At 37.3% G+C, this 72,089-nt stretch overlaps 1 protein-coding gene across 1 annotated transcript; it reads left to right on the top strand.

The window, feature by feature from the left end:
• Window positions 1–36,084: 36,084 nt before the first annotated feature.
• Window positions 36,085–39,973, top strand: LOC113302537 (calcium-transporting ATPase 12, plasma membrane-type-like). The gene has a single exon (XM_026551464.1). The coding sequence runs from the start codon at window positions 36,194–36,196 to the stop codon at window positions 39,698–39,700; it is 3,507 nt and encodes a 1,168-aa protein (XP_026407249.1). The 5' UTR covers window positions 36,085–36,193; the 3' UTR covers window positions 39,701–39,973.
• The last annotated feature ends 32,116 nt before the right edge of the window (window positions 39,974–72,089 follow it).

Below are 72,089 nucleotides of genomic sequence, written 5' to 3'. Positions count from 1 at the left end.
TTGAGCTGGCTTCCCTGATGATAGGCGCTCTACTGGAGGTTACTGCATCTTTCTAGGCTCCAACGCTATATCTTGGTCATCCAAAAAGCAATCTACTGTTGCTAGGTCCAGTACAGAAGCTGAATACAGGACCTTAACAAGCAGTGCAGCTGAAGTTGTCTGGATCTGCTTTCTTCTCAAGGATTTACATTTTGATCTTATTGGTGCACCTAAACTAGGTTGTAACAACATCAGCTCCATCAGTCTTGCTTCAAACCATGTTATGCACTCTAAAATGAAGCATGTTCATCTTGATTATCACTTTGTCAGGGAACTGCTGCAGGCCAAAGCTCTAGATGTTTTCTATGTGCATACTCTTGATCAGTTGGAGGACATCTTCACCAAAGGCTTACATGGTCCTCGTTTCAAAATGCTTCATGACAAGCTCACAGGGGTTGCACCACCCATGAGCTTGAGTGGGGATATTAGCTCAAGTAATGCTGTGGTGAAGGATAACACAAGTAGCAGTGCAAGTTAAGCTTTTAAATTACGTTTCACTCTCTGTAGTCACGTGAGTTATGAGTGACCTGTAATCACACATACTCTCTGTACGTGTGCACTTCAGATAGTGACAGTTAAGTCGGCCATTAAGGCTGTATTAATACTTGATGCATAACTCATTTATTCTGTAATGAAAGTCTTGGTTCTGTAATGAGATGAGAAGAATAATGTCTGTCATTAATGGAGTGTTAATATCCAAACCCATTCAAACTCCGTCCCTGAACTCTTACCAGAGCATAGCAACACCTATCGTGATCACTAGTTGGGAAGATAAAGTTCCCCAAGTTGGTGCTCTTAACAATTCACGCTTCAACTGTCAGTCTTGCGAGACTGACAGTATATTCTGCTGCTTCATTCTCCATAACCTGTATGTTCTGGAAAACTGACAGCTTTAATCTCTTATATTGCGCATAATTTTCTCATATGATGTCAGAATGAGATCATTCTTTCGCCGTTGGCTTCGACTTTTCGTCCTCTTCGAGATGATACCAAGGACTCATAGATATGAGAGAGCTCTACTTAGTCTTTGGCCGTTCTTCACTTGTAGCTAACTTCTTTTATTGCACGATTACGTGCAAATTCACTTCTTTTAGACGATTCACCTAGCAAAACATAAATAAGAGAAAACAAGAGTAATATACAATAATTCGCAAGAATATATAGTATTTTTTTTATTTTTTTTTGAACAGTGAATATATAGTAATTACTAGCAAGGATTCGACACTAAATATATGCAAAATATGCACTTAACATCGATTGACATTACAATTACTAAAGGTTACGATTAACACGAGTCATTCTCAAGAAAAGATCTCATATTTATAAAACGATTACATCAATAAGAATTACTAAAATCAAAACTCGCCGCTATGACAACACCTTTTTATATAAGCCTAAAAGGTCATATGCGCTAAAAGAAAACTTTACAAAAAACTAAGAACTTACAAAAATCAAAACTCGCCATCACCTGCACATACCTACCAACATACTAAAGTTTACGACGAAACAACGCCTAAGCAGCAACCAGAATCCCTAACAACAAACACATGCAAGGAAAAAAACGCGGATATCCTACAATATAACAAAAAACAGTTGATCTAAAAAACGTAACAACATTCAAAATAAATAAACACGGACCAAGTATCCACAAATATCCTCAAAGAACACGACCAAACACGCCACATTGTTCAAAAAAAGGGGGGGGGGGTGAGGAGAATGATAATAGAACACATCAAACGGACTGGAACGCAGACCACTCTTGCTTCTATTTATCAATCTCCAGGCGAACCGCATTCACCTCCGCTTGATGCGCTCCACTAGTCGCCGTTGTGTTAGAGCAGAACTCGGTTGAACTCACCAAGTGTTGGTATGTCAAGTTTGGTTGTCATATTTTAGTACCAAAACTCATCTAGAGTCGCTTGATTAAATACTAGAGTCAACTTCGTTTAGATTAGACTAGAAATTCTAGGAATATTGAGACATACAAGTATTACTCCGGAGACCTGGAGAATGTGAAGAAGTAACGACTACAACTGTTAGAGCACTGCTCGGTCGAACTCGCAAGCATTGTTATCTCAAGATTTGCTACCTCAAGCTTGTTTGTCAAGTTTAGTTGTCAAAACTATAAGTCTTGATTTCTAGTCTACTTATAGCTATGTCTCCGATTAGACTTCACGACGTTCATCGATTGAAGACGAAGATCTATTGAGGGGAGCTTGGAGGAACTTCATCAACAAAAGGTATGTGGAAACTTGAACTCATCTATCACTCAGAAGTCTATTCTATTCTATGTCCTTTTGAGACTGAGTCGTATAGCCATATATACTTTACATTATACACATTTGATATTTCGAGCTGAGTTTAACTCGATTATATCTTTCTCGAAATATGTGTTGGAAAGCTTTTTTCTTTAACTACGTTCATCATTATTCTTGACGAAAGTCAAAAGATGGTCATGTGAAAATCGCCTTGTAACATCTTACATGATTTGTGTGAGACAGTCATTTGATGTAGACTCGGAATGTTTCGTATTGATCATTCAATCACTTGAAAATTGCTTTATGAGCTAATAGTTTGTGTGAGACAGCTATTGTCGTCTTCTAAGAAGTTTCAATGATTGAAACGGGAGTTTAGAAAAATTAATCATTGTCTGGATATAGCACAATATGCATACCCGTATGCAAACCGTTGTAAGAGTGATTCAGGTCCGGGAACCAAGTATGCATACCGGTATGCCAAAGGTTTTAACTTTCAAAGTCTGGGAAATAAGTTTGCATACCCGTTGCAAACTTATTCACCTGAGTTCGGTCCGCAACGATAGTATGCATACCCGTTTGCGAACTTTCGGAAAGGATCAAGTCTGGAACTTAAGTTTGCGTGACCGTTTGCAAACTTATGTTGTTAAGTTCTAAAATAGGTTAAGTATGATTTCATACTCATGAATAAATATATTTATATATTAAGGAATGCAATCTTTGCAAACCGTGGCTAAAGTGTTCATGAACTGATTCTTTTGAATCAATCTGATTTTGCTTCAATCGTGTCTTGTATACTTCTATAAGAATATAAATAATTGAACAACTCTATGAGTAACACAATTAGATTCATTTGAGTATCATTTGATCTAGAAGTGTTAAGATGAACATGGTTAATACAAAAGTGTTCATATGGCTAACTTCGGTTAACTGTTATTGAGCCAACTCAATATGCACGTTTAGGTACGGTTACCCATATCCAAATGAAGGTATATTTCATTTGTATGTAAAAAGCTAAGACCATCTAACGGTGGAGATATATTGCTTTGGTTTTAAGCAAACTTAGCTTGAATCTTAAATCAGGATTTCATCTAACAGTGAATATTGATTTCTTGGTCTCAAACTTATCAAACCCTGTTTGAAGACTATATAAGGGAGAACTCTAGCAACTGGGAAACCTAATCCCCACACCTCATGTGTGATACTAGTTGCGACTAGAGTCGATTCTCCTTTAACCTAGGTTTTTCCTAAAACCATTATAGGTTATCGAATAAAAGACTTCATTGGGATTCTGAAGCCAGACCAAACTATTTTCTCCGTAGTTGCTTGTTCTGATCTTACTTGTTCTATCGTATTAAGTATTATCTTCTCTAAGATTTGTTCGAGATTTATCTCCGATAGGTAAGATATAAAAAGTAATCACAAATCTCTTCCTCTCATTCTTTGTGTTTCCACAATAACTTGTTCTACTACCATATAGTTAAGTTATTGTGAGGTGATTATTATTTTTAGGCTGTTATTCGGGAATATAAGAACAGATTATCAATTGGTTCCTGTTCACCTTGATTTATCAAAAGATGGAACAAAAAATTCGTAGGTATTTCTGTGGGAGACAGATTTATTTATCATGTCTTCGACTTTGGGTCGTATCAAGTCTTAGTTGTGGGTGAGATCAGCTAAGGGAATCAAGTGCGTAGAGTCCTGCTGGATTTAATTCAGAGACGTAAAGAACGTGACAGTACCTTAATCAGTGTGAGATTGGTTAGGTCTCAACTACATTCCAGTCCGAAATTAACTTGTAGTAGGCTAGAGTTTGTAGCGGCTTAATACGACTTAATACAGTGTGGTGTTCAAATCTGGACTAGGTCCCGGGGTTTTTCTGCATTTGTGGTTTCCTCGTTAACAAAACTTCTGGTGTTTGTGTTATTTCTTTTCTGCATTATATTTTCTATATAATTGAAATATCACAGGTTGTGCGTAGTTCAATCAATTAGTAAATCCAACATTCGGTTGTTGATTGAAATTTATTGACACTTGAACATTGGTCTTTGGTACCGTTCAAGTTGTTTCTCACAATAATTAGGCTCGCAGATTTCTATCTGTTTGATTTGATGATTACATTGAGAAACAGAGATATAAATCTTGGATATATTTTCCTTGAGTGAGTCTGACTGTCTAGTTGATTCTCTTGGAATTATATTGGAGTTAGTCCATACAGATTGCCTAATGAAATATTGGGTGTGGTTGTTAGACCCCCGTTTTTTCAACAACGACAAAATCATCCTTCCACTTGAGGTTAGTAATACTGACTTGATCTTGTTTCCATTCCTAACGTATCTTTCAAGTCGTGCTATATTGAAAACATAACATGTGAAGCTGTATACATTGTATATAATACTCTAGTGATGTGACTTGGTCATAATAGTATGATCAAAGTGTCAAGGAAAACATATTACGAAGTATGAACGCTTATCTTTTGGAACTTCGTAAGTACGACATCGAAATAATCTATTGTATATAGTTATTTGATTATGTATGCATTATATATGAATGATTTCACCTCAGGAAACAATGTTTTATAACAATTAATTAACATAAGTACATTTATGAACTTGTTTCATAATCGAAAGGAAATCATGATTGGTCTTGTTATTCTTTGAATATCTTTTGGATGAACAATGGAAGATGATTTTGGTAGAACCTATCTTAACTTGTTGAGATTTATGGTATAACCAGTCATAGCTTATATAATATAGTTTGTTGAAATCAGTCATGAGATTCATTGTAAATCTAGTTATAACCGATCACAAGCTATATTAGAATGCAAGTTAACCGGCCATAAGTTACTTTGGGAACTAAGGTATAACCGGTCACAAGATGAATTGGAAGTTAGTTATAATCGATCACAAGCTACCTTTGGGAAGCAAGGTGTAACCGTTGACAAGCTAACTATGGAAGTAAGGTGTAACCGATCACAAGCTACCTATGGGAAGCAAGGTGTAACCGGTCACAACCTGGTTTTGGAAACATGGTATAACCGATCACAACTTACGTTGTGAGGTTGGTACAACCGATCCCAACTTACATTGTAAGTTTTGTGTGAAACTTGGAATTAGGGTTCGCTAAGAAACTTCTAGATGTCGACATATTTGAACATGTACATAACTATTATTATTTATTGTTCAAAGATATTCCTTGATACGTGATGTAATTTTGAAGTGGTAAGAATAAGGTTCGTTTCTCGGACTTGTTGAGATTCGATTTCAGACTTAATAATAGAAAATATATACAAATATGGTAGTGATATTGGGACCATTAATCACATTCACTTGGTTTATATATGATTCATAAAAATCCTAGCTCTTTTGTTGACTCTTTTCTTTGCCAAAAGCAGATTTTGTAAAATATTAATTGTAAATCACAAGTATGGTGCACAAAAGCTCTAAGTCTAAGCATACACCATCAAACGAAATCACAAATAATTAATAAAAATCATAAATAAATTAAATCAATGCAAAAGTCATAGAGAATCAATTATAGTTACCAAACGATTGTGAAATAAGGATTCCTCCGTCGTCCCAGTGATGGGTTTTAGATCATCATGCTCAAAACACACTCATAAGATAGAAACATGGCTCAAAAGGTGTTTTTATTGAAGAGGAATAATAATACAGAGAATCTGCAACACTTAATGGTCGTTACAGAAGTCACTGTTGCAATTTTATAAGACTGTAGAAGAACAACAGATGTATGGTGTAGAAGAGTATGCGACTATTTGTGTTCGTCCAATGTTCTTCGTCTCCTTCTTCTTCCGCAGCAGCAGAGATGATTTTCTACTCTTCTTCTTCTCGGCTCTGCAGCCTCTACTAACTGCCCCAAACTCCCGATAGTCCTTCCTGGAACTCATATCCCTGTATTTATACACAACAAAGTTAACAAATCTTTACGAAATCTTTTGTTTCCTTCCTTACAGGGTACGGTATTCTCTTCTTATTTTTTTATTTCTTATAGGTCTGCTGAGCTTCCTTGCATACTCAAACTTCCCCATGATAGACCCAAATCTTACTGAGAATATATCTTCTCTTAAACCCCACGTGATTTCCTGTTTTGAACCAATTTTCCGAGAAATTATTTTCACGTTGTATCAACGAGAATATAGGTACACTTCCTTTTTAATCGAAACCTAATCACTTACCAACCCTATCTTGATATAACATGCCTTAATCAAATCAGGTCAGTGCAGAAATTCGATAACATCAGAAATAATACCAACCCAGAACTCGGTGATAGTTTTCTTCCCCTGTTTTCTTCAAATCGATAATCAGGCCCAATCTAATCAGTCCAATGCTCATATCTAGTATGTTTAGGTCTAACAAAGTTATCCCAAAGAGATCAGTGATTGAGTCTCTCTCCATGATTTTCGCAGGAAACACCATTCTTCACCTCCCCTGTTTTATCGTGAATCACTATGTGGACCTATTTTTTCGATTATAAACTCACTATCATCCCTGTTTTATCTCGTCAAATCAATCCCAACCAGAATCCACGACAAACTCTCCACTAAACACGACCAATTTCTCCTCTGAAAATTTGGCAGATGAATACCAAGTTTTCTCGCCAAAACGCAATCTTTGAAAGAGGAAGGAGATGGGTGCCCCTATCCTCTAATGGGGTGTAAATAGCGGTTGGGTACCCCTTAGCAAATGAGGTGCCCCTTATCCAAATCTTGGGTCCATTTAGGACTTTTCTCCAGCGAGCAAATACCACTTTTCGAGCCATTTTTTTTCTTCGCAAAAGTTTATTATCCAAAAACACCTACAAAAACATAAAATAATCAAATAAGTCCAAAATCGAGTACTAACAATACACATAATTGAGAACAAAATAGATACATAAATGCGTCTATCAAATACCCCCAAACTTATTATTTGCTAGTCCTCGAGAAAATTAAATCTACAAAATAAAATCCTAACTAACTGTCGCAGGAATCGCTATTGCACTTAGCATGTGCAACAAGCCTTTAAACTCTTAGGTGGCCCTAGTGGCCGAGCTATAGTCTCGGGAAGGGCTTACCAGAGATATACCCACAAAAGCTTTTCTCCAGACCCTAGATATCTACGCGAAACCTTAGAAGGCACTAAAGATCTCCTTGGTTGGCATACTTATTGACTACAGGATGAAGTACCCTGATGCGAAATCCCAATTGTTGTACACGAGTTTGCACTAAAGCATACTAAAATTCATATATAAGTGACAAAGCTCTACTCAGATAGTCGCACTATGGACATCTATATCCGGAGTCAACAAATCACCTGGATAGATTAAGAGATGGATATAGAGAAAAACATAGATGGTTTTGATGTTGACTAGGTGAACGGTGTTTCTCATATCTGTCTGAAGGCTACTGCAAAAATGAACCTATCCTAATGGACTGAGATACTAGTATGACTAATATCAACAAAACTGGCATATACAAGGGAACTAGTGGTCGATAATCCTAACTTTAGGTCAACACAACTGGAATATACAAGGGAACCAGTGGTCGATTTATTGAACATTAACATTTTTTTAACAACATGATTAGAACTTGCGGATCCAAGCGCATGCTTCTTGTCAGCAGATTACATGGTAATTCCCGTGGATCCTGTGTTCCACGCTTCTTTAGGCGACGGAGACAGGGAAAACACACACATATTGCTATCCAAGTGTTAATATTTATTCCGATTGGTCTAGTCTCAATTTTTTTTTAGTAACTCAATCGCTCTATTTCACCCTAGCAGTGGTAACAACTCGATGTGTGGGCCCCACCAAATCACTTAGAAACATATTTTAAAAAGAAAATAAAATAAAAACAGAAGTGAAAAGGACTCAACGAGATTGTTTATGGGTGAAAACTATTTCTGCTGGTTTTGGTAATTTTGGGTGTGTGTGTGGATAAGAAAAGAATCTAAACCCTAAACAAATGCACTGCACGGGAGTGCTTTTGATTCGAGAGATCAATCTATACGATTCTAGCCTAAACCAAGAAATGGCCGTTCCAGACTTGCTTCGGTCACAAAGTGAAGCAGATGGGGTTGATCTTAGGGAGGGAAGCGAAGAAGGTGTTGAGAGTGTGAAGGTGTTGGTTGTTTATGACTTGTATCAGAAAGATGAACTGGCTTGCAAAAAATGTAAGCAATCATCTCTGAGTGTTTGAATACGTTATATCAACACTTGGTTTCTGTCTGTTTTGAAAATAGGGAGGAGAACCTATTTATACAAGTCATTGAGCATAACCCTCGTCTCTCGTGGGAAGTGGAGGAAGTGGAGTGATGGAATAGTGGGGTCGTGTTAGTGTCACACGATCAGTCCTTGCCAACTTCTCCCATCATCACTAACCGTCCATGTCTTCCTGACACGTTCTTGTGATAGCGCGTTGCACGCTGCACGCTGTAAACCGCCAGACCAATACCCCAGTAAGTATCCCCTACTTTGTGACATGCTTGATGTCTCGAATGTGTGGCTCGTGGGACCCACAGGAAGTAGCATATGGTGCTAGGTTAAATAAATAAGTTATTTAAAAAGTCGATATTTATAAAATATCGTGTATATTCTATACATGCAATGCATCGAATATATTCAATATGCATGAAGCATCGCTGTTTTAAAGCTTAACGGAGTAAGTCACGGATTTAAGTGTCTTAAAACATCATCACGTCCAGCCATCTTCGAGTGATCGTTTGGAAGCCTCATGGGAGAGCCATCTCATGGCTGATCACTCCATGCTGAAGAGTGGCGGACGGTGATCACAGAGACGCTTCATTGGTCGTCTAGCTCTTAACCTAGGCTGTCCGACCAAGCTAGCGAAGTTGGACGAACGAGATGGATTAAGACCCTCATCTGCGACCGTTGATGGAATATTAGGTTTTGAAGAGGTGTGCAAGCATCACTCTTTGGCTTGATCGAACTCAAGCATGGGATCCAGTTTTGGTGGGACCGATCGGTCCTGCATCGAGGTGGCCCGTTAGTGTACATGTCCATGCTGGCTCGTCTTGCGAAGATGCGATCTAGGCCACTCAATTTGACCGGCAAAGGTGAGTGTTTGAGAACAGTTTTCGACAGAAATCCGTTGCCGCAAAGGAATTGAAAACCGCGCGACATGCCTACTTTGGGCGCGCGTTTCGAGGCGTTCATCCATGGTTGGCCTAGGCAGATCGGTCATGCGTGTAGATGGGCCCACAGTGGTCATGTTGACATGCTTGGGACCTTTTAAGTATATATCTACACCCTCCATCCAAGCTTGCGAAGATGGACGCTCGTGATCGATTAACGACACATGTAACATGCCGCAAACCCTAATTAAGGTTTTGGATCGGTCGTGCGCATGAAACTTCAACCAAATGGTTTGGCTAGCTATGCTCCTCTTTTGGGGAGGCCGATCATGCGGGGTCCACATTGGGCCGACGGTGAACGTCTCTGTACCTGCCTCGTGGTCCTAGGCGTGATCTAAGCCATCCAACCATGTTTGCGAAGTTGGATGGTCGTGATCAATTTAAGACACTAGTGGACTTCCACGGATTTTAAAACATCACGCCAGCCATGTTTTGAGCAATCGTTTATTGCTCCATGGCTTGGTCGTGAGAGAACCGATAAGGTAGGTGAAAAGTGGGCCCGCCAATGTGCATGCCAACGCTTCTCCGATCAATCGCGGGACGTTCCAAGTCGTCCAACTTGGCTCTCGAAGTTGGACGGTCGCGACTTCTTTGAGACTATTTTTGACAGTCTTGCACAAACTAGCCACTCCATACCAGCTCGACCATTCTTTTTCAGGGCTGGAGTTTGGTGGATATTTGGGGGCATAACATGTGTTCGACCGTCCAAGGCATAAATGGGCCCGCTGGTGGTCATTGTGGTGATAGCCTGCTCCTGCTGAGGATCGTCTAGGCTGGTTAAATCATGCGGCCAACCTGCGTGGTCGTGATCGTTTCTGAGACTGACACGGACAGTCCAGATTTCCCTTAGGAAATATGCTCAATCGGGCTAGTATAACACACCGAGAGATGCTCAATCGGGCTAGTATAACACACCGAGAGATGTAGCATGTACGGGTATTTCGTGCATGCCTCACTATTGACACTTGGAGATTCGTGTTACTCTGCTAAGAGCAACACTCAGTCGTCATGCCGCACCAATAATGAGAGTTCTGCGGGAACAACACAAGAAATACAAGGCTAATCATGCATTAATTAATAATGCTATAAGTCCACAGAATATCAGGATTGTTGCTACATGCTCCGTGCTGGGTGTATTTAATTCATAGAATACTGGGATTGTTGCCACATGCTCCATTCTAGGTGAATTAGTAAAGTGAAGAAGTATGCATCACTCGGATAGCTTTATCCTCTTCAGGATGTCAGCGTATTAAGTTCAGCTTTTACAATTTTAGCCTTGAACAAAAATCCACCATCAACAGAGATATGGCGAAACTACCATGTTATTTGTAACACCTGAGCTCTATGATTTTATGAATAGACTCTTTAGACGTTTCCATCTAATCAGATTGGTTCCTCAACTCATACAACCAAGATGTTTCCATCACTTAGATTGGTTAGTGTCATCCTTAATAAGCATAAATTTCTAGGCTCTAGAGTTTATTTATGCAACTAAAAAGTTTCTCCCATACCCCCAAACTTAAATCTAACATTGTCCTAAATGTTCTAAAGATAAAATTTAAAACATGAACAAGGAGAAACTGTTACCATCTGAAGTAAAAAAGTTAAGGAAAAATATTACTGTGTTGCATGAGCATGGGTTACCTCCCAAGAAGTGATAAGTTTAACGTCTTCAGCCAGACTGATAAAGGATTAGTCACCTCATAAAATCATAAAGTAATAGTTGGAATTTCTGTGGGTCATCAAAACCAAATAGAGCTATCACAAATAAAAGAAATCTGCAACCTGCCAAGAGAATAAACAAATAAAGCATACCCTTGTCTAGTTTCCTATTTAAGACAACTACATCTAGATGTGGTTCAGGTTCTATAACTGGGTCCAAATAAAATATTTTCATGGGTTGCATTTCCTCATAGCTAAGATCTGATTCAGGTATTAGAGTCTGGAGATACTCAAGTAAAAACTTAGAAGCACATAATAATAGCCTAAATAATTGTGGATCCTTAAAGTCAATCAGTTTTGACTCACACAATCGACCACGATGAAACTAGCGGTCAATCTTAAGCAAATGTGTCGATACTAATTTCCTAAAGTACTTAGGCTCAGTCTTAAAATTTAATAGCTGACATATTTGAAACTTTATATGTTCCCACAATTGGTTGAAAAATATTTAGTGGGAAAAAAAAGTCAATTTGGGTATTATCGCCTGGGTAAACCACATCAACCATATGATGGGTTTCTAACAACTGAACTTCTTCCTGGACACTATTAGGTTCGGGAGAGCTAGTATGAAGGTAATCTGGCACAATGGTTGAGGCACAAATATCAAGTCCCAAGTGAAGGATGTCTGTAAGAGCTAAAGGTAAGGCACAAGGAGAATGATAATAACTCCCAAACTTAGATTTTTGGGTGTCTCTAGATAGACTGGCTACAATTTCCATAATTTCTAGATCATCAGAATCCTGAAAATGGTTAATTGCTTCTTGTAGGTTATACTCAGGTGATGCATCCTCACACATATTTAAACATTCTACGAGTTCATATTCTTCGTGTAAGACTAGTGTTTCTAAATCGTTAGACTCTAAAATAGTATTCTCAGAATAAAATCGTTCCTCAAAACTATCATCGGCTTCGTAAAAAGGAAGTACTACATCGTCTAAAACGGGGGTATCTCTAGCCAAATCCTCGTCCTTTTGAATAGGTGAATAATTATTAAAATTATTTGGATTTGAACTAGAAATAATATTATCATTATAAATCTCAATTGGAGTAACAAATTCTTGATCACTATGCCTACATATTTCAGATTCTTCATCAACACTATCCTCATCATAATCATCATTGTAATAACATGAAAATGGTCGAACCTCACCTAAAAAAGTAGTGTGTTACCAATTCTAACCTCGTCATCTTAATTATGTGAATAAAAACTATCCTTATTTTCAGGGGTAGTACTGGAAACACTATTTTGGAATTTAAGACTATCTTGAGCCATTTTTTCCACAATCCTATTTGTATTTTCAGTAAATCGCTTGCGAGACTCTTCTAGATACATCCTAGTTGACTGCTTGGGGACCCGTCCAGAATATTAAAGGTTTCCTTCATAAATAAGGATTGACTCTTGATAGACTCTTCTAGATAAATAAAAGGATTGTTTTGCTCATATGACTGGTGGGTGTGCGAATAGTAATTGGGCTCACCATGGTATGAACCGTAACCTTGAAAGGATTGGCGTTCCCAACCACTATTCACACTATGGTCATAATAAGAATAATGTCCATGTCGCTCAGCCGGATAATCATTGTATTGGCTATTATAATACCAGTTCGACATACTTTTGTGTACGTGCAAATGCAGGGTCGACTAAAATTGGGTAAGCTCAGGTTACCTTTAGCAAAATATACCTACATTCAAGGACTGGTCAAAGGTACACGCTAAGGCTTGTGGTGTTTTGGATGATAACGCACAGAGGGTTCACCGTACTAAACCATGTGTTTTCCTAACTATCGGTAATCTGACGATGCAATTGGTGTGTGCATGTGTTGTATCACAAAAGAAAACCCACTGACAGGGGATTCGTGGGTGGATAGAGTCTTACCTCGCGATGAACCGTTGAAGTCGACTCAGGCCACCGACTCCTATGTGAGTGTACGAACCCGAGGGGCCGAGACAGTATCGTAACTGTCGTCCTTCCCTGCAAACAGTTTATATTTAATTTTTAACCCGCCCTTAGGGTTTTAAAAATAACAATGTCCAATGTCCCAAAAATAAAGTTCAAAAAGTACAAAAATAAAATATTACAAAAAATCAAACCCTATTTACAGTTTCTAAAAATAAAAAGATAAAATAATTATATACAAAATATTCTTCTTCACTCTTTTCGGATTCCTCTTTTCTTTCCTTCTTTGGTGATGCTTTCCTTTTATAACACTTTTTCTTTCTTTGTAGCTTCGCTCCAAATCTGAAAAGAATCGAAAAAATACCAAAGGCATAAAAGAGAACAAAATATCTAAAAAAAAAAAAAATCTAAAACCTAAAACCTAAATACAAGTCCGCGTCGGCGGCGCCAAAGATTGATGTAATTTTGAAGTGGTAAGAATAAGGTTCGTTTCTCGGACTTGTTGAGATTCGATTTCAAACTTAATAATAGAAAATATATACAAATATGGTAGTGATATCGGGACCATTAATAACATTCACTTGGTTCATATATGATTCATAACAATCCTAACTCTTTTGTTGACTCTTTTCTTTGCCAAAAGTAGATTTTGTAAAATATTAATTGTAAATCACAAATATGGTGCATCAAAAGCTCTAATTCTAAGCATACACCATCAAACGAAATCACAAATAATTAATAAAAATCATAAATCAATTAAAGAAATGCAAAAGTTATAGAGAATCGATTATAGTTACCAAACAATTGTGAAATAAGGCTTCCTCCGTCGTCCCAGTGATGGGTTTTAGCTCATCATGCTCAAAACACACTCATAAGATAGAAACATGGCTCAAAAGGTGTTTTTATTGAAGAGGAATAATAATACAAAGAATCTGCAACACTTAATGGTCGTTACAGAAGTCACTGTTACAATTTTATAAGACCGTAGAAGAACGACATATGTATGGTGTAGAAGAGTATGCGACTGTTTATGTTCGTCCAATGTTCTTCGTCTCCTTCTTCTTCAGCAACATCAGAGATGATTTTATGCTCTTCTTCTTCTCGGCTCTGCGGCCTCTACTATCTGCCCCAAACTCCCGATAATCCTTCCTGGAACTCGTATCCCTCTATTTATACACAACAGAGTTAACAAATCTTCACGAAATCTTTTGTTTCCTTCCTCACAGGGTACGATATTCTCTTCTTATTTTTCTTTATTTCTTATATGTCTGCTGAGGTTCCTTGCATACTCAAACTTCCCTATGATAGACCCAAATCTTACTGAGAATATATCTTCTCTTCAGCCCACGTGATTTCCTGTTTTGAACCAATTTCCCGAGAAATTATTTTCACGTTGTATCAACGAGAATATGGGTAAATTTCCTTTTTAGTAGAAACCTAATCACTTACCAACCCTGTCTTGATATAACAAGCCTTAATCAACCCAGGTCCGTGAAGAAATCCGATAACATCACAAATAATACCAATCCAGAACTCGGTCATAGTTTTCCTCCCCTGTTTTCTTCAAATCGATAATCAGGCCCAATCTAATCCAGTCCAACGCCCATATCTAGTATGTTTAGGTCTAACAAAGTTATCCGAAATAGATCAGTGATTGAGTCTCTCTCCATGAGTTTCGCAGGAAACTCCATTCTTCACCTCCCCTGTTTTATCGTGAATCACTCTGTGGACCTATTTTTTCGATTATAAACTCACTATCATCCATGCTTTATCTCGTCAGATCAATCCCAGCCAGAATCCACGACAAACTATCCACTAAACTCGACCATTTTCTCCTCTGAAAATTTGCAGATGAATACCAAGTTTTCCCGCCAAAACGCAATCTTTGAAAGAGGAAGGATATGGGTGCCCCTATCCTCTGATGGGGTGTAAATAGCGGTTGGGTACCCCTTAGCAAACGAGGTTCCCCTTATCCAAATCTTGGGTCTATTTAGCACTTTTCTCCAGCGAGCGCAAATACCACTTTTCGAGCCAATTTTTCCGCAGAAGCTGATTTATCCAAAAACACCTACAAAAACGTAAAATAATCAAATAAGTCCAAAATCGCGTACTAATAATACACATAATTGAGAACAAAATAGACACATAAATGCGCCTATCAATACGCAGGATAATCCCTGGTCCGAAAAAGTGAAAAACATTTAATTATGATTTTCATCATATATGTTTTAATTACCAGCATTTAAAACATATCCTTTGGAAAATATTATTAGTTAATGTGCTAGACTAATAATAGAAGTTTTTCCATGAGAGTTTTCGGAAATATTGGTTAACATTTGTAGAGAATAGGAAAACCGAATTTAGGTACTTTAATACATATCTTGAGAATAGTTTCGGTTTTGGAATTTCCTTGTTGTCCAAACAACCTTGGTCTATAAATACTTGAGTTTGCATTTCTTGCAAACTATCCTAAGAGCCAGGAAAACTTCATTTCTTGTTGTTTCTGGTGGATCCGTCTATTCGGAGAGAAAAGTATCCTAATTATGTGAAATCTCTTACGATCGCTCGTTTAAAAATTTCTGTGGGATCAAGAAGCTCTACGAGTACCGTTGGTGGGAAACTAGATAATTGTAGTGTTGTTAGTTTTCGATTATTGATTTGATTGACTAACGGTTGTTGAAACTTTGATTGCACATAGTTTGTTTATTCTTGAGAATCTTCTCTTCTGATATAAGATTCACTCAGACTAGATCAAAGTATCGGCGAGATCTTTAAAACCATCTTCGGATCTAAAGACATCTTTTTATAATCCATTGTTAACAGACTTAGTTCTGTGTGTGATTGATCACAAGAGGATTCAAGTGTTGTTGTGCAGGTATTTTAAGGCAATAAAATATTTGAAAACGAAAATGAATTCCTATTAGTTTTCGTATCTTGTGGATTAGTGCACAAAACTTGATCGTATGGAATCCAACTAGAATCAGTTTATCTTTGATACACTTGATTGATTAGTTGTGTGAGATCGGCAACTCTTTATCGTTTCTCTTTCAGATCTATATCGATTAAGCGTGAATCTATAGCTTGACTATTTCGGTAATCAATATTTAGATTGATCTAACCAGAAAAGGAGTTTATCAGATTAAAGATAAGATCCTTTTCAACGACTTATCAAATATCTTTAGCAAGATTGATTAGAGTGGTTACCAAACAGATTCTTCCTTTGCTGTTTGGAATACGATCCAAAGGACTTTCTATTCATGTGCGTGACTCTAGAAGTCGAAGGAACAGGGATACTGAGGAAGCTAAGTAGCTAGGGGTAGTATACTTGTTCTCAACTATACGAAGTTGTTATTAGATTTTGTATAGCGGCTTAATTCTGAGAGTATTCAAAACTGAACTAGACCCCGGGGTTTTTCTGCATTTGCGGTTTCCTCATTAACAAAATCTTGTTGTGTAATTAAGTAAAATACACAAGTATGTTAACTCCGTAATACTTGATACTGATTCTATAGAGTTTCGATTTTTCCCAAACCTATTATCAAGTACACAATTTGTTTTCGTATCGTCTCGATCTTATATCCATAGTCAATCATACAAGCGATCTTGTAGTCGTATTGTCTCGATCTCGTATCCATAGACGATCACACGAAGTGTGAACCGAATTGTTGTATTGTCTCGCCTAAGTCCATAAACAATCACATTCGGTAGAGGACTTATAGGTGGATAATTAAAAGATTGTGGTGTATTTAGGTACCCTCGTCTTTTCACGTTGCCACGCTAGCAACAAGCTGGTTCAGCGGCATCTTCTTCTCGGAAGTCACCTTGGAAAGATTAGCCAATTCTTTCTCCAACGGGGCGATCTGTCCTGGAAGATGCATACACGGATCATTCCGATCTTTCACTTTAATCAACAGCTCATCTAACCACTGCACGGGAAAGTCAAGACCAAGCGCTGACCGAGTAGTAGCCTCCCAACCCTGCAACACACCCGCGCCAATGGAACCATCCTTCACCCGCGAAAGCTGATTAGATACCCCGAGAAGATTTTTGCTCATATAGCAAAAAGTCCTTATGTCAAGGATGCCCTCCTTCACCATATGGACGCCACACCTTTCCACAATATCTCTATAAGTGACGGCCAAGGCAGAAGGCACCCAGAAGCCATATACCCGCCTGTAAGTTGTCGGATCAATACCAGCCTCGACAGCATCCACCACTGTTGAAAAGCGAAATTTAACGTCCTCATGGACCGATAACGGATCAGAAATATCAGAGGGATTCTCCAACCGACCAGCCGGCGTAGACCCATCACCATCAAGTTAAACGCGTTTCTCACCGCCCACACTACTAGAGCCATTTTGCTTAAGAGAATCTTTACACTTACTTCCGATATTCTTAAAAAAAAAAAAAAAAAAAAAAAAAAACGAAAAAGGGCGCGACATGTAAGAAAAAAGAGAAGAGAAATAACACAATAAACAAAATAACACATTGACAATAAGAAAAAGGTACCAACCTTGGAATTAAGAGGATCAGAGAAAGATCACGAGGCTTTGAACGAGAATCCGAAGAGCCAGAAGAGGACGCGGAGTCACTTGAAGAACCTACAACACGAAGAAAATGTAACATTGTGAAAGACTCGGACATATAAATAGAGTAAAAGAAAAGGACGCCACGAATTAAATAAAGGAACACGTGTAAGATAGAGAATGAACGGTTACCTTCAGGGAAACCTGGTTGAGGTGCCACCTGAGTAGAGGGTCCACCAAAAACCGAACGAGTTGACCGGGTAAGACTTAGGGAATCCAACACATCACTGAGGGACTCCAAAGCCTGAACCCTAACACGAACGGTCTCTTCCCATAAATGATTAATCGATGATACATGCAAACGCCGAGACACCCATCCAACACCATTTGATAGTTTGACACCAAGGACTTGCACACGATCCATGAACGAAAGAGTCGGACTACCACCAGCATCCCGTTGAGTCTGCGAAGGATTACACCAGCGCCCTGCTGGATCTGCACATGAAACATAGATGAGGCATTAACAGAAGAACATGCACGAGTGACAGACAATATGTCCGTGTCCCGTATAGATTTTTTTACAAGACTCTTCTGAGACTACTCGTGCTCAGGCATGTTAAGATACTCCTCCACCAAATATGAAGGCGGTTTCCACCCCACAAGAACGGATAGAGCGCCCCCTTGAGAACGCAATACCTGTCATCTCTCTTAATGAAAAAGAAAAAGAAAAAAGGGGGGGGGGGGGTGAACACATAAGTAACGGTAAATGGAAAACATACATGCGTTGTCGGAGAACTGACAAAGGGTCTTGGAATATGCAACGCAACATGTTTCTTGTTATAGGAAGGAGGCTTCGCCCATTTTTTATTTTTTTATAGGATTGTGCCCTTCAGGCGGGTCGCAAGAAGTCACTAACGGTTCCAAAGGACAACCCTTAGTACCTGGCTTGAGACCATGTTCCTCAGTCACTGCATCATTTAGTTCAACACGACCAGACGCGTGCAGTAATTTGAGATCCCAATTAACCAGACCAGGAGGAGGAGACGCTTCACGCACGACAAAATTCAGTGCAAGACGACGAATGTGATTCTGATATTTATGAGTTGCGTCAGTCACAGCTAAGATACCCTCAAACATAGGTTGCTGGAAAAAAAAACTAATTCCACGATCACCTATGCGAGTCTGGCCTTTGAAGATAAAACGATCAAAGCTAGGACGAATTTCCGAAGTGTCACAATCAGTAAAATGCAAAAAAGGAGAAGCGACCCCTTGGTCAAACCCCACTTGGAGAGCGGCGCAATCTGGAATATAAGACATCGCCATGAACTTACCAGCATGAAATCCAGGTAGATAATCGGGCAATACCGCCATCACTGAATCAAAGTCTGACGCTGACAAAACTTATGATGGCTCCAAATTCGAGCCTTTCAGCGGAGACGTAAAATCATAATGCGCAGGACCTGACCGACCATCATGGTAACGGAAAGGCTCTAAGTCTTTAGATATATCCATGAAATACGCCATATCACCCTTGGTAGCCTTTCCTCTGTCGCGCAAAAATTCATTCTCGGATAGCTATAAGTGGAAATGGTTGTACCAAGAGTACCATCATCTTGTGTGACCTCCTCTTCACGATGAACCGCTAACAAATTAGGCTCGAGATCATACTTAGGAAGATGTTCCCAGGACCATGCATGCATGAAAGAACTGAGAACAAAAGTCTCGACCTCATGAACCGCGTCAACTCTACGGATATCATGGCAAATTAAATCCAGCTGACGACATATGCTCCTCAAAAACATTGGAGCCAAAGAAAGTGAAACACCGAGCGACATAATATAACCATGGGTATAAGATCGCTCTTAATAGTGTCCCTGGGATTGTATTCAAAAACCCCTAAGGGGAGGCACGACCTTCTTGTCGACCAACCTTGGATCCCAGTACTCAATCCAAATAGGGAAAGAGGCGTGTATGTTATGTTTAATGACAAAATCATAAGGAACGATAGTCCATGCGGACGAGAAAGCCTGACCATGAAGCGCTTCATGGGCGCGGATAGAGCTGGAAAGCAAGCGCTTACCTATTGGACGTGGTGAAGGAGGTTTCTTACTCTCAATTACCTTGGATTTACCTTTGTCCGAGGGAGTTGATTTCTCTTGCTGACCAGTGGCTTTAGGCTTGCTCCTCTTTTTCGGCCACGTCGACAACTAATCCTTACTCACCTTCTCGTTGCGCGAGTCATCTTTGCAATCTAGCAGATAAGCCCATAACTCCTAATCCTCATCATCCAAAGCCTCAAAGATAGTTACCTCATCATAAGAATGAGTGTCGTGAACATGAAACCTTGTAAGCGCGACTACGTCCTACAGAACAATAGTAGCCTCTCCCCACGCAAAGAACAAAGTATGGACAGGAGGCGCCCAATGACAGCAAAGTCGCATCACTTCACGCTTACATCTAACTACCTCCCGATGACGAGATAAGTCTAGGGCCTCCTCAATGCCCGCCGAACGAAGGGTGGCCAAGTAGCCGTGATTGGAGAAGATATAAGATACCCAGTGCGGCCCTATAGTGGGCGTTACAACAGAAGAGAGGATCTCGATGGTAGGAAGACAATAATCGCCACGGTGAATAGTCATACGCGAAACTTTCTTGAATGAAAAGGTGGTTGGTTCTTACGGCTCGGGATACATAAGCCACCCAGGTGCATGGGGGTAAGGTAGTACAGATGGGTTAAGAAGACGGGGAATGAGAACATCATTTGTGGGAGGAACGCGTCGACCATTGCGAAGAACCTGCAACTTCAATGCGCGTTTCAAGCCAGCGTTCTGGAGGATTTCCTCAATCATATAAGACAAGCGATCGGCGGGTAGAGGTAATTGTAGCACTTCTTGACTTTCAGGCCCGACTTCCTATGTCTCTGTACCTATCTCTTCCTCGGATTCCTATTCCTCAGACGAGCTACTACCAGGGGAACCACTTGACATGGAGCGTGTTTGGTAGATTAAAAATAAGAAAGGAAAGCGATAGAGTAAATGGAAAGCAAAGAAAGGACTGGATGAATGTATATACATATAGGCGATCTCGGGACAAGGACGTGGAGGTTACAAAAAGATGAAATAACTGAGAGAAACTGAAAAAGGGTCTCTGACACGTCGTGGAAAGGCCAACCGTCGCAGCGGATGTGGGGATGATAAAGGGAACCTCCTTTCTTGTCTCTTAGGGGCGCACAAAAGGAAACTGACTGACTACCGGGTTATTTGATAATTAACCCAATTTTCAGGGGATTAATGTTGATACATGAAAATGGTTACCCCTTAGCAGGGGTAGGCAGCCCCTAAAAGGAGGATAAGCCCACCATGAAATTTAGGAGACTCAATCCCAAGTCCGATAGAATATATCCACAAAATGCAAAGGATAGTGAAGGGATTAGTAGGGAAGTAGAAGGTCACATTAGGAGGAATGGAAACAGTTGTAAATAAGGAAGCTTGTATGACATGTGGCATGATGTCATGAGAAGAAGGATTTTGGGAAAATCCTATATAAGGAAGGACATAATACAATAGAAAACAAGCTTTCTCTCATACTATTCTAGGAAGGTGTTGTCATTGTTGTGACTAGGACGTATAAGACCAATCTCATATTCACACATCAACAATAGTCAAGCTATAATATATAGTTAGTGCTAAAAACAACAATTATAATGGAAAGTCTATACACATTCGTGGAAGACATAATACCTTGAAACAACTAATCTCAAGCGACGTCATTTTCATTGATTGGATAAAGTCCAAGGAGAATATCGCGGACCCTTTGACGAAAGGTTTGTCCAAGGAGATAGTTAATAATACATCGAGAGAGATGGGGCTTAGGCTCATTAAATAAACTTGCCATGAAGGATACTCAACCTTGCTGACTGGAGATCCCAAGATCAAGATTTCGAATGAGACAACTAATTTGTGGTGGGTGACGGTAAACATTGTAGAGAATTTTATTTTATGTCCCTTCTTTATGGTGTAGACGTGATAGTGTGACTGCATGTGGAGGGTGATTTTTAAATAAGTTTTAATGAGTTATATAATTTCAATTTAATATTGAAGCGGGGTGTAGCAGTGAACACTCTTGATGGAACTCACTTTTCTGAATGAGGAAGTGGGTCGCTTCCTATGAGAATGTAGCTCATTCTCTAGAGCATTCTGATAAATGAGATATATCCATGGTCAAAACACAACGGCACAAACTTGACATTACCTAGAGAGATATCACACGTGGGTATTATCGCGAATTACTCAAGATATCGCGTTCACTGTCCATCAAGTAGTTTCAGCAATTTCTCACTAAGTAAAGGTTCAAGACCTCATGGACACCTCTTGCCTATAATGGTATTTCTTGTTTTACGTTTTCTGACTTTTTTTATTGATATTTCACTCATGTGAAGGATTGTTGGAGAAAATGAGTTTTTATCAAGTTTTGTTTTAATCTTGAACTTAGAACCTATGGAATGAACAAACTTGAAGTTTGTTATGGAACATCAGGCGGTTGTACCAAAAACGCGCGGACCATCATAACATGCCCGCAGCTCTTCCTCACACGCCCGCGACTCTTCCTCTCACACCAAGTGGAACTCCTGATTATTTTACTACTTTTTTATCCTATTTTATCTCACTTCATCCTATTTTATCTCACCTAAATATTAAATTTTATATTTTACCTTTATCATACAAAAAATTTTATATTAAAAAGAAATATTAGTGGGGCCCTGGAAAACCAAATATGTTCATTTTGCTCTAGTTTTCCGTAGTGGAAAACGCAGTTTGTTCAACTACGTGGCTCAACAAAAGAACATTTTTTTTTGATAACCTAAACTAGTGGTCCCTAGATTACATCCAAACTCCTTAAATTGAAGTGGATTCTAGCAATTACAGTCCGTGCGGATGAGGCATCCTGACCATGAAGCGCTTCATGGGCGCGGATAGAGCTGGAAAGGGGGTTTCTTACTCTCAATTACCTTGGATTTACCTTTGTCCGAGGGAGTTGATTTCTCTTGCTGACCAGTGGCTTTAGGCTTGCTCCTCTTTTTCGGCCACGTCGACAACTGATACTTACTCACCTTCTCGTTGCGCGACTCATCTTTGCAATCTAGCAGATAAGCCCATAACTCCTAATCCTCATCATCCAAAGCCTCAAAGATAGTTACCTCATCATAAGAATGAGTGTCGTGAACATGAAACCTTGTAAGCGTGACAAATGCCCGCCGAACGAAGGGTGGCCAAGTAGCCGGGATTGGAGAAGATATAAGATACCCAGTGCGGCCCTATAGTGGGCGTTACAACAGAAGAGAGGATCTCGATGGTAGGAAGACTATAATCGCCACGGTGAATAGTCATACGCGAAACTTTCTTGAATGAAAAGGTGGTTGGTTCTTCCGTCTCGGGATACATAAGCCACCCAGGTGCAGGGGGGTAAGGCAGTACGGATGGGTTAAGAAGACGGGGAATGAGAACATCATTTGTGGGAGGAACGCGCCGACCATTGCGAAGAACCTGCAACTTCAATGCGCGTTTCAAGCCAGCGTTCTGGAGGATTTCCTCGATCATATAAGACAAGCGATCGGCGGGTAGAGGTAATTGCAGCACTTCTTGACTTTCAGGCCCGACTTCCTATGTCTCTGTACCTATCTCTTCCTCGGATTCCTCTTCCTCAGACGAGCTACTACCAGGGGAACCACTTGACATGGAGCGTGTTTGGTAGATTAAAAATAAGAAAGGAAAGCGATAGAGTAAATGGAAAGCAAAGAAAGGACTGGATGAATGTATATACATATAGGCGATCTCGGGACAAGGACGTGGAGGTTACAAAAAGATGAAATAACTGAGAGAAACTGAAAAAGGGTCTCTGACACGTCGTGGAAAGGACAACCGTCGCAGCGGACGTGGGGATGATAAAGGGAACCTCCTTTCTTGTCTCTTAGGGGCGCACAAAAGGAAATTGACTGATTATCGGTTTATTTGACAATTAACCCAATTGTCAGGGACTAATGTTGATACATGAAAATGGTTACCCCTTAGCAGGGGTAGGCAGCCTATAAAAGGAGGATAAGCCCACCATGAAATTTAGGGGACTCAATCGCAAGTCCAATAGAATATATCCACAGAATGGAAAGGATAGTGAAGGGATTGGTAGGGAAGTAGAAGGTCACATTAGGAGGAATGGAAACAGTTGTAAATAAGGAAGCTTCTATGACATGTGGCATGATGTTATGAGAAGAAGGGTTTTGGGAAAAGCCTATATAAGGAAGGACATAATACAATAGAAAACAAGCTCTCTCTCATACTATTCTAGGAAGGTGTTGTCATTGTTGTGACTAGGACGTATAGGACCAATCTCATATTCACACATCAACGATAGTCAAGTTATAATAGTTAATGCTAAAAACATCAATTATAATGGAAAGTCTATACACATTCGTGGAAGACATAATACCTTGAAACAACTAATCTCAACCGACGTCATAACCATTGATTGGATAAAGTCCAAGGAGAATATCGCGGACCCTTTGACGAAAGGTTTGTCCAAGGAGACAGTGAGTAATACATCGAGGGAGATGGGGATTAGGCTCATTAAATAAACTTGCCATGAAGGATACTCAACCTTGCTGACTGGAGATCCCAAGATCAAGATTTCGGAGGAGACAACTAAATTGTGGTGCGTGACGGTAAACATTGTAGAGAATTTTATTTTATGTCCCTTCTTTATGGTGTAGACGTGATAGTGTGAATGCATGTGGAGGGTGATTTTTAAATAAGTTTTAATGAGTTCTATAGTTTCAATTTAATATTGAAGCGGGGTGTAGCAATGAACACTCTTGATGGAACTCACCTATCTGAATGTGGAAGTGGGCCGCTTCCTATGAGAATGTAGCTCATTATCTAGAGCATTATGACAAATGAGATATATCCATGGTCAAAATGGACACAACGGCACAAACTTGACAGTACCCAGAGAGATATCACACGTGGCTATTATCGCGAATTACTCAAGATATCGCGTTCACTGTCCATCAAGTAGTTTCGGCAATTTCTCACTAATCAAAGGTTCAAGACTTCATGGACACCTCTTGCCTATAATGGTATTTCTTGTTTTACATTTTTTGATTTTTTTTTTATTGATATTTCACTCATGTGAAGGATTGTTGGAGAAAATGAGTTTTTATCAAGTTTTGTTTTAATCTTGGTGGAAATGGAACTTAGGACCTTAGAACCTATGGAATGAACAAACTTGAAGTTTGTGATGGAACATCGGGCGGTTGTACCAAAAACGCGCGAGCCATCATAACACGCCCGCAACTCTTCCTCACACGCCCGCGACTCTTCCACTCACGCCAAATAGAACTCCTGATTACTTTACTACTTTTTTTATCCTATTTTATCTCACTTTATCCTATTTTATCTCATTTCATCCTATTTTATCTCACCTAAATATTATATTTTACCTTTATCATACAAAATATTTTATATTAAAAAGAAATATTAGTGGGGCCCTGGAAAACCAAATCTGTTCATTTTGCTCTAGTTTTCCATAGTGGAAAACGCAGTTTGTTCAACCACGTGGTTCAACAAAAAAACATATTTGTTTTTTTTTTTTGATAACCTAGACTAGTGGTCCCTAGATTACATCCAAACTCCTTAAATTGGAGTGGATTCTAGCAATTACAGGGTTCGAACCCCTACCTCCACAGTGGGAGGGAGCATGAGAACCATCAGACCACTTGATGATTCAAAAAAAAAAGACATATTTGTTGATTGCCATAGTAATTGCCCTTAGAGTCTCTAAGATCACTTAGAGTGTATTTGGCACCGACGGAGTTGAGGGGGGAGGGAAATTGGGGCAGGTAGTTGAAATTACATCTGTTTGGCATCATCTTTTTAGGGTGGATTTGATTTTCCTGTCAACTTATTTTCTTTCCATATGTGGAAAAGAAGCCGACACCTAAACCACGGAATTTCCAATTCCTTCCTTCTTTTCCTCCCATTTATAAACCAAATTTTCCATCTTTTTTCTTTCGTTCCAATTTTTTTTCCTCGCTCAAAATTTCCTCTGTAAGACAAACTCTAAATCTGGTTAAATTTCAATATTTCTCCATGATTCCATGATTGATTATGGTTAACTTTCTGTTGTTCTTCCTCTCACATGCTTGTATTAATTATATTTTCATGGATATACGAAACCCTAGATATTTTTCAGAACCAAATAAGTTGATTGGGTTCATAGGAAAGCAGGGGAGACGGATTTGATGGTTGAATATGGTGATATTGAAGATGAATTGAAGAAATTGGGGTTTCCAGGAATTGAATAGAAGATGGATTTGTAGTCTAGGGTTCTGCTGTATATATTAATTATGAATTGAAGAAATTTGGGTTTCCAGGAATTGAATAGAAGATGGATTTGTAGTCTAGGATTCTGTTGTTTATATTGATTATGAATTGATTTGCCAAGATGGGTTGTTGTGTTAAGATCTGGTGCTGCAGTTGTTAGCTGATGAAGATGATGTTATGGAGAAGAAAACATGGGTTTGACGCAGAGCTGAAAATTAAATTTTGAAGTCGAACAACATATTTTGAATCCATGGAGTTGAATTTCTAGATAGTTGGATTTCCAGTGGAAATTAAACTCCGCTGGTTCCAAACGAACCCTTACTCATTTTCACTATTTGTGAATGAAACCTTTAGTCCTACATAAGGAAACTAAAGATGATACCTCTCCATAAGAATATTTTTTTTTTGGATCTAAGGGTGGCTCTTTAGGCGATACACACTTTTATGTGAGGGAGCTCAGCTAAATTAGGAAATGGGCTAATTAGTGCAACCACACAGTTCACTGACGCGTGGTGCTTCGCACCGATGCACGCAAGCCGCCATCCATCTTGTCGGGCGAGGCAGTCTCGGGTTCTTGTGCGGTGTGGGTGTGGGTCAACCAAGACTTATCTTTTTGGGCAAAGTACTTTTGGATTATTTCCTAAACGAATTTAAAAAACGGGGGCTAGCTCAGCTGGTCATCCCCGTTTCCCAAAGTTTCATGCGTTTCAGGAGGTCCCAAGTTTGAGTCCCCAATGACGTAATATTGTAGGAATTAACATGGAAGGTAGAGTTAGCTTGCCCTCCTTGTGACACAATCTCAGCCCCCCATCCGCTTCGGCTCTCTTGGCTAGGTTACTCATGAGGCTCGCTAGTAGGCTAGCACGGCAACCTGTTCAATTAATGTAGTAGTACGTTGTTGGAGCTTAGCTTGTTAGGCTTCCAACTAGTTAATGTAATAATCTTTGTCAAATCAAATTAAATTGTATCCTAAATGTGGGGGTGTGCGTCCTTGGTGTGTGTTTGTTTTCTTACCAAAAATATTTTATAACATTTTCATGTACATAAATGGCGACATTATTTCTTACCATTTTTTTGACTATTTTATATCGATATATGCACCTTAATTTCACACATTAATTATTAATTGTGCATTGATTTCATCTTCTCCTTTTGCGTATAAAAAGAACAAAAAGTCTCAACAGACCGCCTAAAAAACCATGAAAAAAACCCGCTAGACACACTAATGTGCCCCCCTTCTAAACTCCCCAGGGGTGGGGCCCACTGGAGACCGAAAATTGTAAGGAGCGGTTTCTTATATTGCTTTTTGGTGGTTCGTTAAGAACTGTTGTAAAAATAATTCGAACTCCTCATTTCAAAATATGTTCACAAGAGTCTATGATCCCTATTTTCTTCGTCTTTCTCCCTTTGTGTGGTTTTTACATTCTGTGATTTGTTGTTGAGCTCGTTGAGTGGACAAGTACTGTACTGCTTATAATACTTGTAACGGACAATTTTATCCTGGATACACTTCATCACAGAATACTAACATCACTCATTTTTGAGACATATCATTAAATTATCGTGTTAAAGACAGCTTGATGATCAAGTGACTCTGTCCTCGGTGTTCCGTTTACATTTGAGTTTTATTCCGGTTATCAGAAGTTCGATTTTAACATCATTTTTGTCATCGTAGTTTCAACAATTGATACCAAGATGGATCGCTAATTAAAACCTGGTCTTTTGGAATGAAAGAAAAGCCGACCCCGTGGACTCATAATCTACCACTAGTTGTTTAATATTTTAATGTTTGTTTTCCATTTTATTTTGTGAAGACAAATACTTAAAATCTCATTTAGTCTTCGCACACCCTTTTTGTTTTGGATTCACTGGTGGCCATGCATGAATCACCATAATATTGACGCACCCCTCCTAGAATATCCCATTCATCCTTAAACTAATACTCCCTCCGTTCTTTTTTAATAGGCCAGTTTTATTTTTAGCGAAATTTAAGAAAATTAAGAAAACTAATCATTGAAAGTGGTCCTCATGACACTTGTCAATAAAAGAAATGAAGTGAAATGGTCTCATGACACTTGTTAGCAAAAGAAGTAAAGTGAAGTGGTCCACATGACACTTGTCATCAAAAGAAGTTAAGAGAAAAGTGGTCCCAAAAAATTAAAATAACATTTGACTTTCCCAATTAGGAAACTAGTCTATTTTTTTTGAAACTTTTATTTATAGAAACTGGCATATTAAAAAAGAACGGAATGAGTAGTTTTATATTTCTCTACTAGTTTTAATGTCGTCTTCACGCGTAAAAGGGGACCAAAGTCGTGTCCCGAAGGATATTCTATGCCGCCTGATTAATCGGATCAAGTTTTGTCCAACTTTTGAGTTTGATCTAACATTTGTCCAGGTTAGTGTTTGGTACTTGGAAAAAACGTTGACCCACGTTGACCCGTTAAGTCTTGACTTCTGTTTAATTAATATTTGAAAAATAAAAATAAAATCTATTTAGTTAACACCGTGACTGAAATACGTTTAGTTGAAGAAGAACCCTAATTGTTCTTCCCCAAATTGAAACCCCGTCCCAAATTACCCAACTGTTAATTGATTTTCTTCCCCCGAAACTCATTTCCTACATCATACTCAATCAAGTCCATAACTGCAATTCAACCAACTCATTCTTTTTCCCGTTGAATTCATCCACAGTAGATCCATACAAATCTCCTAACTTGCTTGAACCCAGAATACCATCACCTGTATTTCTCAGCCAAATTAACTTTATGACCACCACCTCAATCAAACCACACAAAAATCCCTTTTTGCTCTTTATTCAACATCATCACTCTGCCATCATCACCAGCAGCAGTTCTCATCCATACCCATGTCTCCAAATTCATTCAAAGATCTAACCATGGAAGAAACAATCATTTATTCGTCGTCCTTCTGCTCTATTCCTGAAGCTGTTGTAACAAAATGGAGGGACGTAAGGCCATGGATGTCAGTTCAGAAGTACAAAGAAGATTAATGGGGGTTCGAGTGATATGATAGATTTGAATTCAGGAAGGTTGTAGAGATCAAGAGCTTATGGTTTCATTGTGGTTCAATCGAGTTGAAATTAGAGAAGAGAAAGGGGATTTGGTTTGTGTCTAAACTCGAAGAGACAATGAGAAGGAAATGGAAAAATCGATAATTCATATATGTTCATGAAGACAAAACAAAATTGGGAAGGAAACAATGTAGAAATTGGTCCATTTGGTGGCTGTAACGAGCATCAATTTGATTATTGAAGATGATGGATATGTTTCTGTTGCTAGAAAAGAAGGGGTTTGAGAAGAAGACCGGGTAGGGAAGACAGTGGAGGACATAACAAGTCAATGTTACAAATGTTAAAGTAAAAATAGTATTTGCTCAATTTAATTCCAAAAGAGTTAAACACGTCACCAGTTAACGGATCAACGCGGGTCGACGTTTTTTCCAAGTACCAAACACCAACCTGGACAAATGTTAGATCAAACTCAAAAACTGGACAAATCGTAACAAAAACAAAATAATCCTTATTTATTTATTCTTGTTGACAAAGACCAGCTAGTTTTTGGGAATATAGACCATGTGTAATGAAAACCTGATCAGACATTTCAGAAAATTTCCTCTAAACACGTCAGAATGTTAAATTGATACACCCAAAATGCAACATAAGCACATACATCCGTTCGGATTTTGCGATTTTCACTCCGTCTCCAGGGAGTTTTGCATATCATAAAGCCAAAGTGACCGAGAGGGCTGGTCCAACAGTTGGAGTGTTCGATTACAAGTGATTGGCATGGAGTCATGGACTACTAAATCTAACTACTGAATGTCACTTTATGCGTACTCAGTATTCAAGCGGTCAAGCCAAGTTAATCAACAGAAGCATATAAATTAACATTGTTTTGAATGCTAAACCCGACAAGCCAACGTCAGGTGAGTTTTATATTGATCAAAGAGTAAAACCAAACTCGGCAGTTATGATTTGATTACAATTTGACTATGATTAACCGTCTAATTAGCTGGGCCAGGCGTACGACTAATGAAGTCAACATCATTTTTAAGAGTCAATAATTTTCTGACGAAACAATAGTGGGTATTTGGAAATATAATTAACAATGCATACCATGCCAAGTCGACAATGATCCACGTAATTGAAAGTCGAGATTCCCGCAGCAGTCAAACTTTTTTTAGAAGAGTGCAATGGCCTTCAACAGATGTAGGAAACCACTCGGTAACTTCAAAAATTAGTAATATATGCCAAAGTAGGCATCGATTCGTACAGAAGAAAATCAATTAACAAACGGCAACAAGTTATATATATCGGCGGTTAGCATAAGCTGAAAAGAAAATATCCTTTCTCATCCAAAGAGATGTAATATCAATTTGTCATTTTGTCTGATAAAATAAGATTATAAATCACTGTCAATACTACTAGTAGAAACTTCAGAGAAAACTTTGGTTCTTCCATGAACAGTAGTGGTTGGACTTCAGTTTAACTTTTTCATTAAAGAAAAAAGTAGTATGCATTTATCCTCAATAGCGCGTATTGATTGATTAAGAGGCTAAGTTGATGGAGCACATAATTGTACAGTTTTAATCGGAAGGAAAAGCGCGTTCATATGCATATGTCATTGGTTTGCTAAGTTTTATCCTTACAATCTTTAACATGATCTAAAGAAGCATCACAAAATAATTACTATTCCGAAATGTTCATGTTAAGGATCGAGCAAGAGAGAGGAGAGCATAAACGCGCGGAAGCAATAGACTACATTGATAATAATTTTGATGTCTTAATTTTCATGGCTTAATAGCCTATTTATATTGTTCACAAACTTGACGACCACTCAAGGTACTTACCTAACTAAGATCAAACTCTAAACATAGACACTTTCCTAATATAACTCTCACAACTTAATGTGCATATCTCCTAAATATAGACTCTCATATATTATTTCCTAATACCCTCCCTCAAGATGGAGCATGTAGATCACGAGTGCCCATCTTGGACCAAAGAAATTTAACTTCGGTTTTTTTTTTTTGTTTTTTTTCCAACGCTTTTGCGAAAAAAAAAAAATCTTCGGATCATAGTTTAAGGACGTTTCGGTCCTCTTCGTAGTTTAAGGACATTTCGGTCCCCTTCGTAGTTTAAGGACATTACGGTCCCATCTTCGTAGTTTAAGGACATTTTGGTCCTCTTCGTAGTTTAAGGACGTTTCGGTCCCCTTCGTAGTTTAAGAACATTACGGTCCCATCTTCGTAGTTTAAGGACATTTCGGTTCCATCTTCGTAGTTTAAGGACATTTCGGTCCCAATGCAAGTTTAAGGACATTGCGGTCCCATCTTCGTAGTTTTAGAACATTTCGGTTCCATCTTCGTAGTTTAAGGACGTTTCGGTCCTCTCTTCGTAGTTTAAGGACATTGCGGTCCCATCTTCGTAGTTTTAGAACATTTCGGTTCCCTTCGTAGAATACTTCTTGTACTCTTGGTTTCTTCGATAGAATACTTTTTGTACTCTCTCGACAACTCATAGGGTTTCAACCTATTATTGTTGTTCTTTTTCTCATCACCTCTTGGTGATTGTTTTCTTCTCTCTTTTTTTTTTTTTTTTCTTTCTTCACAACATGAATGTTGTTTCTTCTTCTCTTGTTCCAGTCACGCTATTTTTGCGAAACCTTCACACTTCTTTGTTCTTCAAGATTCTCTCACAATCTTGTCGTCTTTACAAAGTCTGCCACACTTTGTAGGATCTCTAAGTTTCTGCCACAAACTCTTCAACCACACTTCACTTCTTCCAACTGTTATTACACACTACTGTCACCAGCTTTCTTCTGTTACGCTTCTGTAACATTTCATCAGTAACACTTAACTGTTAATCTGTAACAGTTCTTCTGCAACTGTAACACTAACTTCCAATAACACTTTCCTTTTTTTTTTTTTTTTTTAAATCATGAAACCCTAACTCACCTGTTCCACACAAGCACACCTTAGTCTCCACTCTCCATATGAAACTTCTCTGCATTACATTAATGGCAGCAGCAGTAAAACCAATGCCATTAACTCGCTGTAACTAGCTCCATTCTTCACCACTTCTTTGTTTAATCCAAACTCGCCATTGTTAGCAGCAACGGTAGCAACCAACTCAATTCCAAAGTTCAATTACCATTAGAAGTACTCCAGCAAACACTCAAGTAGTCCGTAACACCACATCTCTTACTGTTTTCTCGGACAAGAAACAACACAAATCTACTTCATCTTCGAACTCAAATGATAATGGCAGCAACCTCCATCATGAGCTCCAGACTCTCTGCATCTTCATCGTCGTTCTTTCCACAATTATCATAACTCGACTGCAGCACCTCAACGTTCTTCCCTGTTTCCATCACCAATGACCACCACCTTTCTCCAATCACAGCTGCTCTTTCATCAAGTTTTCATCACCAGCTCGAACTCTTTCTCTGTATTCACCATCACGATCACCACCAGCAGCAAGCTCATGGCGTACTCAAGTAATCCATAGCATATCTAAGCACCTATCATCTTTTCTTCTTCAGCAACATCAACGAGAATCACCAACAACTCAAGACAATTCGAATCCCAGCTCGAGTTCTAATCTCCTGGTTCTTAACAAATTCTCGATTGCTTCTTAATGCTCAATTCTTTCTTTCCTTCTCCGTAGCACGAAAAATACTAGAAAACCAACACAAAGCTCAACTCGCATTGGATCATTGTTTTCTCGACCAAACTCAGTCTTCGTTTTCACCAACAGACTCCGTCAATTTTTTCACGGATCTGCTCAAACTCCAAATAAGTCGCACCCAATATTTCTTTCTTACTCGCAATCTATTACCCAATCGTAATATGGAAGCAGCAGTAACTTTCCTTGTTTTTATAAATCTCGGCCACTCGGTGGCTCACAACTATCTGCAAAGATGCCATAGACCATTGGAAACAGCCTCTGTTAGCTGTTTTCACGGCCATGACCTCTTCCCATTCCACGTCTTCCATCTTTCTCTTTTAGGTCGTCTGGAAGCCCAACCTTTGTAATCACACACAACTTGGCAGTATCCACTTTCTTGTTAACACACCTTTGTCACGACTTGACTTGTACCCTAGCTAGGTTTAGCCCGTAGTGAACAAAGATACATCACCTTTTTTTTTTTTTTTTTTTTTTTAACCCTAAATCGAAAACTCTCTAACTTTCTCTCCTCTCTCTACCTCTCATCTTGCTCTGATACCATGTTAAGGATCGAGCAAGAGAGAGGAGAGCATAAACGCGCGAAAGCAATAGACTACATTGATAATAATTTTGGTGTCTTAATTTTCATGGCTTAATAGCCTATTTATATTGTTCACAAACTTGACGACCACTCAAGGTACTTACCTAACTAAGATCAAACTCTAAACATAGACACTTTCCTAATATAACTCTCACAACTTAATGTGCATATCTCCTAAATATAGACTCTCATATATTATTTCCTAATAGTTCACCTTGCCTGTGGTGCACGCAATTTTCCTTAGATTTATGATGAGATTTTTAGGTTCTTAGAAGAATTTTAGATGGGATTGAACAGGGCTCTGCAGACACCTCTTCCGACCGAGATGTTTTAATAATATTTGAACATGCAAAATATTCAAGTAATTTCCAAATGCATCATCTACTGCGACCTACTAACAGTGTAATTCATAAAATAAATAAAAAAAAAGAATTGGGTACTTGTGTAAAAATGATAAGAAGCGGAAGCTTATAATGAAAATAAATTGAAATTGATAACTTGAAAAGGATAAATAATCAACCAATTTAGTTTCTTCTACCCTTTGAATAAAGGAAGAACCTAATAATGGAGATTCTTCTCAAATAACTTACAATTTCTATCCAATTAAATTGGAAACTATAAGATTATGAGAGGCATCTAGTTGATACGCTAGAATTAGATGATCTAATTCCCCATAGAGATAACAATTAGGTTTGAAAGAAGAGAACCTCTCATTCTTCACACAATATTCTAAAACCCAAGCTAAAACTCTCCCCTTTAGCCTTATCTCTTCTAATTTATACTAGCACCAAGGGCATACTTGGCATATTCAAAGTAATTCTAGGATGGACTATAAATGGTGCTTCAATATCGATATGGGACATCCACAATACATCATCCTCCCCTTCTTTAAACAAATTCGTCGTCGAGTTCTTCAAAGCGTATTCTCCATTTGTGCTTGAACTTCTTCCTTGCTTGAAGAAAATTCTACCTCTACACCTTCCATTATAATTACTCACCAAATGTAGCACTTTGTAGTCATAGTTGAGAGCATCCCCAAGTAGTAATGACATACAAAGTATTTCTTGGTTTGTAAATACATCATCTTCCCCTTGTTTGAACAAATTCATCCACGAATTCTCCAAAGCATATTCTCCATTAGTGCTTGAACTTCTTCCTTGTTTTAAGACAATTCTCCCTCTACACCTTCCATTATAATTACTCACCAAATATAGCACTTTGTTGTCATCGTTGAGAGCATCCCCAAATAGTAAAGAAAAACCAAGCATTTCTCTCAACCTTGCACGAAGACTACAACCATGAAACTTATCTTCAATGAAAGGCCAAATTGGATTCATATATATTGCCTCCCCATTTTGTTGTAGCTTGAGCGAAGGCTTGCTTCTGGTAGTCGGTTCACATACTTGAAATTGTTCTCGAGATGCTTCTAACATAGCATTTTTCAATTCAATATCATACCTTGGTACACCAAAATCTTTTACTTCGCTACCATTAACTACCTCATCAAAAATTGAACACAAAGGATTGTATTCTTCTTTCTCTTGATTCTTACATGATAGAACTTGCTCCATAGAAGTGAAATAATTAATGATTTGATCCACATTCATGCCATCTTGATAGATTGGAAGATTACCCACTATTTCACTTTCCCCATGACTCAAATAACTATCAAATTTTGGTGGAGACATTTCATCAAACATCTTGTGGGAAATTTGTTCATCCTCATATCCACCAACCAAAATTGACACATCTAGTTCACTTACATAATCACAATCATTAGGTAGAATCCTTTCTTGGTTATGGAGACTTACAAGTTTCGAATAATATTCTTCACAAATTTCTCCCATACTTAGATACATATCATCAAACACTTCATGTACAATATTCATTAACACATCCTTTGAATGAATCCTACCCAAATTAACTTCTCTTTTGTAAACCACAGTGAAATCAATATAAGATTGAAAAACCCAATTTGAAAATACTATCAAAGAACATAAAAATCAACCCAAAATACTTGATAAAGAGATTAGTAGTGTTCACCTCAAGAACAAGTATCTTCACCAATGACCACCTTTTCCCCTTGAGAATCAAAACCCAAGCTCTGATACCAAATAATGAGAAGCGAAAGCTTATAATGAAAATAAATTGAAATTGATAACTTGAAAAGGATAAATAATCAACCAATTTAGTTTCTTCTACCCTTTGAATAAAGGAAGAACCTAATAATGGAGATTCTTCTCAAATAACTTACAATTTTTACCCAATTAAATTGGAAACTATAAGATTATGAGAGGCATCTAGTTAATACTCTAGAATTTGATGATTAAATTCCCCCTAATGATAACAATTAGGTTTGAAAGAAGAGAACCTCTCATTCTTCACACAATATTCTAAAACCCAAGCTAAAACTCTCCCCTTTAGCCTTATCTCTTCTAATTTATATTAGCACCAAGAGCATACTTGGCATATTCAAAGTAATTTTAGGATGGACTATAAATGGTGCTTCAATATCGATATGGGACATCCACAATACATCAAAAAACTAGTATAGATTAATTTTTTGGCTACCTCCCCTTTATTACCACTCTTTTAAGCCATCGCTGTTGTGATGGGGCGCATGTCACCTATGGTAAACCTGGAACAAAATAAACAATGCGGGTTCCCAGAAGCTTCATAAGTCCGAATAAAACAATAAGTGGTAAATTTTCCCAGAAATTTTCCACTTTTAAACACAGGTGACAGTCACGCATGCTTACCGTTTTGATGGGTGTGTGGGCTACCCCAAAATTTATATATACTAGGTTGTCTGAAGAGGAAAAAAAAATCATCAAAAGAAAGCAAACCAACTCTCTAAACTAGTAGAGAATCTTTCCTCTTCTTAGTTGCACCTTCCTTCACTATACCAAAATTTCAAATATTTTCCTGGCAGTTACATGGTCACCACCACTACCATTTCCATTCCAACCGCCGCCACCATAACCACTACTTCTGATCGTACTGATGATTTCGAGTCTCTCCTTCGATTTGAAATTCTTCCTCACAATCATACATATTCGTCTTCATCCCAACCTAAGACTCAATATGCCTGGGACCGAATTTCCGGGAAAATTTATATCGATGGAGTTCTTGCTAAGATGAAGCAAATCCACACGCCACCAACTTCAGTTGCTACGGGTTCATCATCACCTCAATATCATGGTCATGACCAATGCTCTGTTACAGAAGCACAACAACAAGAAGTTGGTCCCATTAACGTTGCCGATTTCTCTTGTGCTTATGTTTCTAATGCTGTTGCTGATGCGCAAGCCGCTTCTTCTCAACTAAACATGGATAACAGAACTGATGAAAGTGAACAGCTGATAGACACTCACCTTCAGGCAGATGACAACACTCCAGTGATACTAGCTGCCTCCAGCGTTGTTACTTCTGATGCATTTGCTTCTCAAAACTCGGAAATCATTGCTATCGATACTGATCACCATCACAATAACATGGAACAGAACGTTGTTCATGTTGACGACGATCAATCAGTGGTGGCACCATTAATAACCAGCACCCTTATCAGCAAGGAAATTCTATCTAGTATTGTCAAGGATAGGAACTTCCGCGTCCTCCGTGATCTCGGTGGACTTGAAGGAGTTGCAGCCAAACTTGATACAAATTTGGACCACGGAATTTGTATTAGTACTGAAGATCTTCGTAATAGGAAAAACAGATACGGTTCAAATATCTATGGGGAAGAGCTACTAAATACTTCCAGAAGCTTCTTCAACATTGTACTCAAGCCGACCTTGGTGAACTGGAATATTTTCCTTCTTTTGTGTGTTGCATCCTTGTCTCTTGGGTCTGGAATCAAGGAAGATCCAAGGGTAAATAACCTTGGTTGGTTCGACGGCACAGCAATATTTGTGGCCATCTTCTTGCTGGTAGCAATACCTGCATACAGAAACTACAAGGCTTTCCGCAAATCACAAGACATACTAAATTACATCGAAGTTCTGAGATGTTTAAAGCGGCAACTGATTGCTGTTTCCGAAATCGTGGTAGGTGATGTGGTGTTCCTGAAAACTGAAGACTGGGTTCCAGCTGATGGACTGTTCATAGATGGTAACAAGTTAAAACTGGACGACGATGACTCTAGATATATCGACCGTGTTGAGAACCCATTTCTGTGTTACGGTGCTAAGGTGATCGAGGGATCTGGTCACATGCTTGTTACATCTGTGGGAAACAACACATCACTTGGGGAGATGATGATGAGCACAACAACAAATGATTGTGACCTGAAAGAGCAATCACCATTTCAAGTTAAATTAGACAAGTTGAGCTCGGCTGTTCAAAATATCAGCATGATCCTGACTATCTTCATCCTTGGAGTAGCGCTCTTGATGAAATTGTTTCTAAGAAAAAGAAATGGGAAGGTTGGTTCCTCTAACCAAATAAATAAAAAATCTGAAATCCAGGAGTTGACGCGGTCTGTAGAAAAAATGCTCTCAAAGCGAAGAAGTATTGGCCGCAGTCTTAAAACTATGCTTTCGTTGTTGCTAGTTGGAATACAAGAGGGGTTGCCCTTGATTTTCACTCTTTTCTTCTTCTTCTGGAATGAGAAAATGAAGAAAAACTATCAAGTCCTAATTCGCAGACCATGTCTTGATGTTAAAATGGGCTCAGTTACAACTCTAATTTGCACGATTGAAGGGCTAATAACATCAAATCAGATGGAGGTTAGCGTGTTCTACATAGGCGACCAAGAAGCTAAGCGTGGAGATGACATACAGACGTTTGTCACATCCAAAGACGTTATTGAAGCCATCCATGATGGAATAGTTTCTACACTACCTCAAGTACACATGTTTGATCAGAATCTTGCTAGCTCTATTGAAGACCCACTCCTTCATTGGCCTGAACTGAAGTTGAGAATGAATGAGATAGAGGTCGAGAGAGGAAGGAGAAAGGTTCTAGCAGCGAAATCCTTTTGCTTTGGAAAAAGACTAAGTGCTTTTTTGTTGAAGAAGGATAATGATGCAGAGGAAACTATCCATCTTCACTGGAAAGGAACTGCTGAGACCATATTGGCCATGTGCTCCACGTGCTATGATAATGGTGGGATTGTACACCCAATGGATGACGAAAAACGAGCTGCATTTACCCAGCGCATTGAAAGTATAGATACCAAAGGTCTGGAACCCATTGCATTTGCTTGTAGACGAATTGATATAGATGGCAATGATGATGAGGTTGTGGATTATAGTGGCTTCCTTTATGAAGATGGATTGACATGGGTGGGGTTGTTGGGTCTGAAGTACTCTCATTGTTCAGATGAAAAAAGCGACGCAGTGGCTGAATTTCTGAAGGCTGGAGTCAGTATCAAATTAGTTTCCTCCCAGAGACTGTCTGTGCTGAAAACTATAGCCATGGAGTCTGGTATCCTTCCGGTGACTGATCTTGAAGCGGCAAATTCCATGATAGAAGGTGAAGAATTCAGGAATCTTTCCAATGCAGACAGATTCAATATTGTGGATCAAATAGTTGTTATGGGAAGCTCGCTGCCTTCAGACAAACTCCTTTTTGTACAATGCTTGAAAAAAGAAGGTGAAATTGTTGCGGTCACTGGAACCACGTTGAGCGATAGTCCTTCACTAAAAGCAGCTGATGTAGGGATCTTGATGGGCAAAAGGAATATCAACTCTGAAATGGCGAAAGAGAATTCAGGTATTGTCATCTTAGATAGTGGTAAATATTTTAACTCCATTAAAACTATCTTGCTATTTGGCAGATGTAATTACCAAAACATCCGAAAATTCACCCAGTTCCAGCTTATCTTCATAGGTTCTAGCCTAGTAATAAACTTGGTCACAACAATATCAACAGGCGACAGCCCATTTCCATCACTTCAGTTACTTTTGGTGAACCTGATAGTGAGCAGTCTAGCTGCATTTGCTATGCTGACAATTCCACCAAAAACCGAAGAACTATTGGAGATGAAACCAATAAAACACTCTGATGAACCCCTTATTTCAAAACCTATGTGGAGGAACATACTTGTTCATGTTTGCTATCAAGCAGTGGTTTTGCTAAGTTTTCAGTTCATCAAGACAGGGTTAAGTGATAGTGTAAAGAGCGCCATAATTTTCAACGGGTTCGTTCTTTACAACATTTTGAATCAACTCAGTGCAAGAGACATTGAGAAGAAGAACGTGTTCAAGGGATTATCCTGTTTTTTTGAAGGAAAAACGTATCGGTTTCTAGTGGCTGTGGGAGTTCCAATTTTCTTGCTAGTGGTAGTGATGGAGTTTGCTGCAAAGTATACAGATGTTGCAAAACTGACGCTGTTTCAGTGGGTTATTTGTTTTGTATTTGCATTCACTTCGCTTCCTGTGGATTGTATTGGGAAGTACTTGTTACCATCAGCATGTTTCTTCACAAACATAGGAAATTAGGGTCTCCTTGCAGCCCCCCAAGCCATGCATCCCCTGTGTATATGCACCTTCTAGATGTGTCAACATTTGTATCATGAAGTATAATAATGTTCATGCATATCCAAAATAAGAAATGTATATAGGTATATGACATGATGTTACAATGTATATTAGTCCATATATACATACTACATTCACAGAAATTGGAATGTGATGTTACATGCATTGCTGATCATGGTAGTAAAGTGAAGATGCGCAGTAATGCTTGTAATTGTTATGATAATGTACATATAATCAAAGGTACGATCTTACTGTTAATGTGTACTTCTGTAGTGATACAGATGATATGCAGATATTTACTGTAAATGTTGTACGTATGACTTGCTTCGAGCATCAAAATGTCTCTCGTCCCTGTGGGTGAAACGCTGATACCACATTTTCCCTAGGAAAATCATTCTCAAATCAAATGCGTCTGGATTCACTTGCCTATAATTTTGACTGCTCTATCTGAGCAAGAATTTGGAAGAATTGTCCTATTTGTTATAAAGTGCAAACTTTCCCCAAAGATATTGAGACCACCATGACACTAGCTAGGATCTGAACTACTTGAGTCTAGATTTGTATGGAAACGCGTGATTCAGATCTTGGGTTTACAAAACTTAAAAACCCCATGGAGTCAAACTAAAATTCATGTCTTGATCACAGATAAAAAAAATGCGGATGTTTAATGAAACTTTAGTTTGCAAATGTAACGTGGAAGGAGAGAGACTGTTATTTATTTACTTCTGCAGTGTGTCCATGCGGTTCAAGTGTGGCAGGAGCTCCTTCCTCCTGTTCCAAACTGGTCATGGAATTTACCAAACCCGATTCCAGTTCTGTTCAGACAATGGGTACTAATAAGTTTCGAGATAATAGGATTTGTTTGCCAGCTTTACTATGGAAAAGGAAAGAAAATAAATAAACTTCAGCTCCCCTTGATGTCGCCGGCGGGTGGCCTGTGCAGTTAAGGCCTCCTCCTCCATGTACTCGTGGGTTCATTCGAGTTTTATTGTCTGAATTCTTTTTTCTCCTTTCGGTTCTTGGATTCTGTGGGAAATTTTTTAAAAAACTTGGCACTCGGCAGCTACCATGAATAAAGTGGTACCATATTTTTTATTGCTACTATGTAGTTTCTGTACATTTTATTTTGAGGAAAAAAAACTACCAATAGTTCATTACCACTGAGTGTGATCTTTGATCAGTGCCGGCCGGGTTAGATTTTGGTTTGTTTTTTTTTTTTTTTTTTTGGGAATCATATACTAGTATATCCGCAATATGAGAACATCGTTTCGAAATTACTGGATATGTCAGTATACTAACCCAAATATAAAAAGCAAAATTTGAAATAATCAATGAAGACATCCACAACCACTAGAATTTACATAGCTTTGCAGAAATAAAATATTCGAAACTTAACCAAACCGCCACGCTTGCGTATATTGAGGTTTTCCATATCCGTGTAGTACATAATCCCCAGCTACACGACCATTAACTATGCAATCAATAATTGAGAGAACTAAACATGTAATTTGCAGTATGCTGCAAACAAATGCATCAGTGTAGCACTTAATTTGGCAGACCATAACTAATTCGATAAGCATTATCTTAAATGGATGATCAAGATTCATAAATGAGTTATGCATACCATCTTCAGGTTTTGAGGTTCTGGAATTTGGGTGACTAAGAGATCTATTCCTCCGTAGTTCAAAAAAAACTTGGCTTACTTAGATAGATTTGTAGGATTGACCAGTTGACAGATGCATTTCATAACAGGCATGAGGAGGAAGTCGCCATGTAATTGTGATCCAGCCACTTGACACTCCACTAGTTAGTTCGCTTCGTGATATATACTGATTTTAATCTTCATCATCGATACTTTTTAAGCTACTTGTAATTGATTACTAATTTTTGAACCAACTACACTTGTACTAGGTGTGTCTGGTCCCAGATTGAGTCAACAAATTAGCTTGGGCCTCTTAGGTGGAAAATATCCCCTGCTTCCGAAACATGTTCTATAACTGGTTAGTAAGTCATAACAACATCTCTCCAACTACGATGCCATTTAATTGTATTTGAGTGCAGTTTGTACCTCCTAAGGCATAATTCTTCAAGGCTATTATTGGGGCGTCACATTCTATTAGAAGGGCATCACCTAATAGGACAAAAACGGGTCACTCATAAGTAATATCAAAAACTCATTATCTCAAATAATTTTGTAATGACTAAACAACTCTTATTTAGTTAATTTTAATTTAATTTAATTAGATAAAAATTAAATTAATGAATTTTGTTGTATACCTGGTGAATTCTGGAACAGTTTTTGTGGGAAGAAAAATTGGCTGTAAAATAAACTTCTACGATTGGAAATAATCCAAATCTAGACGTAAAATCACTTCTACGGTTGGAAATATTCCAAACCTGGACGTAAAATCACTTCTACCGTTGGAATTAAAAGAAACATAAAATCAGATTCTACGGTTGGAATTAAAAATAACATGGACGTAAAATGAGCTTCTACGGTTGGAACTGATTCAAACCTGGACGTAAAACTACATGCAAATAAAATTCTACGGTTGGAATTAATCCAAACCTGGACGCAAAATCACTTCTACGGTTGGAAATAATTCAAACCTGGACGTAAAATCACTTCTACGGTTGAAATTAAAAGAAAACCGGACGTAAAATCGGATTCTTCGGTTGGAATTAAAAGAAACCTGGACGTAAAATGAGCTTCTACGGTTGGAACTAATCCAAACCTGGACGTAAAATTACATGCAAATAAAATTCTACGGTTGGAATTGATCCAAACCTGGACGTAAAATCACTTCTACTTAAAGGGTAATCTAGACATTTTGTATATGTGTTAGGATAGCCCATAACCATTTTTTTGGACATTAAGAATCCAAGTGAAGCCCCTCTATTGGAGTGTGACGCCCTAATAATAGCCTTCTAATTCTTTATGGGTGCAGTTTGTACAAAATGTTATTCTTACGATTCATAAATTATTAAGAAGAAGTTTATAAGAAGAAACTTTTTCTCTTATTTTGTGTTATTGGGGTGTAATAAATTTTTGTTCTCTTTTACCTCTGTTTGTTCTGTTAATTGTCGTCTATTTATTATCGATAGGTTAGGGTACTGTTATCTCACACCTGATCATCCTTTATAAATGCTCGGATGTTACTCTTGTAATGACTTATATCTATCAAAATATTCTTTTTCATGACATCAAAGAGGAGGATACGTTTTTTAGGTTTTCGTTCCTAGCGTTGTCACCACAGTCATCAACCTTCAGGGGCAACTCATCTACCTTCTGGTGTAGAAATAATCTATTCAGATACCAGTACCTAAAAATATGAGGGTACCCAAATACACTACAATCTTTTATTTATCAACCTATAAGTCTTTTACCAAGTGTGATCGTCTATGGACTGAGTCAAGACAATACAACAACTTCGGTACACACTCTGTGTGATCGTCTATGGATACGAGATCGAGTCAATACAACAACAAGATCACTTGAGTGATTGACTATGGATTCAACATCGAGACGATACGACAACGAAGTGGTCACTTGATAATAGGTTCGGTAATAACCGAAACTCTATAGGATCAATATCAAGTGTTACGGATTAACAAGTGCAATTTACTTTAATTATAATAAAACATATAATGCGGAATAATAAAGTAAACGGCACAACAAGATTTTGTTAACGAGGAAACCACAAATGCAGAAAAACTCCGGGACCTAGTCCAGTTTTGAATACTCACAGAATTAATAAGCCGTTATACAAAATCTAATACCAACTTCGTATAGTTGAGACCAAGTAGACTACCCCTAGCTACTTAGTTTCCTCAGTATCCCTGCGCCTTCGACTTCTAGAGTCACGCACGTGAATCACCAATCCTTTAGATCGTATTCCAAACAGTAAAGGATAAATCATTTTGGTAACCACTCTATTCAATCTTGGTAATAAGATATTATGATTCGTTGAAAAAGGCTCTTCTGTTTAATCTAATAAACTCCTTTGTATGGTTAGATCAATCTATCTTTTGATTACCGAAATAATCAAACTCTAGATTCGTAATCAATCAATATAGATTTCAAAGAGAAATTATAAGGTGATGTCGATCTCACGCAACTATCAATCAAGTCTATCATAGATAAACATGCTTCTAGTTGGATCCAAGCCGATCAAGGTTTGTGCACACAATTCACAAAATGCGAAAACTAATAAGAAAAAAAAATCGTCTTCAAATTTTCGTTTGTCTTCAATAACCTGCACAACACCACTTGAAACCTCTTGTGATCAATCACACACAGAAGGAGTATGTTAACAATGGATTATCACAAGATGTCTTTAGATCTGTAGATGGTTGTAAAGATCCCGTCAATACTTTGATCTAGTTTGAGTGAACTTTATATCAGAAGAGAAGATTCTCAAGAATAAATAAACTAGGTGCAATCAAAGTTTCAACAAACGTTATCCAATCAAATCAATAATTGAAAACTACAATAACAATGCAATTATCTAGTTTCCCACCAATGGTACTCGTAGAGCTTCTTGATCCCACATAAGTCTTTAAATGAGCGGTCGTAAGAGATTTCTCCTAATTAGGGTAATTTCCTCTCCAGATAGACGGATCCACCAGGAACAACAAGAATGGAGTTTGTCTGGCTCTTAGGAGAGTTTGCAATAAATGAAAACTCAAGTATTTATACACCAAGGTTGTTAAGGAAATTCCAAAACCGAAAATATTCTCAAGATATTCTCATTAAAGTACCTAATTTCGGTTTTCTTATTTCCACTTAAATGTCAAACTATATTTTTGAAAACTCTCATAGAAAACTTCTATTATTAGTCTAGCACATTAACTAATAATTTTTTTCCAGAAGATATCTTTAATTATTGGTAATTAAAACATATATGATGAAAATCATAATTAAATGCTTTTCACTTTTTCGGAAAAGGGATCACCTTGAGTTTCAAGGAATATCTTTAAACAATTAATGATAAGAGTTATGTACATGTTCAAATAATGTCGACATCTAGAAGCTTCTCATCTTAGCAAACTCGAAACCCTAATTCACACGTATCATGGAAAAATATGTGAATCATGGAAACTTGGTTTTGCTCATGGAAACTTGGTTTTGCTATCATTCCAAAATATGTTGTGACCGGTTATAACATGATTCCCAAGATAGGATGTAATCAGTTACACCTTGCTCCACAAAGTAGCTTGTGATCGGTTACACCTTGCTTCCCGAAGTAACTTGTGATGGTTACACCTTACTTCCCAAAGGTAGGTTGTGACCGATTACAACTAACTTCCCAATTCATCTTGTGACCGGTTATTCCTTGGTTCCCAAAGTAACTTGTGACCGGTTACAACTTCCATTCCGATATAGCTTGTGATTGGTTACACCTTGATTTCTAATGTAACTTTTGACTGATTACAACTAGTTATATTGTATATGTTAGAGCATAGCTCGGTTGAACCCACCAAGCGTTGGTATGTCAAGTTTGGTTGTCATATTTTAGTGAATCAAAACTCATTTAAAGAGTCGTTTGATTACATACTAGAGTCAACTTCGTATAGGTTAGCTTGAAAGTGTTAGGATATGAAACTTACAAGTATTACATGAAGACTTGAATAATATGAAGAAGTATGGAGCTACAACGACAACATCATCCTTCCTCTTGAGGTTAGTTTTATTTGACTTGAACTGTTTCTTTCCCTAACGTATCTTTCAAGTCGTGTATATTGAAAACATAACTACGAAGCTGTGTATGAAACTCTAGTTAGACATAGTATTAAGGAATACAATACGAGGTTTGTTGCTTAACCATTAAACTTTGTATATAAGACATCGACATGATCATATGAATGCTATTGTGATTTTGTATGGGTATGAGTGAAGATTTCATCCTAGGAAATAATGTTTTACATTCATTTAAAGGAAGTAAGTTCATAAACTTGTTTTGTGAATCGAAAGGGAAATTGCTAGGCTTATTGGTATTGTTATTCATTGCAAATCTATTTTGAATTACCAATATGTGTGTTTAGTATAACCGCTCATAAACTTGTTTATGTATCTTGATAAAACTATTCACAAGGCCTGACTTATGTATTGGTATGACTTTTATTAGTGAAACTGATCTTAAGTAATCACTCAAGATGGTATGATCAATGCCTTGTAAATAGCAACTTTTATCTAGTCATTGGGGAAACGATCCTAGTAATAGGTGCAACAAATTTGCAAGAGGGAATCGATCCTTGTAAGAGGTGCAACACGTTTTTAGTAGATGGGGGAACCAATCTTATGAACATGTGCAACAAGTTTGTAGTTTTGGGAGAACCGATCCTATGGACATGTGCAACCGAATACAGGGGAAACGATCCTAGTACCTAGTCAACCGAATTTGGGTAACTAGTGTGATTATGCACAGTACTCACATGGAGGTAAAACCGAACTTTTTTTGGTAGAACCGAGAAACCCATAATTGGTGATTTGATAGGATAATCAATCACATAGTTCTTGGAATTCAGACGAACCAATTCTAAACTTGTTTGGAAGTGTGGCAAATCGTTTTCAAGATTGTAAGTATGAAAAAGAACTTACAAAGTAAAAGATGTCGACATACTTTGAACATGTGCAATAACTCTTATCATTAATTGTTTAAAGGTATTCCTTAATAGCTAAAGGAGAATCCCAAGATCGAAATAAATTGAGAATCTTTTATTTAAGGTTTCTTAGTTTTTATATGCTATTTAATTTCCAGCAATTAAATGCATATCTTTAGAAAATAATAATTAGTAATGTGCATTTACTGATTATAAATTTTTCTATTGGGATTTCGGTCAATATTTGGATAGTGCATTTCCAGGAATTATGAAAACCGATTTTGTGTTTATTGCATATCTTTGAGAATATTCGGTTTTGGAAATTCCTTGGTGTCCAAACTTCCTTGTCTATAAATATTGAAGTTTGCATTTCTAGTAAACTAATCCTCAGAGCCAGCAAAACTACCTAGTTGTGTTGTTACTGGTGGAGCCGCCTATTCGGAGAGGAAAGTAAGTTAATTAGGCGAAATCTCTTACGGCCGCTCAGTTTAAAGACTTCTTTGGGATTGATAAGTCTATTAGTATCGTTGGTGGGAAACTAGATAATTGCAGTTTATTATTAGTTTTCGATTGATTTGATTGACTAATGGTTGTTGAACTTTGATTGCACCTAGTTTGTTTATGCTTGAGAATATTCTTTTCTGATATAAGATTCATTCAAACTAGATCGAAGTTTCGACGGGGATCTTTAGACTGTTTGTAGATCTAAATACGTCTTGTGATAATCCAATGTTAACAGACTCCATGTTGTGTGTGATTGATCACAAGAGATTCAAGTTGATTGTCTGTAGGTGCTGATTGAAGATTAAAGAAGATTTGAAGACAAGGAGACTTTTTGGAGTTCATATACTTTGGTGTGCACAATACTTGTTTCGGCTGGAAAGGGATCCAACTATAATCGGTTTATCTTTGTGATGGATTGGATTGATTAGTTGAGTAGATCAACATCAATACACATCTTTGTGATTAATAGTATTGATTTCATAGTCTAACAATTACTTCGGTGATTTTTGAGAGATTGATCTAAGGACCCTACAAAGGAGTTTATTGGTTAAACGGAAGAGCCTTTGTCAAACTCAAATCACGTTGTTTGAAAAGAGTTGTTACCGAACAGATTTGTTGTTCCTAAACTGTTTGGAATATGAACCAAAGGAATTGTTCCAAGTGCGTGACTTATTAACAAGTTGGAGGCGCAGGGATACTGAGGAAACTAGGTGAACTATAAGTTTAGTTGCTTGGTATCAACTATACGAAGTTGGTTTGATTTTGTATAGCGGATTAATTCTGAGACTATTCAATTCTGGACTAGGTCCCGGGGTTTTTCTGCATTTGCGGTTTCCTCGTTAACAAAATCTTGTTGTGTCATTTACTTTTATTTTCTGCAATTATAATTGTTGTTATTATAATTTAAAGTAAATTACACTAATGTTAATTCCTATTTTACTTGATAGACAATCCCTAGAGTTTGGTTAAGTCCGAACCTATTATCAAGTAAACATACTTCGTTGTTGTCTTGTCTCATCTTGTATCCATAGTCAATCACACAAGTTATCTTGTTGTCATATTGTCTCGATCTCGTATCCATAGATGATCACACGAAGTGTGAACCAATTTGTTGTATTGTCTCGACTCAGTCTATAGACAATCACTTTCGGAGAAAGGACTTATAGGTGGAAAAGTTTTAGATTGAGGTATATTTGGGTACCCTCGTCTTTTCAATTGGTATCAGAGCAGGCAAACACGAAAAGATCTAACAATCTGTGTTTGGTGCGATCCAACCTATAAGATATGAGTCAAAATAAGAAAACCAAGCCTAAACTTATAAAGAAAGAATCAGTTAACGTATCACAAGATTTTGGAAAAACTCTTTATGGGTTTAATTTCAGCAAGTGCTTAGAAGGAGCATCTTCTACAATTTCTACCTACTCTTCCTATAATATGTCCTCACATACTCAGGAAGATGTTAAGTTAAGTCCTATATTCACAATCAATGATTCAGATTCTGAATCACTTCATGAGGATAAAGAAGAAAGTGATTATGTAAATATAGAGGATTCACATCTAGATGAACTAAGTAAAGAATTTCTCTCGTGTGCAACATAACTCACTCTTGCACTAAAAAGTGAAGGAAAACTCCTTGAAGACTTGTGTCTTATGAAAGCTGAAAAAGATCAACTCAATCTTGATCTAACAAACCTTAAAGCTGAGTTATACTCTCTCAAGACTACGTCTACCTCAAGGATTCTTTCTTTAGAATCAAATCTAAAGAAAAGCATTAGTCAAGAAAAAAGGAATGAAATCTTGAGAAGAACATCTACAGATGAATATAGTGCGTTAAAAAACTCATATGATTCTGAGCTAAAGACAGTCACAGAACATGTCAACTGCCTTAAAAATGAAATGCATTTGTTAACATCAGGAGATCAATCAGATACATCATGTTTTGAAAAATCCAAAAATCCTGATCCAATCTTTATCTCAAAAAGGAAGAAAGGTGACTCTAAAAACTCTCGAAAGAAAGTGTCATCTCCTAAGAGTGCATTAATATTCTCGGAAAATTCTGAGATGAACAACACACAACAAAGTGCTCAACATCATCACGGGCATCATCACAGAAGATGATATGGTTGTGGAACCAAAGGACATGTTATTAAAGGATGCCAACTATTGGCTAGTTTAATATCTAGTCAAGAATGCTATGTGAAATCTTCCTCGAGAAATCTCTTACGTAAGACTGATCTTCCTAGATTAAAAAATTCAGTAAGAGCCTCTCATCATGATAAGAAAGAAGGACAGAAGACTGGAAACGCATGGAAGTGGATCCCTAAGAAGACAACCGAGCAAAACAAAAGGAAAAGTGAAAATATCTCCAGATCATCAACACATAAGGTAATACCAAAATATTTTGATAATAGTTATTTCTATGATAAGTTTGGGTTGTCCACCAAAAGAAACAAAGTTCTTAAAAGAACAAAAAAAGGGAGACTCTCGTTTACAAATGTAAAGAGTAGTCAATCTCAACCAAATACCTAGTATCGGTTGAGAAACGCACTGGCTCATGATGTGCTCAAACATTTGTTTGATGAGTCCAGTGTATTTTGCACAATAGTGTATAATTTACAAGATCTACAAAAATATTGCCAGGTACACACTTCTTTTAAAGTCATAATATTAATAAATTTCAGTTATTCCATATTAAGAAAGAATCTTTATTTTCCATACTCGATAAACCCGTTTCTGGAAACTTTTGAGTATATAAATTTTCGGTAAAACGTTGAGATTTTTGTTCATTCCTTTGGAGCAAAGAATCATGAACCGTACAGATTATCATGCAATGATTTCTGCCAGGGTTTCGGAAAGGTATGCGGAAAAATTGCACAATGGTACTTTCTGATTTCATAACTTCAATGAATTCGGATCCATTCCCTATACAGGTACAAGTCAATCACCATGTATGATCGACTATGAAAAGGAGTTTCACAAGCTAGCTCGAACCTGTGATGAAACAAAGTTGGAAGTTTTATTAGCAAAACGAAGTCTTGAAATATCATTACTTGTTCAAGCCCAGCTCCTCAAACAACTAGCCTTGCTCTCCAGGAGAATAAACGAAGAGGAACCAAATTTCCAAAAGGTTGAAGAACTTTACTTCAATCAAGGATCTTTTCAGGGAATTCGAAGAATCACGCATATCAAGCGAAAGAGATCACATGTTCACGAAGATTAATATTTGTCTTCAAGAAAGAAAAATAGGCTTCAGTTTCTGATTTCCTTCAATAATTGTAAGTCTATTATGAATAAAACTGTCTTATTATTATGAATAAAATTATTATTTTATAATATTTCTTGTGATAGTTTTCGATTACATAGCATGTGCTCGAATGCTTTATTTTATTGCTATGTATGTTTATGGGATGTTTAATTTCGGTCTTATTACCTTGATATTCGATCTCATAATGTGTGGACCCTTATGGTTTGGGTGACTTTTTGATTTAGCAGGATTAAGTTTTATCCCATGTTGGTAGGCTTTATCAAAGGATCATGAGGGGTTCCTGTAGAAACAATATGTGAAAATTCACAATATGTTGAATCTTTTGGTTTAGCATAAAAGCATATGTGTTTCGAGATTTCAACTTTTGCACTGCATAGTTAAAACCGGTTTTCAACCTTTCTCTGGTAAAGGTTGCTCTTTGTTGTTGTTTTGTTTGTTAGAGCACTGCTCGGTCAAACTCGCATGCGTTGCTATCTCAAGCATGTTTGTCAATGTTAGTGATCAAAACTATAAGTCTTGATTTCTAGTCTCTTATAGCCTAAGTCTCGGACTAGGATAGTAAGTGTAGTTGAGGTCAAGGACTTCATGGAGATTCATCATACAAGTAGAAGATCTACTCAAAGAACCGGTGGAACTTCTCGACAAAAAGGTATGTGGAGACTTGAACTTATCTGTCACTCAAAAGTCTATCTATTCTATCTCCTACTCTTTGAGACAAAAGTCGTATGCTATATATATAAACTAGAGCATACACATTTAGTATTTCGATCCGAGTACACCTTGCCTATCTATATCTCGAAATATGTGTTGGTAAGCTTTTCGCTTCGACCAAGTTTATCTTTACCTAGTGACGAAAGTCATGAATGTTTCAATCACTTTGAAAATTGCTTTGACGAGAAATAGTGTAAGAACTTTATAACGCCCTCTAAGAATGTTTCAATGACTGAAATGAGAGTTTAGATTATATAACCAATGGATTCCTTGAACCGAAGTTTTCGAACTTTTTTGATCAAGAGAACCGGAAGTATGGCAAGTGCCAAGTTCGCGAACTCAGTCCGCGAACTGCCGAAGTTCACAAACCCGAGAATTTCTGCTGGAGTTGACAAACTACTTGCGTGAGCCAATCCGCGAACCCAGTCCGCGAACCGGCGTAGTTCTCGAACCCGAGAATTTCTGCTGGAGTTTGTAAACTCTATCAGGTGTCTTAAGTCCGCGAACCTAGTCTGCGAACTTGAGAAGGTTATATATGTAAAGATGATTTCTGAACTTAATCTTAAAAGACTAAGGACTGCATTTGAAAACCGTGGCTATTAAAGTTCATGAACCGATTCGAGTGAATCAAATCATCTTTGCTTCAATTGTGTCTTGTGTAGTTACATAAGATTTTCTTGCAATTGAACAACTCTCTTAACTAGTTCATTTGAGTCAATTGAACTAGTTATGGTGAAGAACAACATGGTTGGTATGAAATGCTCATATGGTTAACCTCTTTGGGTAGACTATTGTTGAACCAACAATGTACACGTTTGTGTGCGGTTAACAAACCTAGAAGCGTACAGTCATTTGTGTATGACAAGCTAAGTTTTCGATCCAACGGTTAAGAAATATTAGCTTGAATCTAAATCAGGTTTTCATCTAACGGTGAATATTGATTGCTTTGTAACCAAGGCAAAACCCTGATTTGGAGACTCTATAAAGGAGATATTTAGCATTGAGAAAACTAATCCCCACACGTCCGTGTGATACTAGTTTCTATGCTAGTGTCGATTCTCCTTTAACCTTTGGTTTTCTTCTTCTAAAACCAGGTTAACGACTTAAAGACTTCATTGAGATTGTGAAGCCAGACCGATACTACTTTTATCGTAGTTGTGTGATCTGATCTTGCATCTTCTATCGTAATAGTACACGCATATTGATTGTCTAGAGATCGTGAGAGTTCTCCGATAGGCAAGATATCTAAAGTAATCACAAACACCTTCGTCTCATCGTTTGTGATTCCACGACATCTTGTTTCGCTACCATATGATTAAGATTGTTGTGAGGTGATTGATTAATCTAGGCTGTTCTTCGGGAATATAAGACCGGATTATCAATTGGTTCCTGTTCACCTTGATTATTATCAAAAGACGAAATAAAAACTTTTAAGGTTTTTCTGCGGGAGACAGATTGATCCTTTGATAGACTTGTCTGTGTGAGACAGATTTGTTTATTGTTAAAACCTGCGATTCTGGGTCGTAGCAACTCTTAGTTGTGGGTGAGATCATCTAAGGGAATCAAGTGCGCAATATCCTGCTGGGATCATAGGCGTAGGGAGTACAAATGTACTTTAGATCAGTGGGAGACTGATTGGGGTTCAACTATAGTCCAGTCCGAAGTTAGCTTGGAGTAGGCTAGTGTTTGTAGCGGCTTAATACAGTGCGTATTCAATCTGGACTAGGTCCCGGGGTTTTTCTGCATTTGCGGTTTCCTCGTTAACAAAATTATGGTGTCTGTGTTATTTCTATTTCCGCATTATATTTTATATAATTGAAATAATACAGGTTGTGCGTTTGAATCAATCAATTGGAAATCCGACCTTTGGTTGTTGATTGATATTGATTGATCCTTGGACATTGGTCTTTGGTACCGTCCAAGTTATTCCTTGTGTTTGATTATAGACTCGCTGATTTCTATTAGCTTGAGTGAATCAAAACAAGAGAGAGAATGTCTAGATTGAGTATGAATTTCTAGTTGATTCTCTAGTAAGTGTTTCAGAGTTAGTCCATACAGATTTCTAATCGAAATATTGGGTGGTGTTGTTAGACCCCCGTTTTTTTCAATTGGTATCAGAGCAGGCAAACATGTTAAGACCTCACAAGTCTGTGTTTGTAGCGATCTGACTCTATGGATAAGAGTACTATCTCTGATAAACGAAATACCATAAATAAGAGTTCTATCTCGTCTAATTCTAAAAAGAAGGGTTCTACTATCTTGTACTTAGATAAAGCTTCCACATTGACGAGACAGACTAACACCGACATGTGTTTTTCTGATAACCCTTCAATTGAACGGGAAACAACTGAAGAGAGTCAATTGATTCTAAACCTTGCTAGAATCCAAGTTGATAGATTTAATCGGTTAAAACATCATGTCGATATTCTACTTGGTGTAATAAAAGATTGCAAATCCAAAGGAAACTCTGATGTTCAGTCATCGTGTACGTCTCTTGAATCTAGTCTCAGAAAAGATTCCTTGGAAATTGAACATCGCTTGAGTAAACTCTCTATTCAAGGATGCTCAAAGCAATCTAATATACCAAGTACTTCTGACACAAAAGATGGTTCATGTTCAGAAGCAAAAACAGAAACCCCTTCTTGTAAAACGAATGTGCCTGGAGTCACCATCAATCAAAAAGGCTGCACATCAAATGAAGGGAGGAAATCTTCTAACGATGGTTTTAAGGCCGTACTATCTAATCATTCTGATGATCAGAAAGTATGTCTTGTCTGTGAAACAAAGAGTTCGGTGAAACAAAAGGGAACCTCTAAGTTGAAGAAAAACTCATTGGTTCAACTTCAACACACCTTAGATTTGATTCTTAAAGGTGTAACTGACATTCGTATGTCTAAACCAATTGGTTTTCGTACCTACCCTGTGTATGTTACCAGAAAAGTCAGTTCAATGAGTTCCTCAAACACTCGAGAACAAAACAGACATCTGAATAAACATCGTCTAAAGGAAGATCGTGTGATGATCTCTGAATATAACATTGCTCCTGTTGAGAAAGAAAGTTCAGATGAAAGAAGAAATACTGATGAACTGAGAGATAATCTGAAGAAGATAATTTAAGGGTATAAAGAATTCGTCAACAAGTTGTCTTCCTCATCAAACCATAATTCTTCTGGTAAGAACTTAAACTATGTCTCGTATTTTGATGACAGTAAGTTTTATGATAATTTCTCACATAACAAGGGATCATTTCCTCGTCTCAGAAGGAAAAAGAAACTTGGCCACAAACACAAATCTCTTGATGAGCATATTGATCATACCTGTGCTAATTAATCACAAGGTTTAAAGAGCTTACTCATAAAAACCCTGTTGAGTAAGATGTGTTGATATTCAGGTATACTTTTGGCATGCACATCTAAGTTGAGTTATCTTCTTATCGTCCATAGCGAAACGATTGCAGACTCGCTGTGCCTAGAGTATTGTTTTGGTCTAAAGTTACTTCTCATTTTATTTAGGAATTCCTCCGTTGAATCTTGGTTCTTGCTACTTCCAGGTTCAAAAGTTTTTTCTAAAGCCATGTTTTGTTTTTTTTTTGTTGGGCTTCTTTTTCTGGGTCATGTTGTACTCGAACGGATACCCGTGTTCTGGCACGAGTCAACTGTTAAGAAACCCCTAGAATCTCTTCTCTAAGAGACCCTTATATACCAACTTGTGAGTTTCAAAAGTCACGTACGCATACTCTAGGTTGGTTTCTGGGTTATCAAGTATGTCTTCTTCTTCATCTGCTATGGTGGTTTCGCAAGAGGATTCCTTGACAAAGAAGTTGTTGTCGAGTCTAAGAAGAAAAGAACTCTTGTAGACGAAGATCATCCCAATGCTTCATGATACTTTGCATATGTCCATGAGGATGCTGAAAAGGATGATATGATTTCTGCTGAAGTTGTTCACGACTTTCTTAAGTACTTTGGAGAAGCAAAACAAGAGCTCATTGCTACTCGGAAAAATCTTGATGCTTTGAAAACTGAGTTGAAAAAGGTTACTACTGACCTTGGTCTCATAAAGTCATGCATCAATGATCTTCGCAAAGAGAATTACCACTCCGATGTTGCAATGAATGCTGTCTTTCACAAGCTCAAAGACCCCTTAATTCGTGTAGTTCCTGAACCGTCCACATGATCTTAGTTCGTGTTCGAAAAGTGTACTGGAGTCTATTTTCCTTTAGCTTGTTGATTTACTTTTTTTTGCCTAGTATGTCTTCTTTTTTGCTTAGTTGGAAGAATAACTAGTGCTTTGAATAGCGATGAATGACTACACATAGCTATTATTTTCATCTTCTTGTTTTTAGTTTTTTTTTGGTTTAAAATTCTAAAACTATTTGGAGGATGATGTTTTGCAATATTTTTTATTTTGTTATATTAAAACTTGTTATGGGATATTTGTGTTTACGTCCGTGAACTTTGTTATCCCATATTTTGTCAAAAGTAAAGTCGTTCATGATCGGTATTCATGTATTGGTTTAAGAATGAACAGACTTTTGACATATACAAAAGCTAAGCATATATTGTCAACCCTTGACGGAAGATAGGTTAAAATCTTTTGTATCCAAGGATTATTGCTATTGTATATGCTTGTGCAAAAGAATGAATCCTTGTGTATTCCACAGTATTGATCTTCACTGATCTATATTTTATGTAATAATGTGAGGCTCCGTAATGTGTCTTATGTTGAGCACGATACGACTAAGTTGATTATTTTTGGATTATCTTGGTTGGTTGTTCCGTAAGATACTTTATATTGAGCATTTGTGAACTAAATTAATCATCTTGTTTGGTTATTTAGTTATTGCTCCGTAAGTTCACTTATGTCGAGCAAAACAAATTACAATTAAATTGATTACATTTGTGATTAGTTTGGTTGTGTATTCCAATTAGATTAATTATGGGATCTCTTGTGATTAGTCTAGTTGAGTTTTCATATATTCCATGAGTTTTTCTTGTGTTGAGTATATGAACGGCTATCTTAATCATTTCCTAATGGTTATGTTAGTCGTATATTCCGTAAGTTTTCTTATGTTGAGCATAAAACAATTAAGTTGATCACCTTGTGTGTTTAATTTGATTACGTATTCCGATTAAATTAATCATGCGTTTACTTGTGATTAATTTGATTAAGTGTTGGATATAAAAATCCTTCTCATGGTTTTGGTGTCCAATAAAATCCTTCGTTTCTCTTGAAATTAAGGTCGCTCGTTGTTGTTCACTCGGGAATGACATCAAATGGGGGAGAGTTCTTTTGAACTTGTGCTTAATGGCAATATCTTGAGGGGTGTGCGGCTGTGGAATTTTAGAGGGGTTATCTTTTAACTTTAAACTCCCTGATGAATGCTATTAGCTTCGGCTATATGATTGCATCTAAATTAGATGGTATGTATTTTTTTCTTTTAGTCTATGAAACGTCTCTTTCGGAAATTTCATTGTGATCCCGTTCTTGTACCTTTGCCAATTTTATTGACAAAAAGGAGGATAATTAATATGTAGTTCAGGCTACAAATACATATGGTTTTCGTATCATTGTGTAAGGGAGAGTGGTTTTCATGTGATATGGAGTATTGACTAAGGGGGAGTGACATATCACCATAGTATTATTGTTGAAGTTGTGATATAATTGGACTTTGACACTATGTAATAATACTATAACACTGTATAACAATGATCGAGGACAATGCTTTCTCATTGTTATAACTACGGATCTTCAACAACAGTGATGCTAAACTTACAACCTTTGGGATCATTGGAGTACTTGGAAGTGACGAATATTTCAAGGAATGTTGAAGATTAGACATGTGGAATATGAGCTACTAAAGTTTCATTATCTTTTTTGTATTCCATATGTATTGATAGTTTTGTTACTAAAATTGACAAAGGGGGAGATTGTTAGAGCACTGCTCGGTCAAACTCGCATGCGTTGCTATCTCAAGCATGTTTGTCAATGTTAGTGATCAAAACTATAAGTCTTGATTTCTAGTCTCTTATAGATAAGTCTCGGACTAGGATAGTAAGTGTAGTTGAGGTCAAGGACTTCATGGCGATTCATCATACAAGTAGAAGATCTACTCAAGGAACCGGTGGAACTTCTCGACAAAAAGGTATGTGGAGACTTGAACTTATCTGTCACTCAAAATTCTATCTATTTTATCTCCTACTCTTTGATACAAAAGTCGTATGCTATATATATAGAATAGATCAAACACATTTGGTATTTCGAGCCGAGTATACCTCGCCTATCTATATCTCGAAATATTTGTTGGTAAGATTTTCGCTTCGACCAAGTTTATCTTTACCTAGTGACGAAAGTCATGAATGTTTCAATCACTTTGAAAATTGATTTGACGAGAAATAGTGTAACAACTATATAACGTCCTCTAAGAATGTTTCAATGATTGGAGTGAGAGTTTAGATTACATAACCAATGGATTCCTTGAACCGAAGTTTTCGAACTTTGTTGATCAAGAGAACCGGAAGTATGGCAAGTGCCAAGTCCGAGAACTCAGTCCGCGAACTGCCGAAGTTCTCAAACCCGAGAATTTATGCTGGAGTTGACAAACTACTTGCGTGAGCCAAGTCCGCGAACCGGCGTGGTTCTCGAACCCGAGAATTTCTGCTGGAGTCTGTAAACTCTATATGGTGTCTTAAGTCCGCGAACCTAGTCTGCGAACTTGATAAGGTTATATATCTAAAGATGATTTCTGAACTTAATCTTAAAAGACTAAGGAATGCATTTTCAAACCGTGGCTATTAAATTTCATGAACCGATTCGAGTGAATCAAATCATCTTTGCTTCAATTTTGTCTTGTGTAGTTACATAAGATTTCCTTGCAATTGAAAAACTCTCATAACTAGTTCATTTGAGTCAATTAAACTAGTTATGGTGAAGAAGAACTTGGTTGGTATGAAACGTTCATATGGTTAACCTCTTTGGGTAGACTATTGTTGAACCAACAATGTACACGTTTGGGTGAGGTTAACAAACCTAGAAGAGTACAGTCATTTGTGTATGACAAGCTAAGTTTTCGATCTAACGGTTGAGAAATATTAGCTTGAATCTAAATCAGGTTAACGGTGAATATTGATTGCTTTGTAACTAAGGCAAAACCCTGATTTGAAGACTATATAAAAGAGACATTTAGCATTGAGAAAACTAATCCCCACACGTCAGTGTGTTACTAGTTTCTCTGCTAGAGTCGATTCTCCTTTAAACTTTGGTTTTCTTCTTCTAAAACCAGTAACGACTTAAAGACTTCAATGGGATTGTGAAGCCAGACCGATACTACTTTTATCGTAGTTGTGTGATCTGATCTTGCATGTTCTATCGTAATAGTACAATCATATTGATTGGCTAGAGATCGTGAGAGTTCTCCGATATGCAAGATATAAAAAGTAATCACAAACACCTTCGTCTCATCGTTTGTGATTCCACGACATCTTGTTTCGCTACCATACGATTAAGATTGTTATGAGGTAATTGATTAATCTAGGTTGTTCTTCGGGAATATAAGACCGGATTATCAATTGGTTCCTGTTCACCTTGATTATTATCAAAATACGGAATAAAAACTTTTAGGATTTTTCTATGGGAGACAGATTGATCCTTTGATAGACTTGTCTGTATGAGACAGATTTGTTTATTGTTAAAGCCTGTGATTTTGGGTCGTAGCAACTCTTAGTTGTGGGTGAGATTAGCTAAGGGAATCAAGTGCGCAGTATCCTGCTGGAATCAGAGGCGTAGGGAGTACAACTGTACCTTGGATCAGTGGGAGACCGATTGGGGTTCAACTATAGTCCAGTCCAAAGTTAGCTTGGAGTAGGCTAGTGTCTGTAGCGGCTTAATACAGTGTGTATTCAATCTGGACTAGGTCCCGAGGTTTTTCTGCATTTGCGGTTTCCTCGTAAAAAATTCTGGTGTTTGTGTTATTTCTATTTCCCATTATATTTTATATAATTGAAATAATACAGGTTGTGCGTTTGAATCAATCAATTGGAAATCCGACCTTTGGTTGTTGATTGATATTGATTGATCCTTGGACATTGGTCTTTGGTACCTTCCAAGTTATTCCTTGTGTTTTATTATATACTCGTTGATTTCTACTAGCTTGAGTGAATCAAAACAAGAGAGAGATATTAACTCCTTGAGATACTTTTATCTAGATTGAGTCTGACTGTCTAGTTGATTCTCTAGTAAGTGTTTCGGAGTTAGTCCATACAGATTGCTAATCGAAATATTGGGTGGTGTTGTTAGACCCCCGCTATTTCACTTTTGTATTGGCGGGAGGATGACAACTTTAACGGGGGAGAGTTCTAACTGACTTGCGCTTAATGACATATCTTAAGGGGAGAAGAGAATGTGGAATTTGAGGTAACAATCTTGTTAGTTAATTGTTTTCCTGTTTAAGAAAAGCATGAGTTTATTTCATATCTTTATTGCTTTTGCTTAACAAAATTTCGGTGCAATTGATGTTGATTCCATTATTTGTGTAGGGATGTGTGTGTGATTCAATTGTTTCCGGTTAAGAAAAACTATTGTTATCTTTCGTTATTGTTTGGTATCAATTGTTTAGGCTTACAAAATTTCGGTGCAATTGCGGTGCTATGATGTCTATGTTTGTTTCAATTGCTTCCGGTTAAGATAAATAATTATGCAAGTTGATTTATTTGGTTTGTATGGATTGTTTATGGCTTAACAAAAGTGTTTCGGGATCATTTGTTTAGTCCAAGTGATTTCCGGATAAGAGAAACTAAGTTTTTCGGATCTTAGTTAGACTTATCAAATGTAAAGGTTTCGGTTATTCAAGTCTAACTGAATGCCTTAACAAGAATTACTAGTTAACTAACCTAGTATTTGTCCTGTTTAAAAGTGAAAGGTCTAAGTTATTCTTGAGAATAATTAGAGCCTGATGAGAAAAATAAAATTAATTTTGATCTTTATTTTGGTCTTATCGAACAAGCGATTGTACTTGTACAATCGATTTAGCAAAAGAAGTAAGGTGCTTAGTCGACTTTTGATATGCTAAACTATTAGGGAAAATTGCTTCGGGGAATTGTTTCCTAGATAACATGTTAAAACCAAATTACTTGTAGTTTCGGTTTTGATATTGGTTATCTAAAATGGTGTGTAAAACCCTCGTGCTCAACTCTTATAGGTTTGCAAATTCTCTTTGTGAGATTTGTAAGATCCTTTCAGTTTGTCCTTTATTTTTTCGTTTCTGTGTCATTTTGTGACAAAAAGGGGGAGAAATATATGGAGTAAACAAGTGATATAGACTTGTTGTGAGTTGGTATCACTAAGAGAAAGGACATTTGTGCTAAAACGTTTATTCTAACGAAGAGAGTGAAAGCATAGACTAAGGGGGAGCCACATACCATATGATATGTAGTTATGAGGAACTACATGAAAATGACAAAGACGTGCGGATTGAAAATCCACCTATCTTACCTTTAGGCAGAGTATTAGCTTTGTTATTATAATGTCAGCAGCGGCATTTAAGGATTGAATTTAATGCAGGTTTTGTGTTGTTGAACTTGGAATCAAGCGTATGTGTATAATGAATTTTTGTAATTTGTTTATCCATATGATGTAAGAGTTTTGTCACTAAAATTGAAAAGGGGGAGACTGTTAGAGCATAGCTCGGTTGAACCCACCAAGCGTTGGTATGTCAAGTTTGGTTGTCATATTTTAGTGAATCAAAACTCATTTAAAGAGTCGTTTGATTACATACTAGAGTCAACTTCATATAGGTTAGCTTGAAAGTGTTAGGATATGAGACTTACAAGTATTACATGAAGACTTGAAGAATGTGAAGAAGTATGGAGCTACAACGACAACATCATCCTTCCTCTTGAGGTTAGTAATATTTGACTTGAATTGTTTCTTTCCCTAATGTAACTTTGAAGTCGTGCATATTGAAATCATAACTGCGAAGCTGTGTATGAAACTCTAGTTAGACATAGTATTAAGGAATACAATACGAGGTTTATTGCTTAACCATTAAACTTTGTATATAAGACATCGACATGATCATATGAACGCTATTGTGATTATGTATGGGTATGAGTGAATATTTCATCCTAGGAAACAACGTTTTACATTCGTTTAAAGAAAGTAAGTTCATAAACTTTTTTAGTGAATCGAAATGTAAATGCTAGGCTTATTGGTATTGTTATTCATTGCAAATCTATTTTTAATTACCAATATATGTGTTTAGTATAACCTCTCATAAACTTGTTTATGTATCTTGGTAAAACTATTCACAAGGCCTGACTTATGTATTGGTATGACTTTTATTAGTGAAGCCGATGTTAAGTAATCACTCAAGATGGTATGATCGATGCCTTGTAAATAACAACTTTTATCTAGTAATTGGTGAAAAAGCGGGGGTCTAACAACACCACCCAATATTTCACTTAGCAATCTGTATGGACAAACTTGAATATATTTTTAAGATAATTAACAAGACTCAATCAATCAAAAGTATATCAACGTGTTTGTATCTCTCTCTTGATTTGATTTCCTCAAACAGAAACTGCGAGTACTAATCAAATACAAGGAATAACTTGGATGGTACCAAAGACCAATATCCAAGTGTCAATTAATATCAACCAACAACCGTTAGGTAGGATTCTCCAATTGATTGATCTAACACACAACATGTATTATTTAAATTATAAAGATAAAACAATATAATGCGGAAATTGAAATAACACAGACACCAGAAATTTCGTTAACGAGGAAACAGCAAATGCAGAAAAACCCCGGGACCTAGTCCAGATTGAACACACACTGTATTAAGCCGCTACAGACACTAGCCTACTCCAAGCTAACTTCGGACTGGACTGTAGTGGAACCCCAATCAGTCTCCCACTGATCCAAGGTACAGTTGTACTCCCTACGCCTCTGATCCCAGCAGAATATTGCGCACTTGATTCCCTTAGCTGATCTCACCCACAACTAACAGTTGCTACGACCCAAAATCGCAGGCTTTGACAATAAACAAATCTGTCTCACACAGACAAGTCTATCAAAGGATCAATCTGTCTCCCACAGAAAAACACTAAAGTTTCTGTTCCGTATTTTGATAATAATCAAGGTGAACAGGAACCAATTGATAATCCGTTCTTATATTCCCGAAGAACAACCTAGATTAATCAATCACCTCACAACAATCTTAATCGTATGGTAGAGAAACAAGATGTTGTGGAATCACAAACAATGAGACGAAGATGTTTGTGATTACTTTTTATATCTTGCCTATCGGAGATATCAAATCTCAAGCCAATCAATCAGATTGTACTCGTACGATAGAAGATGCAAGATTATATCACATAACTACGATAAAAGTAGTATCGGTCTGGCTTCACAATCCCAATAAAGTCTTTAAGACGTTAACCTGATTTTAGAAGAAGAAAACCAAAGGTTAAAGGAGAACCGACTCTAGTACGCAAAATAGTATCATACGTAAGGCGTGGGGATTCGTTTTACACAATACTAGATGTCTCCTTTATATAGCCTTTCAAATCAGGGTTTTGCCTTAATTACAAAGCAATCAATATTCATCGTTAGATGAAAACCTGATTTAGATTCAAGCTAATATTTCTCAACCGTTAGATCGAAAACTTAGATTGTTATACACAAATGATTGTACGCTTCTAGGTTTGTTAACCGCACCCAAACATGTACATTATTGGTTCAACAATAGTCTACCCAAAGAGGTTAACCATATGAGCGTTTCATACCAACCATGTTCTTCTTCACCATAACTAGTTCAATTGACTCAAATGAACTAGTTAAAAGAGTTGTTCAATTATAAGGAAATCTTATGCAACTACACAAGACACAATTGAAGCAAATATGATTTGATTCACTCGCATCGGTTCATGAACTTTAATAGCCATGGTTTGCAAATACATTCCGTAGTCTTTTAAGATTAAGTTCAGAAATCATTTTTAGATATATAACCTTCTCAAGTTCGCAGACTAGGTTCGCGGACTTAAGACACCGGATAAAGTTTACAAACTCCAGCAGAAATTTTCGGGTTCGATAACTACGCTGGTTCGCGGACTTGGCTCATGCAAGTAGTTTGTCAACTCCAGCACAAATTCTCGTGTTTGAGAACTTCGGCAGTTCGCGGACTTGGCACTTGCCATACTTCCGGTTCTCTTGATCAACAAAGTTCGAAAACTTCGGTTCAAGGAATCCATTGGTTATGTAATCTAAACTCTCATTCCAATCATTGAAACATTCTTAGAGGACGTTATATAGTTGTTACACTATTTCTCGTCAAATCAATTTTCAAAGTGAATAATACATTCATGACTTTCGTCACTAGGTAAAGATAAATTTGGTCGAAGCGAAAAGCTTACCAACACATATTTCGAGATATAGATAGGCGAGATATACTCGGCTCTAAATACCAAATGTGTATGATCTAGTCTATATATATGGCATACGACTTTTGTCTCAAAGAGTAGGAAATAGAATAGATAGATTTTTGAGTGACAGATAAGTTCAAGTCTCCACATACCTTTTTTTCGAGAAGTTCCACCGGTTCCTTGAGTAGATCTTCTTCTTGTATGATGAATCGCCATGAAGTCCTTGAGCTCAACTACGCTTACTATCCTAGTCCGAGACATAGCTATAAGAGACTAGAAATCAAGACTTATAGTTTTGATCACTAACATTGACAAACATGCTTGAGATAGAAACGCATGCGAGTTTGACCGAGCAGTGCTCTAACAATCTCCCCCTTTGTCAATTTTAGTGACAAAACTATCAATACATATGGAATACAAAAAAGATAATAAAACTTTAGTAACTCCTATTCCACATGTCTAATCTTCAACATTCCTCGAAATCTTCGTCACTTCCAAGTACTCTAATGATCCCAAAGGTTGTAAGTTTAGCATCACCGTTGTTGAAGATCCGTAGCTATAACAATGAGAAAGCATCGGTATCGATCATTGTTATACAATGTCATAGTATTATTATATAGTGTCAAAGTCCAATTGTATTACAACTTCAACAATAATACTATGGTGATATGTATCGCTCCCCCTAGTCAATACTCCATCTCACATGAAAACCACTCCCCCTTACACAATGATCCGAAAACCATATGTATTTTAAGTGTGAACTACATATTAATTCTTCCCCTTTTTGTCAATAAAATTGGCAAAGGTACAAGAACGGGATCATAATGAAATTTCTGTAAGAGACATTTCACGACTGAGAGAAAGAAACACACATCATCTTATTTAGATGCAATCATATAACCGAAGCTAACAACATTCATCAAGGAGTTTAAATATACAAGATACCCCTCCAAAATTCCATAGCCGCACACCCCTAAAGATATGACCATTAAGCACAAGTTCAAAAGAACTCTCCCTCATTTGATGTTATTCCTTAAAGAACAACAAGAGCGACCTTAATTTCAAAAGAAAAGAAGGATTTTATTGGACACCAAAAACCATAAGAATGATTTTTTTATATCCAAAAACTCAATCAAATTAATCACAAGTAAAACCCGTGAATAATTTAATCGGAATACGCAACCAAATTAAACACAAAAAGTGATCAATTTAATTGATTATGCTCAACATAAGTAAACTTACGGAGCTACGACTAAGTTTAACCATAAGGAATGATTAACTTAACCGTTCATATACTCAACACAAGAAAAACTTATGGAGTAATAACTAAATAACCAAACAAGATGATTTATTTAGCTCATAATGCTCGACATATAGTACCTTACGGAGCAACAACAAAGCCAATCAAAAATAATCAACTTGGTTGTTTAGTGCTCAACATAAGACACATTACGGAGCCTCACATTATTACATAAAATATGGATCAGTAAAGTCCAATACTGTGGAATACACAAGTATTTATTCTATCTTCCATCACTATTCGCATAACGACATTCAATAGACATAATCCTTGCAAACAAAAGATTTTAAGCTATCTTCCATCAAAGATTGACAATATAGGCTTAACTTTTGTATTTGTCAAAAGTCCATTCATTCTTTAACCAATACATGAATATCGATCACAAACGACTTTAATTTTTACAAGGTATGGGACAAACATAGTTCACGGACGTAAACACCAATATCCCATAACAATATTGCAATATATAAAACCATAAAGATTAATACTGCAAAAATCAATCTTTGCCCCTTGAAGGTAGAATCAATCTTTTTCGCACGGATTTACACCAAGAGTGGTTACCAAAGGCGTATAAAAAGATTTTATTAACAAAGAAGAACATACAAATTCATTAAAGACCATGCACCATAGTTCACATAAGATGATTGTGAACATTCAAGAATCCCATAGCAATGCATACTACTGTCTATTCTTGAACTTCTTTCTTTGTGATTCACCAACGTCATTCTTGTAAAAGCTACAAATGAGCTTATAAGATAATTACTCCAAGAATCCAAGTGCCCAAGTCCAACAGAAGTAGAACAAGTGCGACGAAACAGAGCAAATTTCTCAAAAACAATATAAGGGACAAAGACCAACCTCAACTCATTCAAATTTTTTATTTCTCATCACCATATTGAAAATAATTCAAAGAGGAAGAGAATTCAAAAAGAATGAGGTCATTCCGAGTTCAGACGAGGAAATTACAGCCAAAACAAGTTTACCGAATATCGACGGCAAGTATGCATACGGATTTGCAAACGAATTTTCATGACTTGGAGCAGTTTGCAAACTGGGTATGCGAACTTAAACCCCCGGAATTTGATTTTAAAAGATGGTATGCATACTTGGTATGTGTACCATGAAGTCCAAACATCCCGAACTATTATTTTCAAACCTAACCATTTAAAAACCTTAAACACAGATCAAGTTAGGTAGAAATGAACGATAAGAAAGGTACATGGATCATTGTAAGTACTCTAGGCAAATAAAAACACAAATATTGCTCAAGTTTATAGACATACCTTTTTAGAAGAATTCAATCGAATTCTACCGCCTTACCGAACATAATCTGGTGTGCCCTAATTCTTGTGCTTCCCTCATCGTATACAAAGTAGGGCATTCCTTGGTGAGGATGCACTTACAACACAATCAAGTTGCATTGGGGTGAACAATGTCTTTCTCACCACAAGTGACCTTTGGATTATCATAAAAGAGATCACTTTTAGAACCTTTCACATCCAATTCCATTTTTCCAAAAAACTTGTTAAGTTCCAACATCATGGATACTGCCTTTTCCATAGTCATGGAATTTTCTGGAAGATCATTCCTTTTCACACTCAAAGCATGATTAGCTTTCTTCGGTACCCACTTCTAAGTGCGTTTAGGAACAATCAGAACCTTCTTCCCATCACTCTCTTCAAGATTTCTTGGAAGAGAATTGGATTGACTATTCTTTTGCAATTTAGTCTTTCTCCAATTGGGAGCATCGGATCTTGTATTAGTCTTTACGAAGTTATCCTTTTGATAACCATTACGATTGTGAAAAGGATTCGTATGACATTTATAGGCAAAATAGATTTATCACAACACTGATTCCTTTGCCTAAAGGTTGGACAGTTACAACCTGTAGCGTTAAGGGGATTAGTCTTAACATATGATTTTGGTTTTACAACTTCTTGTGATGCCAAAACAAGAACATCATGAAGTTTCTCATTCCTCATACGGAAACGACATCTCCTTTCCAGGTGACCTTTATTTCCGCAATAGTGACAAACATAAGGAATGTTCTTACCTCGATCCGTGTGTGTTGACTTTGGAGGTTTATATACTTTGCTCTTTTTAAACTTAACTGCCAGTGAAGGTATTTCACTTTTGCCATCAGTGGAAACATTTTGTTGAGAAGCATCACTATCCTTGACAAATTTTACCTCTTTGCTAGTACTTGGAGCATTTATTCCCTTATATCCCAATCCTCGTGTATCACGATGATTTTTACTTGCTCCTAGCATAGTGGTTAATTTGTTTGAACTAGTATTGAACTTTTTCAAGTCACCTTCCAACATCTTGATTTTATCAAGAGCAACAGTTAAATCAGCCTCAAGGCGTTTTTCTCGAGCGAGATAAGTGCTTTCTCTGTCGTCAAAACTTGTTTGCTGGGAGTTAATCCTTTCTTAAGATTCTGCAAGTTTCTCTTCCAACAACAAGTACTTTTGATAAAGATTATCACATTCAAGTGACTTCATACGTAGGTTTTCCTCAGAATCCTTGAGGATCGATTCGTTAGAACGATTCGAAAAATAAACACCTGCGTAACATCTTCTCAGTTTCTAGTTTTCTCGACAGAGAGGAGTCAGAAGAGGTGAAACATGAGAAGTTGTAATCTTCTTCATATTCCACGAATCCATAAACTTAACATACTCTGAGACTTCCTCATCAACATCTCTATCACTACTGAATCACCTTCATCAGAAAGTTCATCCAACTATTCTTCTAGGAGAGTTTCCCAATCAACAGTTTTTACATCAAGAGAATGTTTAGATATTGACTTAGATGTGACAGTTCTCTCAGGTGAATCCAAGCTTTTAGAATCATCTGGTAATTTCTGAACTGGTACGTTATTAGAGATAGACTCGTCCATAATCAGATCGCTACAAACACAGACTTATAAGGTCTTTAACGTGTTTGCCTGCTCTGATACCAATTGAAAAAGCGGGGGTCTAACAACACCACCCAATATTTCACTTAGCAATCTGTATGGACAAACTCGAATATACTTTTAAGAGAATCAATAAGACTCAATCAATTAAAAGTATATGAACGAGTTTGTATCTCTCTCTTGATTTGATTTCCTCAAACAGAAACTGCGAGTACTAATCAAATACAAGGAATAACTTGGATGGTACCAAAGACCAATATCCAAGTGTCACTTAATATCAATCAACAACCGTTAGGTCGGATTCTCCAATTGATTGATCTAACGCACAAACTGTATTATTTTCAATTATAAAGATAAAACAATATAATGCGGAAATTGAAATAACACAGACACCAAATATTTTGTTAACGAGGAAACCGCAAATGCAGAAAAACCCCGTGACCTAGTCCAGATTGAACACACATTGTATTAAGCCGCTACAGACACTAGCCTACTCCAAGCTAACTTCGGACTGGACTGTAGTTGAAACCCAATCAGTCTCCCACTGATCTTAGGTACAGTTGTACTCCCTACGCCTCTGATCCCAGCAGGATATTGCGCACTTGATTTCCTTAGCTGATCTCACCCACAACTAAGAGTTGCTACGACCCAAAATTGCAGGCTTTGACAATAAACAAATCTGTCTCACACAGACAAGTCTATCAAAGGATCAATCTGTCTTCCATAGAAAAACCCTAAAGTTTTTGTTCCGTGTTTTGATAATAATCAAGGTGAACAGGAACCAATTGATAATCCAGTCTTATATTCCCGAAGAACATCCTAGATTAATCAATCACCTCACAAAAATCTTAATCGTATGGTAGCGAAACAAGATGTTGTGGAATCACAAACAATGAGACGAATATGTTTGTGATTACTTTTTATATCTTGCCTATCGGAGATATCAAATCTCGATCCAATCAATCTGATTGTACTCGTACGATAGAAGATGCAAGATCACACAACTACGATAAAAGTAGTATCGGTATGGCTTCACAATCCCAATGAAGTCTTTAAGTCGTTAACCTGGTTTTAGAAGAAGAAAACCAAAGGTTAAAGGAGAACCGACTCTAGTACGCAAACTAGTATTACACGTAAGGTGTGGGGATTCGTTTTGCACAGTACTAGATGTCTCCTTTATATAGCCTTTCAAATCAGGGTTTTGCCTTAGTTACAAAGCAATCAATATTCACCGTTAGATGAAAACCTGATTTAGATTCAAGCTAATATTTCTCAACCGTTAGATCGAAAAATTAGCTTGTCATACGCAAAATATTGTACGCTTCTATGTTTGTTAACCACACCCAAACATTACATTGTTGGTTCAACAATAGTCTACCCAAAGAGGTTAACCATACGAGCGTTTCATACTAACCATGTTCTTCTTCACCATAACTAGTTCAATTGACTCAAATGAACTAGCTAAGAGAGTTATTCAATTGCAAGGAAATCTTATGTAACTACACAAGACACAATTGAAGGAAAGATGATTTGATTCACTCGAATCGGTTCATGAACTTTAATAGCCACGGTTTGCAAATGCATTCCTTAGCCTTTTAAGATTAAGTTCAAAAATCATCTTTAGATATATAACCTTCTCAAGTTCGCGGACTTAAGACACCAGATAGAGTTTACAAACTCCAGCAGAAATTCTCGGGTTCGAGAACTACGCCGGTTCTCGTACTAGGTTCGCGGACTTGGCTCACGCAAATAGTTTGTCAACTCCAGCAGAAATTCTCGGGTTTGAGAACTTCGGCAATTATCGGACTGAGTTCGCAGACTTGGCACTTGCCATACTTCCGGTTCTCTTGATCAACAAAGTTCGAAAACTTCGGTTCAAGGAATCAATTGGTTATGTAATCTAAACTCTCATTCCAATCATTGACACATTCTTAGAGGACGTTATACAGTTGTTACACTATTTGTCGTCAAAGCAATTTTCAAAGTGATTGAAACATTCATGACTTTCGTCACTAGGTAAATATAAACTTGGTCGAAGCGAAAAGCTTACCAACACATATTTCGAGATATAGATAGGCGAGGTATACTCGGCAAGAAATACGAAATGGGTATGATCTAGTCTATATATATAGCATACGACTTTTGTCTCAAAGAGTAGGAGATAGAATAGATAGACTTTTGAGTGACAGATAAGTTCAAGTCTCCACATACCTTTTTGTCGAGAAGTTCTATCGGTTCCTTGAGTAGATCTTCTTCTGGTATGATGAATCTCCATGAAGTCCTTGAGCTCAACTACACTTACTATCCTAGTCCGAGACTTAGCTATAAGAGACTAGAAATCAAGAGTTATAGTTTTGATCACTAACATTGACAAACATGCTTGAGATATAAACGCATGTGATTTTGACCGAGCAGTGCTCTAACAATTGGGGAACCGATCCTAGTAAGAGGTGCAACAAATTTGCAAGAGGGAATCGATCCTTGTAAGAGGTGCAACACGTTTTTAGTAGATGGGGGAACCGATCCTATGAACATGTGCATCAAGTTTGTAGTTTTGGGGGAACCGATCCTATGGACATGTGCAACCGAATACAGGTAGTTACCATAAGTTGTGGGGAAACGATCCTAGTACCTAGTCAGTCGAATTTCGGTAACTAGTGTGACTATGCACAGTACTCACATGGAGGTAGAACCGAACTTGTTTTGGTAAAACCGAAAAACCCATAATTGGTGATTTGATAGGATAATCAATCACATAGTTCTTGGAATTCAGACGAACCAATTCTAAACTTGTTTGGAAGTGTGGCAAATCGTTTCCAAGATTGTAATTATGAAAAAGGACTTACAAAAAAAAAGTTTTCGACATACTTTCAACATGTGTAGTAACTCTTATCATTAATTGTTCAAAGATATTCCTTAATAGCTAAAGGAGAATCCCAGGATCGAAATAAATTGAGAATCTTTTATTTAAGGTTTCTTAGTTTTTATATGATATTTAATCTCCAACAATCAAATGCATATCTTTAGAAAATAATAATTAGTAATGTGCATTTACTGATTATAGATTTTTCTATTGGGATTTCGGTCAATATTTGGACAATGCATTTCCAGGAATTATGAAAACCGATTTTGTGTTTATTGCATATCTTTGAGAATATTCGGTTTTGGAAATTCCTTGGTGTCTAAACTTCCTTGTCTATAATATTGAAGTTTGCATTTCTAGCAAACTAATCCTCAGAACCAGCAAAACTAGCTAGTTTTTTTGTTACTGGTGGAGCGCTTATTCGGAGAGGAAAGTAACCTAATTAGGCGAAATCTCTTACGGCCGCTCAGTTTAAAGACTTCTTTGGGATTGAGAATATCTATTAGTATCGTTGGTGGGAAACTAGATAATTGCAGTTTATTATTAGTTTTCGATTGATTTGATTGACTAACGGTTGTTGAACTTCGATTGCACCTAGTTTGTTTATGCTTGAGAATCTTCTCTTCTGATATAAGATTCACTCAAACTAGATCGAAGTTTCGACGGAGATCTTTAGACTGTTTGTAGATTTAAAGACGTCTTGTGATAATCCAACGTTAACAGACTCCGTTCTGTGTATGATTGATCACAAGAGATTCAAGTTGATTGTGTGCAGGTGCTGATTGAAGAATAAAGAAGATTTGAAGACAAGAAGACTTTTTGGATTCATAATCTTTGGTTGAACAATACTTGTTTCGGCTGGAAAGGGATCCAACTACAATCAGTTTATCTTTGTGATAGATTGGATTGATTAGTTGAGTAGATCGGCATCAATACACTTCTATGTGATTAATAGTATTGATTGCATAATCTAACAATTACTTCGGTGATTGTTGAGAGATTGATCTAAGGACCCTACAAAGGAGTTTATTGGTTAAACAGAAGATCCTTTGTCAAACTCAAATCACGTTGTTTGAAAAGAGTTGTTACCGAACAGATTTGTTGTTCCTAAACTGTTTGGAATATGAACCAAAGGAATTGTTCCAAGTGCGTGACTTATTAACAAGTTGGAGGCGCAGGGATACTGAGGAAACTAGGTGAACTATAAGTTTAGTTGCTTGGTATCAACTATACGAAGTTGGTTTGATTTTGTATAGCGGATTAATTCTGAGACTATTCAATTCTGGACTAGGTCCCGGGGTTTTTCTGCATTTGCGGTTTCCTCGTTAACAAAATCTTGTTGTGTCATTTACTTTTATTTTCTGCAATTATAATTGTTGTTATTATAATTTAAAGTAAACTACACTAACGTTAATTCCTATTTTACTTGATAGACAATCCCTAGAGTTTGGTTAAGTCCGAACCTATTATCAAGTAAACATACTTCGTTGTTGTCTTGGCTCGATCTTGTATCCATAGTCAATCACACAAGTTATCTTGTTGTCATATTGTCTCGATCTCGTACCCATAGACGATCACACGAAGTGTGAACCAATTTTTTGTATTGTCTCGACTCAGTCTATAGACAATCACTTTCGGAGAAAGGACTTATAGGTGGAAAAGTTTTAGATTGAGGTATATTTGGGTACCCTCGTCTTTTCAATATAGGCTATATATGACCGGTTATACCATAAATCTCAACAAGTTAAGATAAGTTCTACCTTGTCAT

This window comes from Papaver somniferum, chromosome 1, assembly GCF_003573695.1.
Source record: "Papaver somniferum cultivar HN1 chromosome 1, ASM357369v1, whole genome shotgun sequence".
Taxonomy (NCBI): Eukaryota; Viridiplantae; Streptophyta; class Magnoliopsida; order Ranunculales; family Papaveraceae; genus Papaver; species Papaver somniferum.
This window is presented reverse-complemented; position numbering and strand designations above follow the sequence as displayed.

What these genes read in the sequence shown, in the direction of transcription:
- LOC113302537 (XM_026551464.1), top strand. Translation starts at nt 36,194, where the DNA reads ATGGTCACCACCACTACCATTTCCATTCCAACCGCCGCCACCATAACC.